This window comes from Danio aesculapii, chromosome 21 (genome assembly GCF_903798145.1).
Source record: "Danio aesculapii chromosome 21, fDanAes4.1, whole genome shotgun sequence".
Classification (NCBI taxonomy): Eukaryota; Metazoa; Chordata; class Actinopteri; order Cypriniformes; family Danionidae; genus Danio; species Danio aesculapii.
In genome coordinates this window covers 14,792,382-14,849,347 of record NC_079455.1, presented here as the reverse complement: position 1 = coordinate 14,849,347, position 56,966 = coordinate 14,792,382, and the positions used below count along the sequence as shown (strand labels likewise).

General features: G+C 36.1%; 2 protein-coding genes across 2 annotated transcripts; one reads left to right on the top strand and one right to left on the bottom strand.

Moving 5' to 3' along the window:
- The first annotated feature begins 8,584 nt into the window (after nt 1-8,584).
- rrm1 (ribonucleotide reductase M1 polypeptide) lies at nt 8,585-30,918 on the top strand. Its single transcript, XM_056446530.1, has 19 exons — nt 8,585-8,769; nt 9,393-9,481; nt 11,087-11,264; nt 11,351-11,451; nt 11,556-11,615; nt 11,691-11,730; nt 13,944-14,106; nt 14,236-14,377; nt 16,655-16,738; nt 16,820-16,981; nt 17,421-17,500; nt 17,587-17,788; nt 19,030-19,179; nt 19,479-19,700; nt 19,780-19,856; nt 29,635-29,770; nt 29,861-29,956; nt 30,034-30,222; nt 30,500-30,918. The coding sequence occupies exons 1-19, from the start codon at nt 8,751-8,753 to the stop codon at nt 30,692-30,694; spliced, it is 2,385 nt and encodes a 794-aa protein (XP_056302505.1). The 5' UTR covers nt 8,585-8,750; the 3' UTR covers nt 30,695-30,918.
- A 9,876-nt stretch (nt 30,919-40,794) lies between these two features.
- Nucleotides 40,795-56,690, bottom strand: trpc2b (transient receptor potential cation channel subfamily C member 2b). Its single transcript, XM_056446892.1, has 13 exons — nt 56,676-56,690; nt 52,728-53,420; nt 52,377-52,586; nt 52,100-52,264; nt 50,803-50,977; nt 48,491-48,691; nt 48,231-48,393; nt 45,740-45,832; nt 45,460-45,652; nt 45,259-45,386; nt 43,975-44,050; nt 43,698-43,815; nt 40,795-41,993 (listed from the first exon to the last, which is right to left on the bottom strand). Exons 1-13 carry the CDS (start codon nt 56,688-56,690, stop codon nt 40,795-40,797), a joined length of 3,429 nt encoding a protein of 1,142 aa, XP_056302867.1.
- Between the last annotated feature and the right edge of the window lie 276 nt (nt 56,691-56,966).

The following is a 56,966-nucleotide window of genomic DNA, read 5'->3' as shown; positions in this document are numbered from 1 at the left end:
AAGGTACATGATGGTACAAATAATGTTCTTTAAGGAACAGTTTTGTACCTTTGTAAAAGTTGTACCTTATTTGGTACAGAAAAGACTTCTTATGATACTGTTATGTACCTTTTATTGTACAATTGAAATAAAGATACATAATTGTTCTCATTAAACTGTTACAAAAGTGTTGGACAACTGCTTTTTTTACAATATCTATGAAAATAAACATTACTGGGAAGGCAAAGTGATTTATGAATCATCTCCATATTAAAACATGAATCATCATTTAAAAGCATATGTTTAAAGAAGCATAAACATTCAAACATTCATTATTAAGTTCTGTAATACAAAACAACTTGTAAAACAAAACGTTTGGTTGTAAACTAAACATTTAAGACATTTTAATAAACATTTGGTAAGCATTTTCTGATAAATACATTTTCATTTTCAAAGTCCTGCATGTGCAAAGTGTTCATGCAGGCATTTTACTGTTGTAAAACTAATCAAACATTGTGTCTATATCTCATTGCAATACTTTTGCATAAATCTATTTCTATTTTAAAATTAAATCAATTAAATAAACTTTTAGTTGATTAAAAAGGTATTGTGTGAAAACAAATGTTTTTATTGTACATGGGAGAATGTGTTTCTGTAACAGTTTTGTGAAAAGTGTTGTGAAAGGTTTAGCAAACAATAGATCTTTTGATTTGTGTTAAAGTATTCTTTTTTGTAAATGGAAATGGTGCATCTACTTAACTTTTTTTTAAAAACTTTGTTTAAAATGTGTTTGATGTTTTATATTTACTGAAAATAAATCAACACATTTTGGATAGAGCTAAATGCCTTTTAATCGTTCTTGAAGGAACACATTTGACACTGTTAAGGTACAAAGCATCTTGTCAATGTGGTGGTAGCTTTATGGATCAGATTTGTACCTTTGATGAAGGTACAGTATTGTATCTGCAGGTTTTAAAAACCAAGGGTACATTTTGGTTTCCCATGGTACAAATCATTTCCTTAAAGGTACAAACTGCAATGGTACAATTCTATTCCATAAAAATGTACTGCCCCAGTGACAAGGATTTGTACCTTCTTTGGTACAACATTGTACCATTTTTTCTGAGAGTGCATATAGTACAGACCAAATGGACCACTTATAACATGTTTCTGCAGCTGTTTTTGAAATGCAACCCCTCTTTTTGAAAGATATGTAATGTTACATACTGTATATGTGACTTTGGGCGTTTATAATTATTTTTTTCATGTTACATATATGTCTGATTGGGCATTTATTTCACAATTAAAAAAACAGTAAGTCAGTTTAATTTGCTACATAACTTATTTTTTCTGTCCATTTCCATTTCCATAACTTATTTCAAAGCCATAACTGTGACCATTACATTTTACAACAAATCTTTCAAAACATCAAAATGAGTGAACTAAATAAAAAGATTTAACTACCTCACACTGAAGGTCCACATGTTAAACATGCACATGTTGTCAGCCACCATGGGACACCTTGTGTCATTTTCCCAGTATGCACAATTTCCTGGCATTTGGTTCAGACCCATGCACAGATAGATTCCAATCAGTATATTCAATTATTTAACAATGGTATTAGCATTCTTCTGATATCCAGATTGTTGCACACTGTACAAATTTGGGTTGTCGTGATACAATTAATTAATCTTACGATACTATACCAGCTGAAGTATCATGATACCAAGTAATATTGCAATCCTGTAATTCATCAGAATACTATATTTTATGTTATATTAGGTCTTCTTGAATGTAATTCATAATTCCCTTAAGGCTAAAAATTATTATTTGCAAGTCACTTCACCTAACATTTATTCATTCAGTTTGTTTATTTTCTAGAAAACTGAGCAACAAAAATAAATTAAAATAAAAATACAAATTATACCTGAATGAAATCTAGTTATATTAAAATTAGGTTATATGAAGTCTCAGTTTCAATGTTTTCTGTTGCTATTTTCTTTTTTTTTTCAGACTTATCAGGTAACAATTCAAAGTAATTCAAAATTTCACTTTGTGAGTTGTTATTTTTAAGAGATTGTCGCAGTCGCTAATAAATCATATTAGCAGTAACAGAAATTAACCGATTCAGATGTGCGTTCGAACTGAAGCGTTAGAAAACATGCAATAGGCTACCATAAAAGGTGCAAATTCTACAGTTTTGCAGCCTTAAAGGGCTCCATAGACTTTTCAAATACAATGGTTTATTGTTGCACAAACATGTGAGCATTTTAATGACTTTTCCCACATGCAACATTATGTATTGTAGATAAACCATTAATGACAATACTACCGTTTACAGTCTTTTGTCTTCCAGTCTTTTGGAGCCATAGTATCACGATACTAACATAGTACCGGCAAACCGTGCAACCCTACAAATTAGTTTGTTCCTTCAGTAATCCGAGCATTTCTGCTGTTATGAACTTTCTGAAATACTCAGGCGTGTGTTAAGATTGTCTAGATGTGTAGCACTTGGCCCTTTAAATGTGCACTCAAGGCTTTCAAAATGTTTCTTTCACCAAGAGAAAGTTTTGTTACCCTGACTGGTTGCATTTTGCTGACCAGAGTTTATGTTTGGCTGTGCAGCTTCTGAATCTAGATCACTTGTTTGCTTATGTCTGAATCAGATCCACTTGATTCATCATCCTCCATGTCTTTCTTACTTGGAGTGAAATCAGGGTCATCAATATCTTCATCCGAGTCACAATCACATGCCTCATACTCACTGTCATCTCCGTGGATAATCTGTAGTGCATTCTGAACATCAAATTGTTTCTTGGATCTATTAATGTTATTCTCACTACAAAAAAGATCAAACAACCTTAAAATAAGACCAACATATGACATAAACATCTTGTTACAGCTTACAGGTACAAAATAGTTTAAAATACATTTCATTAACAATGTATTTAATGTGACATTATTTTAAAATTTCTTTTCGTTAATATATGCTTTGAAATAAGCAGTAGAAAATATAGAACACTAAAATATTTTAATCAGCTAAATTAATCGAGCAGTTCATTACCATTTTTCTTAATGTGACAAATATGTCACATCAAAATTCCACCTGTTTTAAGATTAACAGCCCGGTGTAACATATATATCACTACAATATCTTCATAACTTGTTTTAAATCAGTTTGTTCATGAAATGTATTAAAATCACGGTAAGTGTAATGTAGGATGTGTTATTCAAACATTAGAATAGTTGACTGGGTTAAAACATACCTTTAGTAACAAAAACAAGCATCTTAAAAATTGCTGACACTGCAACGTGTGCTCACCACCAGACAGTCCACCACTTTGAAAATGTTGCCATGACAACAAAAACTGCACAGATTCTCACATGACTAATCTGGATGTTACTAATCTGTCACTTTGAGACTTCCCAAGTGAAAAATGAGGGATAATGCTTTAAAAAGACCTTTCCAGATAATCACAATCCTTTGTGACACTGTGGGTTCTTATGGGTTAAAATTAGTATTTTATTTGATTTGCGATTTAATTTTTTTTAAACAACATTTTCCAACAATCCATTCTGCTCAAGTGTTATTATAATGGTCTGTAAAAATTGGAAATTAATAAAACAACTATTCAATTATACAGCAGGTCATCAAAGATCCCCCCAAAGAAAAAAACAACGTAAGGAAATATCTGTTGATTCTGTTCAATATTCAATATATTAACAGGAATAATTAATAATTCAAATGTAAAATTAATTAGCAGCAATAACAGTGCTAAACTTTTAGTTAAACCTTTTACTTAAATCAGAGTGAATAATACAGGGGGCGTGTCTTATGTTTGTCATCATTTACAGCTGAAGTCAGAATTATTAGCCCCCCTGAATTATTCGCCCCCCTGTTTATTTTTTCCCCAATTTCTGTGTAACGGAGAGAAGATTTTTTTTCAACACATTTCTAATCATAATAGTTTTAATAACTCATTTCTAATAACTAGATTTATTTTATCTTTGCCATAATGACCATTAATAATATTTTACTAGATATTTTTCAAGACACTTCTATACAGCTTAAAGTGACATTTAAAGGCTTAACTAGGTTAATAAGGTTAACTAGGCAGGTTAGGGTAATTTGGTTTGTTCTGTAGACTATCGAAAAAATATAGCTTAAAGGGGCTAATAGTTTTGACCTTAAAATGGCTTTTAAAAAATTTTCAACTGCTTTTATTCTAGCCGAAATAAAACAAATGAGACTTTCTCCAGAAGAAAAAATATTATCAGACATACTGTGAAAATTTCCTTGCTCTGTTAAACATCATTCAGGAAATATTTAAAAAAGAAAAAGAAAATCAAAGGGGGCTAATAATTCTGACTATAGCTGTATGCCAGTTTGCTCAGAGTTGATTGATCCAGTGTTGGTTTGCGATTTCTAACACAGAATAAAACCTGCTGTGGAGCAGGCTAGACATGTAGAGTTAGTTACATTTTTGATAAAACCAACCCACCTTCTTAAGCTGGAAAACTCAAAAGAGTTTGCTGAAACTAAATGAGCTTACCTGTGGAAAAAAAAAACTAAACTGGCTTCAGGCCTCAGTTAATAACTGTTCTCTTCATTCTGATTTGATGTCTCTGCCTGCTGTCATCTTGTTTTAGTCTTGTGTTGTGTTTTGCTCCCCTCCAGTGCTGCTTGACCTCAGTTTTCTCTGCCTGCTGGTTCCCTTTGCCTTCACCTGCAAGCTGAGAGTTCAGGTTCCCTGTGCTTTTGTCCAGTCGTCACCTTTGTCACCTGCCTTGTACTTCCTCTGGTCTTCCGGAGCCCAGGCCTGTAATCACTTGAGGCAGGTTCCAGCGTTCTCCCTATATTTAAAATCTGAGCAAGAATATAGCCTACTTAAAAACATTTTGTTCTTATGAATTTTCAGCCAATGGGTGGCACGGCGACTCAATGGTTAGCACTGTCACCTCAAAGCTAGAAGGTCACTGGTTTGAGTCCCGGCTGGATCAGGTGGCATTTCTGTGTGAAGTTTGCCTGTTCTCTCAGTGTCTGTGTGGGTTTCCTCTGAGTGTTTATATTATAGGTGAATTTAATAAACTAATGGTTTAACTAATGGACTTGTGATCTGAAGGTCACAGGTTCAAGTCCTGGCTCCAGATTGTCTGTGGTTTGAGTGAATAGCCAGCGCTCCACCCTCAATACTGTAATCTTCAATACCCCAGTGCAGAGTTGAGTCCCTTGACCAAGGTTCTGAACTGCTCCCCGAAGGGTGTTCACTTCTGTGTGTGCGTGCTTGGATGGGTTACATGCAGAACACAATTTCAGAATATGGGTAACCATACTTGGCCACGATTTAGATTTTTTTCCACTTTCACTTAAATTTTTTACTAAATTAGTGTACTTTTAGTGCTTGGTTGTTATAAGAAGGGCATCCACCAGTAAAAATATATGCAGATTTGCAGTTCATTCTGCTGTGGCAACCCCTGATAAAGCAGGGAATAAGCTAAAGGAAAGGAAATTTGTAGCCATACAAATAATTTTGGCACACATATATTTAACAAACATAAGACTGCAGTGTTTGCACTTGTTTGCTCATTTTTGTTAATATTTGTTATAAAACATTTAACAAAATCCTTTTTTTCACAGCGGTCTTTCTTTGTGCCAATATTAAAGGTTCATTCATTCATTCATTTTTTTTTCTGCTTAGTCCCATTATTAATCTGGGGTCGCCACAGCGGAATGAACCGCCAACTCATCCAGCATATATGCAACATTTCACTGGGAAACGTAAATAAACACAAAACACACTCGCACACTTTCCTTCAGCTTTGTCCCTGATTTATCAAGGGTCACCACAGCAGAATGAACCATCAATTATTCTGGTATATGTTTTATGCACTGAAAGAGTTCACTAACTCATGAACCCCCAGTGCTGGGGAACACACATACACCCTCATTCACACACACTCATTCAATACAGCCAATTTGCTTTGTCCAGTTCACCAGTATGCATGCCTTGTGGTAGAACCCCACGTGACCACGGGGAGAACATGCAAACTCCATGCAGAAATGTCACCTGGACCAACTGGGACTCAAGCCACCCACCAGTGAGACGATAGTGCTACCCACTGAGCCACCATGCCACCCATTAAACACAACATTACGTACTTGTAGTTTTCATTACCCATAACTTGGTAACTGGAATAGAGGGTGGCACTGTCGCCTCACAGCAAGAGGATTGCTGGTTCGAGTGCCAGCAGGGCCAGTCGGCATTCTGTGTGGAGTTTGCATTTTCTCCCCATGTTTGTGTGGGTTTCCTCAGGGTGCTCCCGTTTCCCCCACAGTCCAAAGACTTGCGCTATAGGTGAATTGGGTAGGCTAAATTGTCCGTAGTGTATGAGTGCATGTGTGATTGAGAGAGTGTATGGGTGTTTCCCTGTACTGGGTTGTGGCTAGAGTGGGCATCCACTGCTTAAAACCGGAATAGTATGCCAGAATAGTTGGCGGTTCATTCCGCTTTGGCGACCTCTGATAAATAATGAACTAAACCAAAGGAAAATGAATGAATGACTGTGGAACAGAATTGCAAAAACATCTAATAAAAACACAACTTCTTGAATTTTTTGAGTGCAACTTAATAAAATAATCCATTATCTCTGAAACTTACCTCAGGTTTAGCTTCATGATAAATATTTAGGTATTTGCTTATCTAAAACAACAGGAAACTTAGAAAGTTTAAATTTTGACAAAAAATTTGAAAAATGTAAATTAATATTGACCAGTTGGTTACAGAGAGAGATAAAAATCTTTGGTAGAATCTTATTACCGAAAATTGAAAGCCTCTCTAGATTCATTTATCCATGTTTTTTCTTTAGCAGTGTCAACTAAAAAGCAGTAAATAAGTTGAATTTAGATTTTATTTGGAAATTGAAAAATCACTACATGCGTAAGAGTGATATGATTAAAGATTATGTGGAGGGGGGTCTTAAAACAATAGACTTTTATATATAATTAAACCACGAAACGTAAAAGGCTACAATCTTTCATTAAAAATTAATCTTATTTTTGGTTTGAGATTCCTACAGTTATATTTTAGAGATATGGTGGTATTAGTTTTTTGTTACAAAATGATTTTAAATTCTCTGAATTTCCCACAAAACTTTCTGCTTTTCATCAACAAGTACTATTATATTGGAAACTGATATTTAAACATAATTTTAGCCCACATAAAATATCTATTTGGAATAACAGGTGTTTATTGATGTAGGGTGGAAGAATGGCATATGGTCAATAACACATGTTATGGATAATTTAGGAAATATGTTGAGTCATGATGCTTACTGTAGAAAATACCAAATAAGTTGTTCTCCTAAAAGATATGATAAAATGATTAAGATACCTGCATTTCGTTGCCTTGTACTTGTACATGTGTGATGACAATAAATTGAATCTAATCTAAAAAAATAATAATTAATTATACCATTGCAAATGTTGAACCTAGTGGAGGAACAAATAAAATATTCAACGATAAATCCCAAAAGACAAATGTTTGAGAGTTTGTCTAACACAGTGTTGTTTTCCAGGACCTGTTAAGAGAGCTTATATTTTGTCTCATTATGATGAGAAAAATGTGTATGATATTAGAAAAATATTTCTTTCATATCCTGTTAATCCTTAATGTAAAGAAGTACACTTAAAAATATGTACCACATTTATCCTGCAAAATAATTTCTAAGGTTAAAATTCAATATTGTTGACTCAAATGTATGCCAGTTTAATAATTTAGATGCTGAAACAACTGAACACTTGTTTTTTCAATGTAATGAGGTACAAAGATATTACGACGAAGTATTAGTTTGGATACAACAGAAAATATCTGTAAGACTTGGGTTCTCATGGGAAATCATCATATTGGCCTAATACTTAAGGATAAAAAGACATTTTATATAATGAAGAATGTGTTATTATTATAATTTTATATTCATAAATGTACATTTTTCAAAATTCCCCCAAGACTAGTGGTGTTTAAAGAAGAATAAGACATTAAGATATTAAGAGAAATGAAAGGCCAAAAAGCAAGACATTTCTATTCATCATTAGAGGATTTTGGTTACTGTTATTAATGAAGATGGAAAGATTGTGAATGTATGCAGTTTGATTGTTATCTCAGTCTTTTGTGTAATTCTAAAAACTAATGCCTTTCTGTTATTGTTCAAGCATTGTTAATAAAAAAAATCTTCATGTAATTATTTAACGTTACATGCATGAAGTTACAAAAACTACCAGCAGGGGTTAGGCCCGCGCTGACCCGGATCCTTTATGTGATGGTTGCTCACTATGTGTCGCTATACACTTTTTGGAAATATCTTGATTTAACCCGTGTTAGACTTCCCGGGAATCTGTACATTACCATAATAATGTACTTTTACAAACACGTAAGTAGCTTTTTAGCTGTTTGATTACATGTCAATTCTTTTTGATACCCCACCCCAAAATGTAACGACTACTTTCCTCTTCCGTCTAGTAAAACTGACGGCGACGAGGACGAAGAAGAAGGAGCGAGAAGCCATTAGCTGAGATTCGTTTAACGGAAATGACGAATTCCATTCTGGCGGTTTTTAGCGCGCTGAGAATTTCATAACAACAGCCTGAAGGAGCAGCTGAGAAGCCGGCCAACAGTGTAGCACTTTGTCCGCAAAATACACCTGATCATTTTTATTAAAAAGTGTACAGTTTTTTCTTCTCGCTGGCCTTTCTAACGTTACCAGATACCTCAACTATGCACGTGATCAAGAGAGGTAAAATTTTACTCTTTCTTCAAATAATGTTACAGAACCAGAGAAATATGTACAAATATAATGTAATTGCGGTTTATGAAATGTTCTTATCGTAACCATAACTAACTTGTATTCAGTATGTTTATCGTGAGCATTTGTTGAGCTAACGTTATAATTTACAATAATGATTTACCGTCATGAGAACGTCAGTCTGTTTAACGTTAATTTAAAATATTGATGAAGACCACATATTTATTGATTGTCTGTTATTGGGTTCATTTTTATAGCTACATAATTTCATATTTGAGAATGACTTGCTTCAATGTTAGCTGCACCCGATGACTACACAGCTGTTCCCTTTGTTAACTCAAAGTTGGCGCGAATCGCTTCGTTAAAGTAGGTCAGATGTTATTTGACAGCATTTGACTTAAATATCGAATATTAAGTATATTGTAATCTAACAGACTATGCTAGCTAATATGTGCAATGCTATTTTCGCGAACAGCACATTTTGTAGATATTTCATATTATTTGCGGTTCATATACTGTTCATGTATCCTTGATTATGCATTTGTACTATAATAATTATATATGGTTATCTTTAAATTAAATAATTTTTTATGACTGTTATTATTCTCCCACAGATGGGCGCCAGGAGCGTGTAATGTTTGACAAAATCACATCACGCATCCAGAAACTTTGCTATGGACTCAACTCTGACTTTGTTGATCCTGTAAGTTGTGAAATCCATCAAGACATCTTCTAATTCAACCAATGCCTAGTGCAGTTATTTATTTATTAATTTACTTTTTTTTTTTTTAATAATAAAAAATATTCTAGTTTTTCTATAAACTTACCCTAGTTTGAAAGCTCATGGCTCAGTCTCATATTATGATGAGCGCTGCTTTGTTGGGCCAAAACTGACAACAGACCGGGTCAAATCAACAGCCTCAGACCTCAATGAGTAGAAAACCCCTCCCCAAACCCTACCCCTCACCGTGACGTCACTCGCTCTATTGAGTGCATTGTGTCTGACATTCATTGCATTTCGGAGACATGTTATGGCAGTTTGCACATGAAAGTCTGCAAACAAATTCTATTAAAATTAAGGCAAAAATAGATTAGCAGCATTAACCTGCTTTTAACACACCACCACAGAACCGCTTAATACAACTTCACTAGTCAAAGGGGAAATTGAGTGAAATTTGATTCACACAACAATTAAACTAAAGTGAGCAGGTTTTTCCTTTTTAACTCCAAATTCTACCTATGACCAATAGTTTAACACAATTGACTACAATTTGTTGTTTTTTGCAGGTGTCCCTCAAAAAAGTGTAATTAGCTTTTAGCATCACATAAAAACATTTCAGACCCAGATATTATATCAGAATCTTTATCATATGATCAGGAGTTATTTCAGGCACTTACTGGTGTCTGAAATTGATCTTTGAGCTGAAATCTTTTATTGATGACAAGAGAAATGAGCAGCATCCATAACTCTCTCCTCATTCAGGTAAACTGTTTTTGTTCATGACCTTTCCTTAAGCCCCAGTTGGCCCACTTTGGCCAAAAGCCCCAAGGCCAAAAAAAAAATAAATAAAAATTATGATCAAGCCACAGAAATTTACTGTATCAAACAGTATGTGTATGTCAATCATGCCACTTCCAACTTTTAAAGTTCCCATAAAGTCAAAATAACGTTTTTTTAAATGTTAGTTTTAAGGATATTTAAAAGCTAGTGGGCTCCAAAATGGTGACAACATTTGCATTAAGAAGATCTAAACATCCAAAGCTTGCAGTTTGTCACTTCCGCCTAAATGGATCAATGATTTTTAGCTTCCGCCAAAATGGATCAATTCTTTTTGTACGTTCCCTCACCCATCAGCTTCTCATCAAATCTTTTGACCAATCAAATGCTCTCTAGTATCTGACATGTCCTGCCCCATTCAAGACTCTTCTGCTATCTCCACGTGAGCTCAAGCACTCTCACTGGCAGAGCTGTGATGAAAACTTAACTCGATTGGCGTTTCTTTTGGCTGCTTTATATCCCACCCTGTCTTCACGTTTGAGTATAAATTACATCACACATCGAACAAAAATGCACATTTCAAAGAACTTCACAGAACATTTAAGAGTAGACACCCTACTAATATTTGCGCCAAGAACATCATTGGCCTTACAAAGTTTTCAGTGTATTCAAAATGTAATATTAATAAAAACTCGCATAACATCCAGTCTTCTTTTGGTCCTGTATTATACTGCAAGTAAAAGTTTCTAAGAAACCAAATGAGAAGATCTCAACTTAAATGGAGGCAACACGTATAATTTTGCTTTGCAGACTCAGATCACCATGAAGGTGATCCAGGGCCTTTACAGCGGCGTTACTACAGTAGAGCTGGACACACTGGCTGCTGAGATCGCTGCCACTCTCACCACCAAACACCCTGACTATGCCATCCTGGCGGCCCGCATCGCTGTATCTAACCTGCATAAAGAGACTAAAAAGGTCTTCAGTGGTGAGTTGCGACGACCAGTTTCACGTCAATACTTTCACTTCAATTGAATTACAGCATTTGTGTAAACATTTCTTCTCTCATCACAGAGGTTATGGAGGATCTCTACAACTACGTCAATCCCCTGAACAACCGCCACTCGCCTATGATATCCAAGGAGACCCTTGATATTGTTTTGGCCAACAAAGATGTAAGTATGCACATATACACCAGCTACAAAGTGATTTTATTTTTATTATTTATAAAAAAAATTTAAATCTAATTTAGAATTAACATTATTTTTCTTTATTCTAGCGCCTCAACTCAGCCATCATTTATGACCGGGATTTCTCTTACAACTTCTTTGGCTTCAAGGTAATTCTGAAATAAGAGAAATTGCTTGTTTGAATTTCTAAGTGATGCTAATCTCAGTTTTAACCTTTCTTTTAGACGTTGGAGCGCTCATATCTGCTGAAGATCAATGGAAAGGGTAGGTCATTAAAGGGTCCTAGAATATTTAGGCATTAAGAAGTTCTACAAATCCATTCTCTATATCAAGAACCTGAGTTTCTTAAACAACTTTATACTTCTACATTGAATAGTCGCAGTAAGTCCACCGTAGCCTAAAGGATGAATTATACTTCTGCATTGTCTGATCACCAAAACTCAGAGCGCATGCATTTATTTTTCTGCGCTGTGTTGTTCTGACAACAAAACCTCAGGGAAAAAAAAAAAACGCCCATTAAGTAGACAAATCACAAAGCTTGAATATGCATCGTGACGTAGTTAAATTTTTTTGAGAGAGAGAGAAAGGTGAGTGTCAGGGTTGGCAACTGCAAATGGTGTGCTGGACCATCCATGTGCACTCGACGCAAAATTATTAATCAGGCTTTAGCTACATCTCATAACTATTTCCAGACCCTGATGTGCAGCTCTAAACAAATTGTCTACATGTCACTGCAAAAATAAGGATGAAAAACTTGATCAACTTAAATTGATGCATCGCGATTCTTTCTCTAATGATTCTGAATCAATTCTTTAAAATTAGTTTAAATTAGTTTGCGATGGTGCTGGCCTGTGTGAGGTAAAAACAAAGAAATAAGCATTGACAGGTATGCATGCATGTGCTGCCAAACAACACAATTTAGCAGTTCACATGTGTTTGTTGAAACATACGCAGCACATTTTACAATAAACATGATAAATTACCTAAATATGCGATTTAACATACCTTCTGACACTTTAAATTAAAGTTGAATAAATGTATAATCCGTATATCCTGCATTTTGGGTCCTGACGTGCATGTAAACAGATGGCTTATAGAGTTGTTGCTTGATAACGCATAGTAAACAGTCAGCGTCTCCCGTTTTCAAAATAAATGTCCCACACACATGGTAAGATAATGTAAACATAAAAATAACTCTGGGAGGAAAATGATAATTGTCTCATTAGGAAATGTTGTGGCTTCTCAAACAGCCTAAGGCATGTATATCAATTAGTTTAAGTGATATAAGTGTTTTGGCGTGAATGCTAATGCAGTTCCGACTAATGTAGAACCTGACCTAAAGTACATGCAAATGATGAGGGAGTGGCCAGTGAGTCACACAAGAGTCTATTGTTCTGATTGACTTGCGTTTTATCAGGGTTTTACATTTGCTGTATTTACATGAGAATGAGGAAACCATGGTGAGGCTCACTGTACGCCCATTTCTATAAACTGTTATTATTCGACTATGCCTAGGTATGTCCATATTGTATCTATAGGGTACCTTTATGAATTATAGACAATGTGGTGTTCGACCGGATTCAGGATGTTGTTCAAATATCTGCCGTACCATAATTGTTAGCGCACTCTTCCAGTGTGTGACCAACTTTAGAATCACTGCAGATAGGGTGGCATTAATGGGATGCATGGGCACTGACTACAGCAAAATCACGTCACCATTATGGCACAGTCCGTTACAGATGAGTCGAGGCATCCAGCTTGTTCTGCATATGCAGGTTGTGAATGAAAGCAAACTACTGCACAAGGGAATTGTTGCAAACGAATGAAGCATTGGGAACTACTGTTTCAATTTTAAAAAATTGTAAATCTAAATCAGCCAAGAAAATTGCAATTGGTGTATCTTTAGTTACTACATGTCACGATAACACAAGGTATAAGATCTGTGATTGGTCAGCTTGTCAATGGTGCAGACTTTTCAGGAAGTCAGACTTTTAACAAAGCCATTTAAACACTACAAAACCAATGAATCCAAACTTACAGCTGTGCAGGTCTGTTGCTTGAAGGCTTTTCTAGAATATAAACTGATCTGACTTTAAAATACATGCATATATTTTGCATGCGGTTGTCAATTTTTCCCAAGGCTTGGAGCTTATGTGCAATTTAAAGTGACAGCAGCATCAAGCATCACCTAAAAAAGACACATTCACATCACGATATAAAAATGTCCATGAGGTATTTTAAGCAGAAACATCAGGCACATTCTGGAGACGCATAATACTTGTATTACATCTATGTGAAACACAAATTGTATGGAGTAAACGAAGAGGACAGGAAAAGTTGGAGTGACGACGATATAAAGAACAGACCAAAGTTTGCTTCCGTTTCCAGTGAGAGAAATGCAAACGAGATGGACAAGAAGACTAACCTGGATGAGAAAAGCAACGATTCCTAACACCTTGAGTGCTTTTTGTTTTCAGTTGCCGAGCGGCCGCAGCACATGCTGATGAGGGTGTCCGTAGGCATTCATAAGGAAGACATTGCGGCTGCTATCGAAACCTACAACCTGCTGTCTGAGAAGTGGTTCACTCATGCTTCTCCTACTCTGTTTAACGCGGGCACCAACCGGCCACAGCTCTCCAGGTGAACACTAAGAACAGTAATGCTGCAATCAGACACAAGAGGGCAGAGTTTCTAAATTAATGTTTAAAATATGTCAAATACACACCAATCCCTTTTTTCTTTTTTTTTTTTTCTTTCTTAAACTTGTAGTTGCTTCCTGCTCGCTATGAAAGATGACAGCATTGACGGCATCTATGACACGCTGAAACAGTGTGCGCTCATCTCAAAGTCTGCCGGTGGCATCGGGGTGGCAGTGAGCTGCATTAGAGCCACTGGCAGCTACATTGCAGGAGTGAGTTTTCTCTGATTGAAATTTACTTCACTGAAGGGCTTGTTGACATGGGCAAAATGATCATGATTAAATCGTATCTCTGTTGATATTGATAATTATTACTATGAGTGTCAAATCTCTGGAATATTTTTCATGCTTAAACACAACGGAGAAGCCATTGTTGATTTAAACTACTTTATTATTATTATTATTATTATTATTATTATTATTATCAAAACATCACAAACACCACAACCAAATGAACATTTCGCAGATATGCGGTACAGTATTCATAGTAATATGCAAACCAGCCTTTATCTTATGATAAATAACTTGGTGATTTGTTTATCAGTAAAACAATAACAACAGTACAATTGTATTTAAACGCTCTGTTTATAATTTTCTAAATTTAAGAGTCTTCTATGATATCATTTAGGTCTTCGTAATCATGGGTAAAACCCACTTCCCTACTAAAGTACCTCGTCATTACCATGTTGAAATGTAAAAAATTTATGAAAAGCACTAGCCTGAATATGTGAAGTACACATATTAACTTGTTAGCATTAATTACAGTTTTTATATTTCATTACTCCTTAAATACATTTTAGACGTCTACATTAATAAAATGATTAGGAATGCTCATAATAACCAACTTAAAGGATGCATTTTAACCGAATAATGGTATCAGTTAAACAACAGATATAGTATTGATGATTTAGTTTACAACCAACCAATCAACGTTTTTTCATTTGGACAATTGCAGTATTAATAGTTCTTATAAAATATCGATTTTTAAAATGGCCTTAATACCTTAGTCTGACAAGTCAATGATTAAGGCTTCTTGATTTTTGCATAATGATAACTCCTTACCAAACTGATACTCTTATAGCTCTTATTTTATTTGCAATACTTTATGTAAACAAGCAAAATTATTATATGCTATAGTAGCTTATAGCCTAATTTAAGTCCCTAAATCCCTAATCTGACTGATTAACAGTTAATATTCGGTTAACAAGCGGCAGTTGTCGGTTTGGAAAATTAACCGAAATGAGCATCCCTAAATGTGATGTATCTTTCTCACAAACCTACTATGGTACTGTTACTGGTACTATGGTAATTTCATAGAATAGCCTTCTAGGTGAATTATTATTATTTTTTTTTCTGGTAGTGTTTCTGTTTGTCAGTGACTTTCAAGCATTAATGATATTAAGCAATAATTGTTTTATCAAGTTAATGTTCTTTTGAAATTAGGGCTGCAACTAACGATTATTTTAATAATCGATTAATCTGTCGATTACTTCCGATTAATCGGCTAAAAAAAAGCATTCATTTTCAACCATTTATTCAAAGACAACTAAAATCTTTAAAAAAGTGCTCAAACATGTTGTCCTCGAACATCCCTGAGCTGTTATAATAAAAATAATAAAATAAAAAACTAACTTAGTAGTTTTGTCCTGTTTTTAATCCAAATATTTAAAAAAAATAGCAAGATGCATACTAGGCAGATGAAGTAGCATAAGAATTTGTCTTGTTTTCTAAAAAAACACCTCAAAATTAGGTGAGTGTTTGCTTAAAGCAAGTTAAATTATTTGCCAATGGGGTAAGAAAAATAATCTTAATGAGATATAATCTCAAACAGAAGGATTAAGCACCACTTAATTTTCTCATGCCATTTTTCTTGTCTAGTCTTGATTTAAGAATTTTTTTTTTAGATATTTGGTCTGGAAACAAGATGAAATTATGAAGTAAGAAAAGCTTTTTTTGCAGTGTAGCTATACATGAATACAGATTGAAAAATGAATGATACAAAAAAGGCGAGTGAATAAAAACATCATCATGTCATCAACAACCTTATATTCCAATTCACAAAAACGTGTAAGTGAGTGTTTTTGTTTAATAGACGTATAAATGATCTTGATCATGATCTATGACGCGAGATGAGCATCACCATGTTTACTTGCATCTGGTCGTATGCCTCATTAATGTATCTTTCCTCTAACGTTACCTCAACTCGTGTTTTTGCTCTGTCCTGTCTATGAGGCGCCGAACTCTGCTGGCATCAATGCGCGAGAGAGGCAGAGTGCATTTACTCTACACTCAACTAAAGTGTTTTTAATTATCAAACGTCTCCATGTCACATGATGAATTGATTAAAATTCATTGTCAACACTTTTAGTAATCTGTTTTAATCGATTCGTTGTTGCAGTCCTATTTGAAATAATTATCATTATAGTTTAATCACCTAAATAATACTATTACACACATTTGGATTTACTTGATTTGTCTTTTGTCATTTAGACAAATGGTAACTCAAATGGCCTGGTTCCTATGCTCCGTGTCTATAACAACACCGCACGCTATGTGGACCAAGGAGGAAATAAGGTAACGTGTTTTTAAATGTGACTTTTGTATGAAAACAGAGCGGTTTGGGTTGAAAGACTGACTTTTCTTCTATTCCTTCAGAGACCCGGAGCTTTTGCCATGTACCTGGAGCCTTGGCATTTTGACATTTTCGACTTCCTTGAGCTTAAAAAGAACACCGGTAAAGAGGAGCAGAGAGCTAGAGATCTGTTTTACGCCCTCTGGATTCCTGATCTCTTCATGAAGCGAGTGGAGACCAATGGGGTGAGCACACTTAACACTTAATGTCAACTGTTTCATACACAGAATACTTCAATGATGGAAGATTAGGAGACTTTTAAACACATTTTGAAATGTATTTCAGCTAGTTGCTAAGAAAATATTTTAATTTAATCAACCGAAATACTGAAACAAAATTAACAATAGTATTGATGTGTCAAAAAATAATTATACATACATGTATATAACAAAATCTCACAAAATAATGAACAATTAAAAAATTTACTCTAAGTTTATACAGCTCTATCACTTTTTAATATTTGATTTATTTTAGCTTTTTACTAGAAAATTGCTAGTAATGCTTATTGGGCAAATTGCTTGTGCACCAATGCTATCTATAATCGAATGGAAAAAATTGTCCTTTTAGTCGTAATCTTAGATCTTTTAACTAGAACTCATGAGTGACTCTTATCTGATCTTATAGGATTGGTCTCTGATGTGCCCGAATGACTGTCCCGGGCTGGATGAGTGCTGGGGAGAGGAGTTTGAGAAGCTCTACACAAAGTATGTCTCCATCTATTCTATAAATATGACAACATCTATTAGTATCCGTGTATATTAATCCCATCCAATGATTGTTTTTTTTCCAGATATGAGCAGGAGGGCAGAGCAAAGCGTGTGGTGAAGGCTCAGCAGCTTTGGTACGCCATCATCGAGTCTCAGACCGAGACCGGCACTCCATACATGCTTTACAAAGACGCCTGCAACCGCAAGAGCAACCAGCAGAACCTGGGCACCATCAAATGTAGCAATTTGTGCACAGAGGTTGTTGAGTACACCAGTAGCGATGAGGTAAGAGTTTTGATCTACGAAATGGCAATTAGTAGAGTAGATGCACATAAAGACTGTTTATTACATCATTTAATCTTATATTTTAATAAGTCACTGTATTCATGATAGTCTCTGGACTTGCTGCATCCCAGACACCAATTATAACTTTTTTTTATTTTTATATATATATATATATATATATATATATAGGTGAATTACTTTTGTCAATTTAAGATTCAACACGAATATAAATTAGAGCTGCACAATACTGGGAAAATGTGATATTGTTGATTTCTTGCGATTATAACATGCTATTTTGATTGGCTGTTTTTAAATAGTTTATGTAATATTAAATTTAAAATGGGTAAATGAACTAATGAATTGTTATTTATACAGCATTATATCAGCATTTAGACTCAGATGCAGATATTCTGACTCTGATTGGCTGTTGTTTCTGATTGGTTTTCCTCTTGTCTTCCACCTTTAGTATCTATTTTCAGCTCTGGGTTCACGTTTTGGCCACTAGCCAATTGTCGAATAGCACCTACTGGGGAGGGAGGGATAAGGATAGTAAAGCCCCATCTGATTGGTCAAATTTAGTTTAATCTTTAGGTACGTGTATATACACGATCTTTAGATAGGTGTATTGTACATGATATTGACGCATTAATTATAGTTTTTCATAGGGATGCACAAAACATCCCATGGTCATTGTTATCGGTCCGATATCAAAATTAGGCTGAAATCATTAAGCCGGTAGATTGTCATTGTTGCATAAAAAAGGTTAAATAAAACTAAAGGCAGGCAATTGTGTACAGTCAAGTTGCATGTTAATTTGCTATGCAAAGAAAAGGAAACAAGCTATCGTTGGCATGCTGATTTGTGTGAAATTGTGAATCTAGGTCTATTGCTTTATTTTTTTATTTTTTTGTTTTGAGTATGCTGTTCTAAGATCAGTACAAACTTTTATAAAGTTTTTTTTAAAAAATCAGTTGTTCACTGAATAAAAATAAAACATTTTGAAACTTTATATTTATCGGCTAATGTATCAGTTATCGGCCTCCAAATCTAAAGAGGCCCAAAAATCCATATCAGTGCATCCCTAGTTTTTCAATATATTATGCAGCCTTAAAATAAATATTACAAACATGATTGTCAATAGTATTACACCATAATGTGGGCATACATTACTGTTGTTGTCTTTTGGCATCTAACTGAGGGTTTGGTCCCAGAAAATATTTAATCCAATTCTCTTGTTGCAGGTGGCTGTTTGCAACCTGGCCTCCATTGCACTTAACATGTACGTCACCCCAGAGCGAACATTCGACTTCCAGAAGTTGGCCTCTGTTACGAAGGTCATTGTGAAGAACCTGAACAAGATCATTGATATCAACTACTACCCAGTGAAAGAGGTGAAGTGTCAGTCATTCCACATTACAGTAATCAAAAATAAAAATGTACTCACCCTCAAGTGGTTCTTATCCTGTTTTTCTGTTGAACACAAAGGAAGGTCTTTTGAAGATTGTTTATTGAATTTAATGGCTACAGCTTTCCAACAACCTGAAATATATAATATGATCCTTAAAAAATGAGCTGTATTTAGTGGCTTGGATATCGCTAGTCTATGGAGCTCCAACAACAGCCATGTTACAATGAGTAAACAAATGTTTAACAAATGAATCATCTTTCTCTCTCTCTCTATATATAACAGGCTGAGAACTCCAACAAGCGCCACCGGCCCATCGGGATCGGTGTTCAGGGTCTGGCCGATGCCTTCATCCTTATGCGTTTCCCATTTGAGAGTGCGGAGGCTCAGCTCCTCAACACGCAGATCTTTGAGACCATCTATTACGCTGCTCTGGAGTCCAGCTGTGAGCTCGCGGCTGAATACGGCCCATATCAAACCTACGCCGGCTGTCCTGTCAGCAAGGGTGTAAGTTGGAAGTATTGTATAGTTGACTGATGTTAGGTGTGTTTTGTAAAGCTCTAATTGTTGCTGGTGGGATTCACAGATCTTGCAGTATGACATGTGGGAAAAGACACCTACTGACTTGTGGAACTGGGCAGTGCTTAAGGAGAAGATTGCAAAGTATGTAACCATTTGTTTTTGGGTTTTTTAGCCAGATAAATTGTAATTTCATAGGAAAATTATATACATTTTTACGTACGTGTATAACTATAAAAAATATAGAAGTTCTTGTGTGTATAAAGTCTTGCAATTTTTATTTGTAATTTTGTAAGGTCTACTCTTGTATTGTAATCTTAGATTTAAAATTTAATTATACTTTATAAATTAGCTTTTATTTCATTGATTTTTCTATACGTTTAATATAAATTGCGTTTTAGCTTTTAAAATTTAGAAATGCATACTTTAAATAAAGTTTTCTATTACAGATTTATTCAAATGTGTAGTGATTCCACACTGCTAAGGGGAAAAAATGAAGGTTGAAGAATTTTCTAAATGTGTATTTTTAAATTATAATCTTTTTATTGGGAAATTATATTTAATGACTGTAAAACCCAACAGTCAACTTTATGAAATGAAATGTGTGGTTAACTCCATTTACTAAAAGTTATTTCTACTTATTTGAAAAGAGTTTTGAACTCAGTGTTGAAGGTAATCAGTTAATTAAATACCTCATTACTTCAGCTTAAATAGAGCAAGTTCACAGTACTCAGATTAGTTTTTTAATTTGAATTGTTTGTAGCCATCAGTTTCCTCAAACGTTTACCTTTATTGGGTTTTACAAAACTCAAATTGCTTTTACTCAAATGCATGAAGTTCACAGTACTCATTAGGATTAGTTTTTGAACTTAAATGGTTTGTTGCGATCGGTTTCCTCAAATGGTTTAAGTTACCTCAACTTAGGGTTTTACAGAGTATGTGTGTATAACCTAAGTCTATATAATGTTTTATAAAATGATTAGCCATTTTATTTGTTTATATTATTAATGTCTACTCCTGTATTCTAATCGTAGACTAATTATATACTTTTTTTTTTATTTAAAATAAATTGCATTCTAGGTAAGACGGGGTATATATGCGGGGTCTTAAGTCTTTGTCTTAAATCTCAAAAGCAAATTTTAGGCCTTAGTCTTAAATCTACAGAAATATTGTGTTGTAGGTCTTAAATCTGTTTTTAATGGGTCTTCATTTTCCTTTATGTATAGCTACCCAATCTGGCCTTTAACACCCATACAACCACCAACAATCCCAATCTTAATAAAACTGTAAACTTTTTATTTACAAATAACATTGTTACTTTCCCTAAAGAAACATTTGTTTAAATGTTCTCCATTTATTTACTGACGAGGATACTGACCTGACTTATATTTTATTTATTATTAAATTATTATGGAATTATTCAATGTATTAAATTAATCATTTTTTGATTGGGCAAGTGAAAATCTTTTTCAACTGGGATCTTTAAAAAAACCTTAGCATTTAGCCCAGTATAAGTCTTAATATTTCATTCATAATAGTCTAACTAGATATTAAAGTTTGAGGACAAACTTTATGGTGGCTTGAAAAGCCGAGTCTGAATTAGCATGTTACTAGCATGAATTAGCAAGTAACTAGCATGATTCTAACATAAATTAGCATGTAACTAGCATGATTCTAGCATGAATTAGCATGTTACTAGCATGTTTCTAGCATGAATTAGCATGATTCTAGCATGAATTAGCATGTTACTAGCATGTTTCTAGCATGAATTAGCATGTTACTAGCATGTTTCTAGCATGATTTAGCATGAATTAGCATGATTCTAGCATGAATTAGCATGTTATTAGCATGATTCTAGCATGAATTAGCATGTTACTAGCATGATTCTAGCATGAATTAGCATGTTTCTAGCATGAATTAGCATGTTTCTAGCATGAATTAGCATGTTACTAGCATGATTCTAGCATGAATTAGCATGTTGTTAGCATGTTACTAGCATGAATTAGCATGTTACTAGCATATTTCTAGCATGAATTATCATGTTATTAGCATGATTCTAGCATGAATTAGCATGTTTCTAGCATGAATTAGCATGTTATTAGCATGATTCCAGCATGAATTAGCATGTTACTAGCATGATTCTAGCATGAATTAGCATGTTTCTAGCATGAATTAGCATGTTACTAGCATGATTCTAGCATGAATTAGCATGTTACTAGCATGATTCTAGCATGAATTAGCATGTTAGCATGATTCTAGCATGAATTAGCATGTTACTAGCATGATTCTAGCATGGATTAGCATGTAACTAGCATGATTCTAGCATGAATTAGCATGTTACTAGCATGTTTCTAGCATGAATTAGCATGTTATTAGCATGATTCTAGCATGAATTAGCATGTTACTAGCATGATTCTAGCATGAATTAGCATGTTACTAGCATGTTTCTAGCATGAATTAGCATGTTACTAGCATGATTCTAGCATGAATTAGCATGTTACTAGCATGTCTCTAGCATGAATTAGCATGTTACTAGCATGATTCTAGCATGACTTAGCATGTTTCTAGCATGAATTAGCATGTTATTAGCATGATTCTAGCATGAATTAGCATGCTACTAGCATGATTCTAGCATGGATTAGCATGTTACTAGCATGTTTCTAGCATGAATTAGCATGTTACTAGCATGATTCTAGCATGAATTAGCATGTTACTAGCATGATTCTAGCATGAATTAGCATGTTATTAGCATGATTCTAGCATGAATTAGCATGTTACTAGCAAGATTCTAGCATGAATTAGCATGTTACTAGCATGATTCTAGCATGGATTAGCATGTTACTAGCATGATTCTAGCATGGATTAGCATGTTATTAGCATGATTCTAGCATGGATTAGCATGTTACTAACATGATTCTAGCATGAATTAGCATGTTACTAGCAGGATTCTAGCATGAATTAGCATGTTACTAGCATGTTTCTAGCATGAATTAGCATGTTACTAGCATGATTCTAGCATGTTACTAGCATGTTTCTAGCATGAATTAGCATGTTACTAGCATTTTTCTAGCATGAATTAGCATGTTGTTAGCATGATTCTAGCATGAATTAGCATGTTTCTAGCATGAATTAGCATGTAACTAGCATGATTCTAGCATTAATTAGCATGTAACTAGCATGTTACTAGCATGATTCTAGCATGAATCAGCTTGTTTCTAGCATGAATTAGCATGTTGTTAGCATGATTCTAGCATGAATTAGCATGTTACTAGCATGACTAGCATGTCACTATCGTGTTGCTAGCACCTTTCTAGCAAGATTAGCATGTCAGTAGGATGTTAAAACTGTTAGCGTGTGTTAGAATAGCTAGTCACAGTCTCTGGGACAGTTGCTAGGGTGCTGAAATTGGTTGCTAGGGAGTGGCTAGTAAGTTTAAAGGTAATCAGTGATTGGCTGCTGGCTAGACTGAGTTGAATGAGGCCAGACTCTAGTCTGTAGGACAGTCTGATGCAGAGTTATGAGCTCACAAAGGTTGATCCAATGTTAAGTCAATGGGAGTCTTTTACAATGGAAGTCTATGGGACAGTTGCTAGGGTGCTGTAAGTGGTTGCTAGGGAGTGGCTAGTAAGTTAAAAAGTCATCAGTTATTGGCTGCTGGCTAGACTGAGTTAAATGAGTCCAATTAGAAGTCTGTAGGACAGTCTGATGCAGAGTTATGAGCTCACAAAGTTTGACCCAATGTTAAGTCAATGGGACTTTTGGGATTTTTCTGGGTCGTTTTTCGGATAACCCAAGGTCGGATCAGTTAGAAAAGATATAGCAACCCGAGTCAGACCAGTTTGAAGGTTTGACGAAAGTTTGAAGTATGTAGCTTGAAAGGCCTAGGAGGAGATACACTTAGAAATTAGTCTCAGAAGAATAAGAAGAAGAAGAAGAACTAGATATTAAAGTTTGAGGACAAACTTTATGGTGGCTTGAAAAGCCGAGTCTGAATTAGCATGTTACTAGCATGAATTAGCAAGTAACTAGCATGATTCTAACATAAATTAGCATGTAACTAGCATGATTCTAGCACGAATTAGCATGTTACTAGCATGTTTCTAGCATGAATTAGCATGATTCTAGCATGAATTAGCATGTTTCTAGCATGTTTCTAGCATGAGTTAGCATGTTACTAGCATGTTTCTAGCATGAATTAGCATGTTAGTAGCATGATTCTAGCATGAATTAGCATGTTACTAGCATGTTTCTAGCATGAATTAGCATGTTGCTAGCATGTTATTAGCATGATTCTAGCATGAATTAGCATGTTTCTAGCATGAATTAGCATGTTATTAGCATGATTCTAGCATGAATTAGCATGTTACTAGCATGATTCTAGCATGAATTAGCATGTTACTAGCATGTTTCTAGCACGAATTAGCATGTTACTAGCATGTTTCTAGCATGATTTAACATGTTATTAGCATGATTCTAGCATGAATTAGCATGTTTCTAGCATGAATTAGCATGTTATTAGCATGATTCTAGCATGAATTAGCATGTTACTAGCATGATTCTAGCATGAATTAGCATGTTACTAGCATGATTCTAGCATGAATTAGCATGTTATTAGCATGATTCTAGCATGAATTAGCATGTTACTAGCATGATTCTAGCATGAATTAGCATGTTACTAGCATGATTCTAGCATGAATTAGCATGTTACTAGCATGTTTCTAGCATGAATTAGCATGTTACTAGCATGATTCTAGCATGAATTAGCATGTTACTAGCATGTTTCTAGCATTAATTAGCATGTTACTAGCATGTTTCTAGCATGAATTAGCATGTTATTAGCATGATTCTAGCATGAATTAGCATGATTCTAGCATGAATTAGCATGTTACTAGCATGATTTTAGCATGAATTAGCATGTTACTAGCATGATTCTAGCATGAATTAGCATGTTATTAGCATGATTCTAACATGAATTAGCATGTTTCTAGCATGAATTAGCATGTTACTAGCATGATTCTAGCATGAATTAGCATGTTACTAGCATGATTCTAGCATGAATTAGCATTTTACTAGCATGATTCTAGCATGAATTAGCATGTTACTAGCATGATTCTAGCATGGATTAGCATGTTACTAGCATGTTTCTAGCATGAATTAGCATGTTACTAGCATGTTTCTAGCATGAATTAGCATGTTACTAGCATGTTTCTAGCATGAATTAGCATGTTACTAGCATGATTCTAGCATGAATTAGCATGTTACTAGCATGATTCTAGCATGAATTAGCATGTTATTAGCATGATTCTAGCATGAATTAGCATGTTACTAGCATAATTCTAGCATGAATTAGCATGTTACTAGCATGATTCTAGCATGAATTAGCATGTTGTTAACATGATTCTAGCATGAATTAGCATGTTTCTAGCATGAATTAGCATGTTACTAGCATGATTCTAGCATGAGTCAGCTTGTTTCTAGCATGAATTAGCATGTTGTTAGCATGATTCTAGCATGAATTAGCATGTTACTAGCATGACTAGCATGTCACTATCGTGTTGCTAGCACCTTTCTAGCAAGATTAGCATGTCAGTAGGATGTTAAAACTGTTAGCGTTTGTAGAATAGCTAGTCACAGTCTCTGGGACAGTTGCTAGGGTGCTGAAATTGGTTGCTAGGGAGTGGCTAGTAAGTTTAAAGGTAATCAGTGATTGGCTGCTGGCTAGACTGAGTTGAATGAGGCCAGACTCTAGTCTGTAGGACAGTCTGATGCAGAGTTATGAGCTCACAAAGGTTGATCCAATGTTAAGTCAATGGGAGTCTTTTACAATGGAAGTCTATGGGACAGTTGCTAGGGTGCTGTAAGTGGTTGCTAGGGAGTGGCTAGTAAGTTAAAAAGTCATCAGTTATTGGCTGCTGGCTAGACTGAGTTAAATGAGTCCAGTTAGAAGTCTGTAGGACAGTATGATGCAGAGTTATGAGCTCACAAAGTTTGACCCAATGTTAAGTCAATGGGACTTTTGGGATTTTTCTGGGTCGTTTTTCGGAAAACCCAAGGTCGGATCAGTTAGAAAAGATATAGCAACCCGAGTCAGACCAGTTTGAAGGTTTGACGAAAGTTTGAAGTATGTAGCTTGAAAGGCCTAGGAGGAGATACACTTAGAAATTAGTCTCAGAAGAATAAGAAGAAGAAGAAGAAGAAGAAGAAGAAGAAGAATAATAACTAGATATTAAAGTTTGAGGACAAACTTTATGGTGGCTTGAAAAGCCGAGTCTGAATTAGCATGTTACTAGCATGAATTAGCATGTTACTAGCATGTTTCTAGCATGAATTAGCATGATTCTAGCATGAATTAGCATGTTACTAGCATGTTTCTAGCATGAGATAGCATGTTACTAGCATGTTTCTAGCATGAATTAGCATGTTACTAGCATGATTCTAGCATGAATTAGCATGTTACTAGCATGTTTCTAGCATGAATTAGCATGTTACTAGTATGTTTCTAGCATGATTTAGCATGTTATTAGCATGATTGTAGCATGAATTAGCATGTTTCTAGCATGAATTAGCATGTTATTAGCATAATTCTAGCATGAATTAGCATGTTACTAGCATGATTCTAGCATGAATTAGCATGTTACTAGCATGTTTCTAGCATGAATTAGCATGTTACTAGCATGATTCTAGCATGAATTACCATGTTACTAGCATGATTCTAGCATGAATTAGCATGCTATTAGCATGTTTCTAGTATGAATTAGCATGTTTCTAGCATGATTCTAGCATGAATTAGCATGTTACTATCATGATTCTAGCATGAATTAGCATGTTACTAGCATGATTCTAGCATGGATTAGCATGTAACTAGCATGATTCTAGCATTAATTAGCATGTAACTAGCATGTTACTAGCATGAAATAGCATGTAACTAGCATGTTACTAGCATGATTCTAGCATGAGTTAGCTTGTTTCTAGCATGAATTAGCATGTTGTTAGCATGAATTAGCATGTTACTAGCATGACTAGCATGTCACTATCGTGTTGCTAGCACCTTTCTAGCAAGATTAGCATGTCAGTAGGATGTTAAAACTGTTAGCGTGTGTTAGAATAGCTAGTCACAGTCTCTGGGACAGTTGCTAGGGTGCTGAAATTGGTTGCTAGGGAGTGGCTAGTAAGTTTAAAGGTAATCAGTGATTGGCTGCTGGCTAGACTGAGTTGAATGAGGCCAGACTCTAGTCTGTAGGACAGTCTGATGCAGAGTTATGAGCTCACAAAGGTTGATCCAATGTTAAGTAAATGGGAGTCTTTTACAATGGAAGTCTATGGGACAGTTGCTAGGGTGCTGTAAGTGGTTGCTAGGGAGTGGCTAGTAAGTTAAAAAGTCATCAGTTATTGGCTGCTGGCTAGACTGAGTTAAATGAGTCCAGTTAGAAGTCTGTTGAACAGTCTGATGCAGAGTTATGAGCTCACAAAGTTTGACCCAATGTTAAGTCAATGGGACTTTTGGGATTTTTCTGGGTCGTTTTTCGGAAAACCCAAGGTCGGATCAGTTAGAAAAGATATAGCAACTCGAGTCAGACCAGTTCGAAGGTTTGACGAAAGTTTGAAGTATGTAGCTTGAAAGGCCTAGGAGGAGATACACTTAGAAATTAGTCTCAGAAGAAGAAGAAGAAGAAGAATAATAATAAGTTTAAGATAGATAACAGTATGCTGGCTTTTCAAGCCACCATAACTAGATTATTAAAGTTTGAGGACAAACTTTGAGGCTGGCTTGACAAAGCCTTGGTAATAGTTTATTTAGTTTAAAGTAGTTTTAAAAAGTATGAAAAGATAGATAGATAGATAGATAGATAGATAGATAGATAGATAGATAGATAGATAGATAAAACGATTAGCATGTCATTAGCATGATTTTACCATGAATTAGCATGTTACTAGCATGATTCTAGCATGAATTAGCATGTTACTTGCATGATTCTAGCATGAATTAGCATGTTACTAGCATGATTCTAGCATGAATTAGCATGATTCTAACATGAATTAGCATGTTACTAGCATGATTCTAGCATGAATTAGCATCTTACTAGCATGATTCTAGCATGAATTAGCATGTTACTAGCATGATTTTAGCATGAACTAGCATGTTATTAGCATGATTCTAGCATGAATTAGCATGTTACTAGCATGATTCTAGCATGAATTAGCATCGTTCTAGCATGAATTAGCATGATACTAGCATGATTCTAACATGAATTAGCATGTTACTAGCATGATTCCAGCATGAATTAGCATGTTACTAGCAAGATTCTAGCATGAATTAGCATGTTACTAGCATGAATTAGCATGTTACTAGCATGATTCCAGCATGAATTAGCATGTTGCTAGTCATTGCTAGCATGTGAACCATACAGGATTTATGGTGTGCTAGCATGAGTCAAATAAGCCAACCCCCGCTTCTCTACGATGTTCTGATACTGAGATATAGCTGCTGTTATATCGTTGCTAGGTTAGTCTGTTTTGTTGCTATGGAGTTGATTGACAGCTTAGACTGATGATGTATCAAAGCTTCTTGCCAGTATGAACAGTTAAAAACAACCCCCATGTCTCTATAACACTGCAGCAGGACGATATCAATCTGGGCCTCTATAATGGCAGTCTATGGGACAGTTGCTAGGGTGCAGTATCTGGTTGTTAGGGTGTGGCTAGAAAGTTAAAAGGCCATCAGTGATTGGCTGCTGGCTAGACTGAGTTAAATGAGCTCAGCCATTAGTCTTTATGACAGTCTGATGCAGAGTTATGAGCTCACAAAGTTTGATCCAATGTAAAGTCAATGAGCATCATTTGCAATGGAAGTCTATGGGACAGTTTCTAGGGTCCAAAAGTGGTTGCTAGGGCGTGGCTAGAAAGTTTAAAGCTCATCAGTTATTGGCAGTTAGGTAGTCTGAGTTAAATGAGCCCAGTTAGAAGTCTGTGTGACATTCTGACGCAGAGTTATGAGGTCACAAAGTTTGACCCCATGTTAAGCCTATGGGATTTTTTCGGTGGTCCCGGGACGTTTTTCGGAAAACCGAAAGTCGGATCAGTCTGAGGAGATATAGCAATCCGAGTCCGAATAGTTCGGAGGTCTGGTGCGAGTTTGGTGGTCATAGCTTGAAAGCTCTAGGAGGAGATAGAGTTAGAAATTTAGTCTCAGAAGAAGAATAATAAAAAAAAAAATAATAATAATAATAAGTTTAAATAGGATAACAGTAGGTTGGCTTTGACAAGCCAGCCTAATAAGTTTAAGATAGATAACAATATGCTGGCTTTTCAAGCCACCATAATTATTAACTAGGTGAGACCTGCAGAAACCCAGTTATATTTCAAAATATAGTATAGAAGCAGCAGTTTTAAATTCTAATGTATAGCAGATGAATAAATGTTTCTAGAGGATTTATATAGCAAATTAATACTTTTATTTGTTATTTTTACGTACCATATGTTTTTTTTATATATATATATATATATTTTTTATATATATTATTATATATTACCTTATTTTTTATATATATTATATATAGATATTTATTTATATATATATATATATATATATATATATATATATATATATATATATATATATATATATATATATATATATATATATATATATATATATATATTTTAATTTGTCAGACACCCACATGAACATATACTAAAGTAATTTATATTAAATACTATAGTGTTTTTTAACCATACTGACACTGACACCACCGAAAGAGATGTTGTATGGGTGATGTATACAGTATTGCATCACTATAAATGATTGAGGTCATGTCCATGTGTTGTGCAATAAGTCGATATATTGATTATTGTGACAGGTCTAAGTGTAATCCAGTATTTATATATGGCATGCATGATATTGATCATTTCTTTTTTTTTTCAGGCATGGGGTGCGTAACAGTCTGCTGCTGGCTCCAATGCCTACTGCCTCCACAGCTCAGATCCTGGGCAACAACGAGTCCATCGAGCCATACACCAGCAATATCTACACCCGCAGAGTCCTGTCTGGGGAGTTTCAGGTAAGCCGGACGCTACTCTCAACATCTGCACCATAAACACACACTCATATCTTTGTGCGTAATTAACCAGCGAGTCACGTTTACCTCTAGATCGTGAACCCGCATCTTCTCAAAGACCTCACAGAACGAGGACTCTGGAACGAGGAAATGAAAAACCAGATCATCGCTCAGAACGGATCCATCCAGGTTGGTTAACGTTCCTAATTCGCATGAGTCACCTCAACTTTTACGGTTTACTTCACTTTCTGAATGTCCTTTTGCAGACCATTCCCACAATCCCAGATGACCTGAAGGAGCTGTATAAGACCGTGTGGGAGATTTCTCAGAAGACCATTTTAAAGATGGCTGCAGATCGAGGAGCTTTCATTGACCAGAGCCAGTCGCTCAACATCCACATCGCTGAGCCAAACTACGGCAAACTCACCAGCATGCACTTCTACGGCTGGAAGCAGGTAAAGCAGAGGCTAGTCTAGTGCTCAAGTATCTATACTTCATCAAACGATTTAATTTTACGCTCAGAAATGCGATTGTGTTTGACTTTAGCTGTTAAAGCAACTGTCCTGGGGTGCGTTTTCCAAACAACATCATAATGCGTGGCTGAACTATCATAGTACGATGCATCGTTTGGAAAAGAACAATGTAGTGAAGAGTGTTTCCCAAAATCTTCTGTCACAGATCCATCGTTTGAACCATGTTGTTTATATCTAGTATGTCTACTGCTCTTCACAGGGTCTTAAAACAGGCATGTACTACCTGAGAACTAAACCAGCGGCAAACCCTATCCAGTTCACTCTCAACAAAGAGAAGCTGAAGGACACGCAGAAAACGGCCAGCAGTGAAGAGGAGGAAGCCAAAGAGCGTAATAAAGCTGCGATGGTGTGTTCACTGGAGAACCGTGACGAGTGTCTGATGTGCGGATCATAAACTCAGCTCCTGCACTCGGACTCAATCAATAGCATCATTTAGTCATTTGCAACTTGTACAGTGTTAAACCTTTTTTAAATGGCCATGGTGAAGTACAGAATTCTTCATATTAACTTTCCCTTTTGTATACAATAATATAGTGTACATTAGGGGATTATATTTTTGAATGGGTGTGTGTGTGTGTCACTTTTGCAACTTTGTTAAAATAAATAACTGAAAAAACAGTCATGTGAGTTTTTTATTTATTGGTATGACATGTATGTATGTATGTAAGGGGTAATGTACACTCACACAGTCATTGTTCTTGCAGAATCGAGCCTGACAGGATGTTGTATTAGACTGAATGACTATTCTTTGTAAACAACTGGCTGGAAATACTTTATTCTGCTTATTACATGGCTATATGACACAAAAGTAAACAATGAAACGAATAACATTGATCTGAAAGTAGCTTTTTAATGAAATGTAAAGCTTGCAGAAAGAAAAATAGGGAGTTAGCCTAAACTAACTTGCTTGTTTAGTCACAAGATGGCGCCAAACGGTCAAAAACAGCGGTGACCGATAATGAGGTGACGTGAAAACTCACATGACAGAAAATGAATATTAGATTTGTCATCGTCTAAAATGCAGTAAATGCTTCAGCTCTTTGTCTTCCTTGGACCTCTGTGTGAAAAGAATTGTCCAGCAATGAAGATAAATCACTTATGAGTTCATAATTATTACACAATTACTGTAAAGTTCAGTAAAACGTTTTTAAAAACAGGTAAAGAATTAATAGTTACTAACCCCTTAGTTCTAAAACTTCAGAACAAATATACAAAATTGTTGTAAAAGTGTTTTTTCCCCATAAAAGTCACTGCCTATTTGTTTACTAGCCATATACACTCACCGGCCACTTTATTAGGTACAGCTGTCCAACTGCTCGTTAACGAAAATTTCTACTCAGCCAATGACATTACGGCAACTCTAGGCATGGTCAAGATGACCATCTGACTGATTCGGGCTAATAGAAAGGCAACTAACTCAAATAACCACTCGTTGCAACCGAAGTATGCAGAAGAGCATCTCTGAACGCACAACACGTCAAACCTTGGATGTGCTACAGCACCAGAGGATGTGTAATGGTGTGGGGATATTTTCTTGGCACACTTTGAAACCATAACTACCAATTGAGCCAGGGGCGTAGTGGACATTTTAAAACTGGGGGGACAGGGGGATTATTAATCACCTGTTTCTAAATGGTCTGTCTCTAACAGTGAGGGGGACAGATCCCCCCAACCCCCCCCCCCCCCCCCCGGTTGCTACGTCCCTGAATTGAGCATTGTCAAGGCCACATGTCCATGTCCATCCTTTTATGACCACAATGTACCCATCTTCTGATGACTACTTTCAGTAGGACGCACCATGTCATGAAGCGCAAATCATCTCAGACTGGTTTCTTGAACATGACAATGAGTTCACTGTACTCAAATGGCCTCCACAGTCACCATGCTCAATCCAATAGAGCAACTTTGGGATGTGGTGGAACAGGAGATTTGCATCATTGATGTGCAGCCGACAAATCTGCAGCAACTGCATAATGCTATCATGTCAATATGGACCAAAATCTCTGAGGATTATTTCCAGCACCTTAATGTTGAATTTATGCCACCAAGGATTAAAGCAGTTCTGAAGGCAAAAGCGGGTCCAGCCTGGTAAGGTGGCTGGTGGTGAGTATACAGTTGCTTGAGGTGATGATTTGAAGCACATGGATGAGACCATGAAATGTGAGAATAACATGCCTGACCAATCAGTATCAAGTACCCAGAAACGGTTGTCTGATGTAATCCAGTGAAGAGTGTTTTTATGGGAACAGGTGTGACGTTCCAGTACAGGTGCAGTGGGAGGCTGCAGGTGATTGGTTAATGAATATCACGGAGGACTCATGGGAGAAGCAGCTGTGGCACAAACAGCAGGTGTTGTACAAGCTGCAACATGTTCATGTGCTCTCTGGGACTATTAATGTGTGCTCCTGCGACTCTTTAACCACGGCTACATTTGTATCATATGTAACATTTAGCTTTATCTACAGGCTAAAGTTAAGACGTCCCGTATTAATTTCTGCGTCAAATTAAATTTACTCTAAAGTGACATTAATGTGTCCTGATTAGTACTTTGTAAAATATATAAAAGTATAAGCAAACATAAGCACTATCCTTCAGCTTAGTCCCTGATTTTTCAGGGGCTGCCACTGCGGAATGAATCTCCAATTATTCTGGCATATGTTTTATGCAGTAGATGCCCTTTCAGCTGCAACCCAGCACTGGGAAACACCCATACACACTTTCACACGCACGCTATGGAAAATTTATTTAATCTAATTCATCTATAACTTGCTGGCTAATGAGTAAAACCTATCGCATTTTTTAATGTAAGCAGCAAAGTATAAAGATTTAAATGACAATTAATTAGTATTTTATTAAATCATTTATTATCTTAAGGTCTTTAAATAGTTCAGTTTTGCGGGGGATATATATGTATATGACCTTATTATTCTGCAAGTAATAGTAAAAATGTGTAATATTTGTATCTTTTATCTTTAAATATGAAATTAAACAAAACATTTTTAATGTACAGAACTAAAAAAGCTTTATCACAATTATTTTGATGCGTGAAACCTATATTGAAATGATAGTTCACCCAACAGTGACAACTGGAAATATAGCTGCAAGCAGCAATTATTGGGGCCAAGCAGCCCAGCGCCCACATCATAAACAAGGCAACAAATTACAGAGCAACGTGAACATTTTATAACTTCAGCAACATGTTCTGACCTAAATTTGGTGGAAATTGGGCTAACAAAGTATGGAGAGTTCAAAACAACAGATTTTCAAACTGATTCAAGATAGTGGAAAGGAAGTTGTGTCAGTTAGGGAATGAATTATATCAATGTTCTCTGTATGGTGCAAGGACAAAATAGACAAAACTATTCAGAAGTCATTTGATGAATTTTGTATGATTTCTATTGATAGAATTTAATTGTCAATTTTATCCAGAAGGTGGTGCAAACTGACGTAGTTTGGTCAAAGTCAGGTCTGGATCACACACGCGAAGTTTGGGTTCAATACTTCAAACCATTGCAGTGATTCAGCCTGTAATCTCATCTGGCAGCATTACATCAAGTTTGCGCAAATGATAAATAATAAAACAGCTTTGTCTATCAACATGAATTTTAGAACTTTTGGTCTACATGGTCTGAAGATGATCAGTCAAATTTGGTGAAGATTGGACCAACAGTCTAGGAGGAGTTAAAAAAGGAATGGTTTGAACAAAATCATAATAGTGGACAGGAAGTTTGGCAGATTATGGCATAATTGGTGTCTGTGTTGTCTGAATGACCCAAGGAATAATTTGAGACAAATTTCATCAAAATAAGCATATGCAGTCAAAAGGTATTACCAAATTTAAGTTTCATTAATAATGGTTAGGCGGTTCATTCCGCTGTGGCGACCCCAGATTAATAAAGGGACTAAGATGAATGAATGAAAATGATTGAATGATTAATAATGGCTAATGAATGTCTTATAATTCTTGACCCATAGGTGGCGCAAAACTTTTAAGGTGTAGTCAGTGTGAGGCGACAATGACAGATCTAAGAGATACAGCCTTAGATGTAGTTTGGCATCATGCCATCACCTTTGTCATTGCAGTAAACAAAAACACATCAACACAAATTCAATAAGTTTTTGTCAGCATGGTCTGAAGATGATCTGAGCCAAATTTAGTGCAAATCAGCCAGACCATGTAGGAGGTTGGTTTTTGACTTACGACTAGATGGCGGACAGGAAGTTAGTTAAGTCAGTTCGTTAAGGCATGATTGGTATAGATATTCTCAGGACAACCCAAGGAATGAATCAAGACAAGTTTCATAACAATATGCAAAATGAGTCAAGTTATTAGCATTTTTAGAAATATTGTTATAACGTTTGACCAAAAGGTGGCGCTGCGACAACTTTTTAAGCACCTTTAGGGCAAAATCCCAAACAGACATCATTTGACTCGGCGTGCTCTTTCAGATGGAAAGAGCCAATTTGATGAATTTTGGACAAAAAGTTGAGAAGTTATAAGGAAAAAAGCTATTTTTTTAAAAATCTTCGGACCACTAGGGTGCAGAGCGCTGAAACGCTGCAGCTCACTTTAGACCATGGTTGTGATACACACCAAGTTTAGTGTGAATACGTCAATGCGTTATGAAGATGTTCACAAGTTAATCGAAAACGGTAAATCTAAGCAACTTAAATCCCATAACGTTTGGTCAACATGGTCTGTAGATCATGTGATTCAATTTTGGTGAAAATCGGAGAAACGACCAAGGAAGAAAATTCAAAATAGCAAAAAAATGTACATGACAGAAAATGACATCATAGTGTGTGTTTGAGCCAAGGAATCAGAGGAAAAATTTGAAGAGTTTTGATTGTAGCCCATTCGGTTCAAAAGTACAGATAAACAGGTGAAAATTTGGACAAGTGGTGGCGCTAGAGAGTCCAAATTTGTTGTGATTGAAGATCAGACTGTCCTCTATTGGTGTTCCAAAGTTTGCGCAAATGCTGCAAACGGTTCATAGGGCTACCACAGACTCCCAGAGTGGAAGAAGAAGCCGGAAGAATAATAAGAACAGGAACATATACAATAGCTGTCTACACACCTTTGGTGCTTGGCACCTGATAAAAATGGTTTCAAACCATTATTAGTTGTTTTTTGTCTGCTAAACACCAAAAAGATACTCTGAAAAATGTTGAAAACCAACCACTGACTTCCACAGTAGCAAAATCAAATACTATAGAAGTCAATGGTCACAGTTTTTTAACATACTTCAAAAGATCTTCATTTGTGTCCAACAGAAGAAGAAAAAGGAAATATTTGGATGAACTATCCCTTTAAGGTAAATTCATTTTTATTATATGGACATTAAATGCTATTAATACAGAAGAAATTGTGCTCTGACACAGTTTAATAACTATTTTACAATTCGAGTGACTGAACAATCAAAATGCATACCTCAAAGTATATTATACATACAGTCGCTCTAATCTACATCACACACATTACACAGAGACTCTTTATCAAGTAAACAAACCCTAAAACCAACATTGTTAGTCTTAAAGTGCGAGTTTGACATTTTATTTTTTAAATACATCAACAAGTGTGTCTAAATGCTTTTGGAGACCACTGCTACAAAGCATTGTATTTTCTTGGTTTCTGTTTGTCAGAAGCTAGTCGTTTCTACTTTTGGAAAACCTGAAAGCCAGGCCTACTTTTTGACTTAACTTAAATAGTTACCAATCTCTCCAATGATTTGGTTTTGCATATATTTGCTTGGTCTCATTTTAAAGAAGACACTTGTCAAATTCTAGTTGAAGGGAAAAGTTGAAAACTATAAATAAAATAAACAATACATGTATATTTTATTACAAATAAAATGACTATAACAACATCTGTTTTAGTTTAAAGATCAGAATATCAAAGCTTAATATCTACATATTTTTTATTCCAAATCTAAAGTTGATGTTTCTAAAATTGAGCTTTCAGTTAGATTTAGTTTGGCTGCAGTACCAAACATCACCACCGGTCAACAGCCAATTTACAGTAATCATATATGATCATATAAGGGCGCCCTCTATTTTTGTGTGGTTTAGGCAATACAATTCATATTTTTTCATACTTTTGAAAATATCTGTACAAATAACATTCTAAATTAGCATTTTAGGGTGACGCAGTGGCGCAGTAGGTAGTGCTGTCGCCTCACAGCAAGAAGGTCCCTAGTTCGAGCCTCGGCTGGGTCAGTTGCCGTTTCTGTGTAGAGTTTGCATGTTCTCCCCGCGTTCATGTGTGTTTCCTCCGGGTGCTCCGGTTTTCCCCAAAGACATGCATTACAGGTGAATTGGGTAAGCTAAATTGTCCGTAGTGAGAGTGGTGTGTGTATGGATGTTTACCAGAGATAGGTTGCAGCTGGAAGGGCATCCGCTGTGTTAAACATATGCTGGATAAGTTGGTGGTTTATTCCGCTGTCGCGACTTAATAAAGATTAATAAAGGGACTAAGTCGCCAAGAAAATGAATGAATGAGTAGTATTATAAGTTTGGTGAAAAAAATGAAATTTGGATTACTGTAGCAAAGTAATGCTTTACCATTCTGATAAATCTCCTTGTAGCAAATGAATAAATAACTGTTGCACTTATCAGATATGCAAACTAGAAATTTCAAATTATATATAGTTTGCTTGCTTTATGATTACTATTGTTGCTTTATGTTTAAACTACTATATTATGCTTTTACTATGTAGTATGACGACAGTAAATTGATTTTGATTTATTACTCTCCTACATAACCAAAAACACTTGTCAAATATGGATTCAGGAGTCTTACAGCCTGTTTACACCAAGCACAATAACTATAAATATAATAATAAATACATTTGCATCCACACCGATAAACTATAGTTCATGCTTTTCATTTGGCATTGCCCCCCTTTTGACCAGCAGTTCTCCTTAGTGTGCTACTAGCGCATCTGACCAGTGAATCTTTATATAAAATATAATCAAATCATACTAATTTAGCAATTTTTGTCTATGCAGTTATAATAAAATAGGTGTAATCTCCACAATGTCGCGTCTAGCTTTAAATTGCCCTTTATATTTAAATGAATTCTGACTGCCTGTCAGTGTTTTATCATTTATTAGCTGAGGAAAAATCCTTCTGAAAGGGAACCCAATGATATCCTTTTTTATCGTTTTATTCTTCAACGACTTCTTCATGGTTTTAATTGTGGTTTGATTTTTAAAACAATTGAACCTTTTTCACATTTTCGGGATTCTCAGCAGCGAAACTCGTCATAGTTGAATACACCTATAGAGCAGTAATTGTGATGGTACAACAGATTATTTGTTTTGCAATTCTAATAAAAGATTAACTCAACAAAAGTGTTATCAAGACTTTCAGAAAAAAGAGAAAACTATAGTGTGAGATTAATAAAAATCTGTCAAATTTACTGTCTTGCCAAAAGGCAAAACAAACACCACCCATAAGCAGTAATTCGTGGTTTGTTTGTTCTTTGTAAGTTGATGCAAAGATAATATAATGCAAAGTATAGTTTTATGAATGTACAAACATTAAAAACAAAAAAAACGAAATATTAAAATCTTTAAGATGCAGATGAGCGTTAAATGTGTCATAACCGTCTTGTGAAAAGAGTCCATATGGTTATACAGTAGTCAGCATTCGAAGTGAATCAAAAATGTTTTTCAAAATTGTCCTAGGACAAGCATGAGTGTCCTCATTAAACAACTTTGATGATGATTCTCGTCAAATGTTGACTAGTGAAGTTCTATGAACTAATTTTGAGAGGATCACGTGATATGTGCTTCCCACAGGTTTGAAATACACTTGCAGTGGTGGCCGGATTAAAACACACTATTTACCCACATCACATAAATGATTAACTACTTGCGACAAACAAAATATAATTGATTTTTGAGTTATTATTGAGTTATGCTTCTTTTCAATTGGTTAAATAAAACTTTTACTTTTATGCTATTCAGGAGCCATGTGCACACACTGACAGGGTCAAATCTGCTTCTCTCTCTCAAGTTCAAAGCAAACTTGAATGCCAAAGCATTTTAGAAATGTATACAAAATAGCCTATGAAACATACCCTGATGACATCATCAAATCAATGAAATATACAGCAAATGAGAAATAAATGACAGAAAAAAGAATAATGACAGACAATATCTCTAAAAAATTGTAATAATTACAAGATTATAATGTGCAGATTATTTAAATAAGGCAAATGTGCTGATTAACCATTACTAATGGTGTACATATACTTTTCAGCTAGTTAGACCAGTCATCCAGGACAATTTAGGAGATTATAAACCCTGACCGAACAAACTTTTTAAGTGCCAAAAAGGCACGTCTCTGTGGTCTGAAGAGCACATGAGAGGATAGAAGATTTTCCACTATCTAATAAATCGTGGATGTTTGTTTATATTGGGCAGATACCAAATAATGTAAAAGGATGATAATAGTAAAACAAATCACTAAATATATTTGGGCGGCCATTAATACACCTGGGTGGCCTGCCCTAGTAAAGCCTGTGTGAGAAGCACTGCAGGCTGGCCTAACATCAGCAATCAATGATAAACCAAATCGCCTGTTTTCCTTACCTCCCTTATATTAGTTTTTTGAAGAATCCCCCTATCTACCCCATCTCCCCCTTTTTTACCTCCTATACTAGGGGGAGCTCTCGAGACCTACCTGATCCCGAACCGCTTTCTATACTACATAGCATCCTTCATAGCGCTTCACTTTTTACACTTTTTTTTTAATGTTACAGCCTTATTCCAAAATGGATGAAATTTATTTATTTCCTCAAAATTCTACACACAATACCCCATAATGAAAATGTGAACAAAAAGTGTTGGAAATTGTCACAAATTTATTACAAATTAAAAAGCTGAAAAATCACATGTACATCAGTATTCACAGTCTTTGCCGTGAAGCTCTAAATTGAGCTCAGGTACATTTTGTTTCCACTGATCATTCTTGAGATGTTTCAGCAGCTTAATTGGAGTTCACCTGTGGTAAATTCAGTTGATTGGACATGATTTGAAAAGGCATACACCTGTCTGTATTAGGTCCCAGGGTTGACAGTGCATGTCAAAGCACAAACCAAGCATGAAGACACAGGAATTGACTGTAGACCTCTGACTGTCTCGAGGCACAAGGCTGGGGAAGGTTACAGAAAAATTTCTGCTGCTCTGAAAGTTCTAATGAGCACAGTGACCTCCATCATCTGTAAGTGGAAGATGTTTGTAACCACCAGGACTCTTCTTAGAGTCTGGCCAACCATCTAAGCTGAGTGATCGGGGAAGAAGCCTTAGTCAGGAAGGTGATCAATAACCCGATGGTCACTCTGTCTGAGCTCCAGCATTCTTCAGTGGAGAGAGGAGAACCTTACAGAAGGACAACCATCTGTGCAGCAATCCATTAATCAGGCTTGTATGGTAGAGTGGCCAGACAGAAGCCACTCCCCGCCTGGAATCTGCCAAAAGGCATCTGTAGGACTCTCAGACCATAAGAAACTAAATTCTCTGGTCTGATGAGACTAAAACTGAACTCTTTGAAGTGAATGCCAGGCGTTATGTTTGGAGAAAACCAGGCACCGCTCATCACCAGGCTAATACCATCCCTACAGTGAAGCATGGTGGTGACAGGGGATGTTTTTCAGCAGCAGGAACTGGAAGACTAGTCAGGATAGAGGGAAAGATGAATGCAGCAATGTACAGAGACGTCCTGAATGGAAACCTGCTTCAGAGTACTCTTGACCTCAGACTGGGATGACGGTTCATCTTCCAGCAGGACAATTAATGGAGTGGCTTCACAACAACTCAGTGAATGTCCTTGAGTGGCCCAGCCAGAGCCCAGACCTAAATCCTATTGAACATCTCTGGAGAGATCTGAAAATGGCTGTACACCGTCGCTTCACATACAACCTGATAGAGCTTGAGAGGTACTGCAAAGAGGAATGGGCAAAAATTCCCAAAGACAGGTGTGCCAAGCTTGTGGCATCATATTCAAAAAGACTTGATGCTGTAATTGCTGCCAAAGGTACATCAACAAAGTACTGAGCAAAGGCTGTGAACACATATCAACATGTGATTTTTCAGGTTTTTTAAATTTTTAATGAATTTGTAACAATTTCAAAAACCTTTTTTCACATTGTCATTATGGGGTATTGTGTGTCGAATTTTGAGGAAATAAATCAATTTAATCCATTCTGAAATAAGGCTGTAACATAAAAATATGTGGAAAAAGTGAAGCGCTGTGAATACTTTTCGGATGCACTATAAATAACCAGGAGGAAGCCCTGGGCTCAAGGATCTCCAAGCTCAGGGCTCTCTCCCAGGACAGCATGCCAAACCTGCAATCAGTATCAGGCATTCGTTAAGTGTAAACTTTTGAACTCTAGTTATCCTGCTTGGTGTGAAAGGCCGATATGAAGTTTGTCATGATTAGATTATGATTTAATTGTAAATATAGTAAAGGAAGCAGTTAAGGGTTTAAGTGCTTTCAGCTGAAGGGTTGAATTCTTGAGAACCAAAACCTGTGTCTTGAGAAATATTGCTGCCGGTCGGAGATGATGCCTGTTTCTCAGTGAAGCTGAAAGTCCTGTCCAGCTTTTCTTCAATTCTCTTTGATAGGAAATTCACCAGGCTGGTCTGATTCAGGTCAAACTTGATTCCGTAAATGACGACTTCAGCGTCCTCGTTGGCATCTTCACTTGCTTCGTTGCTTTCCTCAACACCCGTTCCTCCCTCGTTTAATTCCTCAGTATTTTCTTCGAAATTCCTCCCCAGCTTTTCTTCGATCCTCTTTGTTAGGAAATTCACCATGGTTGTCTGATTCAGGTCAAACTTGATTCCGTAAATGACGACTTCAGCGTCCTCGTTCACATCTTCACTCACTCCGTTGCTTTCCTCGTTATTAGCTCCTCCCGTGTTTAATTCCTCTATATTTTCTTTAAAATTACCGCCCAGCTTTTCTTCGAACCTCTTTGCTAAGAGGCTAACAATGCTTGTCTGATTCAGCTCAAACTTGTTTTCCTCACTGACAACTTCAGCATCTTCACTCGCTCCATTACTTTCCTCAACATCTCCGCTTACATCTGTTCCTCCTCCATCTAATTCCTCCACATTATCTTTGACCGTCATCTCCAGCTTTTCTTCGATCCTCTTCGATAAGAAGCTCACCAAGTTTGTCTGTCCAAAATTAAACTTGAAACCCTCACTTATGACTTCAACTGCATCTCCGTTACTTTCTTCCACATCTCCATTTGGATGGGTTTCTTCTTTGGTTTCCTCCATAAGGTTCTGATCTACTCTGTTTCCGCTCTCAGCGTCTGGACTGGACTCTATTTCTATGACTATTTCATTGGTGTCATCAATTCCCGTCTCCAGAGTGTTGTCTATTTGTTCCTCAGTGCTCTGCTCTTCTTTCCGTTCCTCCTCTGGTTCTTCTTTGGTCTCTGCTGGCTCTAAATTGCGCACAGTCTCCTGTAACGGAGGAGCCGGTCTTTCATTGTTGAAGTCCTTGAAGTTGTTTTTGGCTCCGAGGATGTACTTGCCCAGGAAAGAAGAGTCTCCTGATGGGTCTGCTTTGGTGTTGCCTGAGTAGTTGAACAGGTTCGAGTGGATCTGCTTCATTTCCGTGTGAAGCTGGCTGATCACTTTGCTCAGCTCCGTGATCCGGTTCCCAACGTCTGAAGGAGAGACATTTCATTTCAATTTTGCAGCATGAATATAGGGAAACACTTTTTTGATGGTGGCCCCACTTTATGTTAAGCGGTCTTAGCTACTACACTGTAAAAAAATAATTAGTGGACTTAATTTAAATGAGTAGACCAGTTGCCTCAGAATTTAAGTGAATGAACTATGTCCATAATTATAAAAATTAAGTTATACAATGGGTTTACTCACTTGTTCAAGTAGTGAACTTGCCGCAACGAGTTTAACAATCTTTTTTTTTACAGTGTGTGTTTTTTACAGTGTACTGTATTTACGCAAATATTATAACATGTAATTATAATATACATAATAAAAATATATGTGTTATAAACAGAATGTACTTATTTTGTTTATATTGTATTGCACTACGCTTCTGGTGCTATTGAGGTGGGATACAGGAAAGTTTATGGACAGATTTAGTGGTAGGGGTTGGTTTAATATTTGGTTGGGGTGTACGGAATGGATTAACAGTGTAATTATAAATTAATTACAGATGTAATTACATGCAAGTATTTTTCATTATTATATATTTTTATGCATCACATTTTAATCCATAAAATCCATTTTCATTCCATAAAAGTCTTCTTTAATGTTCTACTCACTGATGGGGAGTAAATTGAAAGCAAGATACATGATCAAGGGTTACAGTTTTGGGTGCACTACAAAAAAAGCTTATCTTACTTGGATTGTTTGTCTTGTTTCAAGTAAAAGTGATTAAGTGAAATTTTCCTAAAAACAAGCTAAATAATATGCCAGTAAGGTAAGAAAAATAATCTTGTTCTTCCCTTTAAGATTATTTTGCTGACCCGATTGGCAGATTATTTGGCTTGTTTCACAAAAAACTCACTTATTTTTGACATTATTGCTTAAAACAAGACAATATTTTTTGCTGGTCTAGAAAATGCATCTTGATATAAGACATGTTTGATATTTGGACTAAAAACAAAACAAAAAATCAATGTAAGAAAAGCTTTTGCAGTGTGAACGATCCCTTAAAGTAATTATCTTGTCATTTTCCTGTTGAAGAATTCATGTAAACAAAGAAAAGACCAAACATTAAATAATTCATAATACCGACAACTTTTCATGTCTTAATGAAACAAAAGGAATCTGAAAGTAAATAAAAGACAAACTGTGCAGTTTAATATAACTACCACAGAACTAAACAACCAAGCTTTGATTATTTTGCTGTTAATAGATCCTTTTCACATTTCCGGGTTTCTCAGTAGCGGAAGTCGTCATAGTTGGTAAAACTTAAAGTGCAGTGAATGGGAGAATACAACAAATAATTTGTTTACAATCTTATTTGCTGAAATAATAAAAGAAAAATGCCCCGATGGTGTTATCAGGACTTAAAAAAGGGAAATAAAATAGTGTGAGATTTTTTACAGTCATTGTGTGAGACTGAAAACGGCAGACAGAAGAGAGAATAATGTCATATTTACTGTTAATTCATACGGTAATTCATTTTTTGTCATTTGAAGTAAAGATGATATAATATATACAGAAATATAAATAATGTACATGTGTCTTTAATAAAACGTACATGTTTTTTTAAAATCAAAATATTACAAATTTTCAAGGAATTGAGATGCTGACGACTGTGAAACGCGTCATAAAAGGGTTGTGAAAAGGGTCCATGGTGTAGCTTAAACAAAACAAGCCGAAGAGAATCAAACCTTTGCGTTTTGTCTCTTCAAACTCTCTCCTGGCAGATTCGATGTAGCGCTGCACCAGAGCGCGGATCACCTGCTGTCTGTAGGGAATGCGGTTTTCTCCTGAGCCTCCTTCATCCTTCTGGAAAACACCAATAGAAAACGAGCGTTTCATAAAGCATCATACACATTTATTAGACATTCTCAAGCAAAAGTTACGACTGAATGTGCTGACTGAGGATGTTAGCCTAAGTATGTAGGTTAAGACTAAGGGAGACTAAGTGAATAATGTCCAATGTACCATTGATGCTAGCGGAGGATAATCTGGAGCAGAGTTACAGTTGAAGCAGCAGCAGCACATCCGCTTGACGATTCCTCTTTAAATAAAAAGGAAGTTATTAAAAAAACACACAAAAAAACTATTAATAACATTTTTGAACCTGTTTTCTACTTAACAATACAATTAAACTCTTTATACACTCTTTATATACCAGCATTTTTAAATAGGTCTCTCACTGGTCACAGCCAATTTAGTAGCAGAATTTATTTATTTTGTAATCAAACGCAAAAATTTAATTTTCAAACCTACAAATCAATAGACATTTAATTACTGCATTTTACATTTAGTTAAAGGTAATATTAAATCCAAATTAATATATATATTGATATTTTAGTGTCAAGTATATAGCAATGCTTAATATTCTAATTTAAATGAAATGTAATTAGTCATAATAAATCACTTTCTTAAATTGACAAGTTTTAATGTTTGCTCAATCTGTGTGTGAATCTGTTATTCATTCATTCATTTTCCTTCAGCTTAGTCCCTTTATTAATCAGGGGTAGCCACAGCGGAATGAACCACCAACTCATCCAGCATATGTTTTACTTTTTTTACATTTAGTAAAATGTAATTAAATTAAATTATTAACCAACGAATAGCTGTGTAATTAAGGAATTTTAAATGTAGTTCAATTTTATATTCAATTATCATAACTCACATCTGAAACAAATAAATAAATAGTTATGTTTATTTTATGTTGTTTAAATTTAGTCAAATATAATACAAATAATAAATATCACTGACAAATAAAACACTGAGAAAATCATTAAATCAGTTTGCTCTACGTATTTTAAATGCGGACCAATGAAAAAAAGATCAAAATTGTATCTTTATATTTTAATATTGATATATAAATCATTTAATTGGTGTATTTTACACTGTTCAATATGATAAAGTAATAAATCACTTTAGAAACTGACAAATATATGTATCTTTAATATATTTCCAATATATTAAATACAACAAACATGTAATCACTATTAAAAATTAAAAATGGTAGCTGTGTATTGAATGCATTAAATTAAACAACAAAAAAATGGTTAAAGACAATATAAAATAAATTATATCACTTAAAAAATGAATAAGAAACAGTTAAAGCATATTTATAATATTAGATGAATGTAAAATAATCATAAATTATTCATTTTAAAATAATTGTAATAAAATGGCTTGTTTTATTATTATTATTTATTATTATTAATATGATCTTTCATTTTATTTTATAAAGAGCTGAAAATAATCAACCTCAAAAGATAGAAGACAGCCTTTGGAGACGGGATGACGTTGAAGGGCACAGGCATAGTCAGTCCTTCTCTGAAGTAACTCAGGTAAAGCTTGGAACGCGCAAATTTCCACTCAACATCAGCATCATCCTACAAGAGTGAGCAACGTCGGTGAAACAATCAAGCTGCATGCATCTGTAAATACATATTAAAGTGGATTTACCTCAATTTTCTGAAAAGAGTTGGTGATCATGGCAATGAGCATGTTCAGAAGCACAATGACAATGATCAGCGTGTAGATGCCATACAGGATCCTCCCAACAAACTCAGCCAAAGCGAACGACGGCATGTCTACATACTTCTGGTCAGCCATGCCAAACATGGTCCAGAAGAGGAAGCTGAAGGTTTCATTTAATCTGCCGACCCAAACGCCATTGTTCAGTATGATTTTTCCACAATCACATTTTATGATGGTTTTTCCATTTAGATTAAAGGCTACATACCTTCCGAGATTTGGGGAGATAATATATGGGACATAGATATTGTTGATGCCACAGAGAAATGCAGTACCGATGATCACCAAAATGAACATGAACCTGGAGAGAAAAATACAAGTGTTGTGTAAATCACTGAAGCTAATTACTGTTTTACTCATTTCTGAGTGACAACAGCCAAAAAATCCACAACTGCGTTGGCAAAATTTCCTTGCCATGTGTACAGATGTTTATTACATATTTAAATGAGGATCAGAATTATATGTATGCGACTAGGTGAGGTGCAATAAATCACCTGAAAAGAGATAAGAATTGATTCATTAGTGCTGCCAAAGCCTTCATTCATTTTTTTGGCTTAGTCCCTTTATTAATCTGGGGTCACAGTGGAATGAACCGCCAACTTATACAGCATATGTTTTTAGCTCTGAGAAACATCCATAAACACTCATTCACACACATACACTATGGACAATTTAGCCTACCCAATTCACCTGTAGATGTCTTTGGACTGGGGGAGGGGGACCAGAGCACCCGGAGGAAACCCACGCGAATGCAGGGAGACCATGCAAACTCCACACAGAAACGCAAACTGACCCAGCCGAGGCTCAAACCAGCGACCTTCTTGCTGTGAGGCGACAGCACTACCTACTGCGCCACCGCGTCACCCTCTGCCAAAGTCTTGCTAGGAGAAAAGTCTATAACAAACCTAAACCTAAATGACCTCTATGTCTTAGAAATAAATGTAGGCTTGTGAGTTGTGGAGGCTTTGATACTTAAAACACTCGCCGTTGTACTATTAACAAAAGGAGGGGCGACTCAGAGTAACTGTCATGACGAAACAGTGGTGAAGTAGTCAATGCGTGAGGTCGCTAAATGAATCAATTAAAAGATTGTGGATACATTTGGAGGACACTGATGACAATGTTAGCTTTTTAATACATATGACTATATTTTACATATTTAAACTAACTGCATGCTTAATACACAACATTATATAGAATAAAATTGAAAAAAGAATTGAATTAAAAAGCTTTAATTGTTTTTCCTCAAGTTAAAAAACCCTACATTGACTCAGATTGGCCAGACTAGTCTCCAAGTCAGACATTTTTGTTTGTGGAGCTGTGCGAAGTTACAAAAAAAGCAGTGCACAGCAACAGCAACAGTATAAATGCTGTCAGTCAAACCCTGATCCAGCCCAAAGCAAACTTCCACCAACAATGCAATGACATCACATTCAGCCCCATAACTTGCAATCGCATGAGGGGTGTCTTGAAGGGGTAAGGTGCCCTAATCTCACCATCTATGTACCTCATGGGTCAGTACTTGGACCATTTTCTTCTCTATCAAGTCTTGTCATTCAGAAACACGCTATGCTGCTGACACTCAACTCTACCACTCATTCAAAACTGATGATCCGACGATTACTGCTAGAATTTCAGCATGTCTGACAGAAATGTCTAGTTGGAGGAAGGATCATCACCTCCAACTTAACCAAGATAGAACTGCATGTGATTTCATCTAACCCATCACTTCATCACAATCTTTCCATCCAGCTCAACATATTAAACATAACTCCTTCCAGTCAGAAACTATGGAGTTTGATTATCAGATTAGCATCAAACAACTGATGCAAAATTACCACTGGTTCTACTCCCAATGACAATGTTAAGTAAAAATGGGGAAACGAAAACGCAAACGTTTGAAAATGGATTTCAAAGTGCATGTTTTAAATGTTATTATTTACTTGCCAAGGATATAACTGATGAACGGAACAACTAGAAATGAAAATACACACTATGAAACTTTAAAAGTATTAAATCAAATTAAGCAAAATGACCACAACTAAGCTTAAAATGAAAAAACATATAAAATAAAGCAAGTATTTTTTAAGTGCATTATTCCGAAAGAAATTGCTTTCATGTGCAAGTTACAGTGGAAACGCACATGGAAATGTCACTGGCTGGAAATGATGTTCTTCCAATCATACTATAACATGAAAGGCTAAACATAATATTTTTACTATTATTACTTAGCAATAAGGACATTTAATAAAAGAAGAAATGCAGGACTGAACAGAGCTGAACTGTCCCAAACAATTAGGACAATTGGTCACTGAAATTACAGATCTGTATGTGTGCAACCTTTTATAAAAAGACTTGATCAACTACTGGCATGATGTTTTTACTACACTGCTGTTCTGAATGACACTGATAAAAAACCATCAAGGCATTAAAGACCTTATTTGGCACAATTTTCTTGCTGCAACTCTCTGATAGGTGAAATTTCTGTGCTGCATCATGGGAAATGTAGTTTCAGCACAAACTCCATTACCCAAATACACCTGTTTTATAAATAAGGTGAATTATCTCAAACAGCCTGGTTTAAAATCAGCGTATACAATTGATTAACAGCTTCAGAGCTCACAACAGCTGTCTTTAAAGCTCGATATTGTTAACAATAACTTTTTTATGAGTTTATTTAACACAAAACAGTTGAATACCTCATCATGTCATCGATCATCTTTCCAATGGAGATCTGCAGTGTACCAAGAGACTCGTGTGCTGGAAGGATGTATGCCAATCGAGTGAAGCTCAGCATGCTGGTGACGGCAAACAGCACCTCAGAGATGAACTGCGGATCCTCCTGATGCCACTTGTCACGCACTGTACAAACACAAACACATGACTGTAGCACTAGCAGGTCAATCAGCTGTTTTAATGGAGGCTAGATCGTGACTCTTAGAGCGGTGTTTTCTCTCACGGGTGTCGGTGAAGTAGACACACTCGTCCTGATTGTCTGGTAACTGGCAGAGGAAGTGGACCTTGAGCATGATGACCAATCTCAGGGCGAATGACGCCAGATACATACTGAGAACCATCACGTCCAGACAGTTCCACCAGTCCAAGAAGTAGCTCCTCAAGCCTTCGATCCAAACCTCCTTACACTCGAACCAGAAAAAACCTGCATGGAGTACAGTTCCCTCAAATGTATTCATTTACTAAGACAAATAAAAAGTCATTTTTTAATTAAAGGTTTAATTCACACAATAATAAAAATGTGGTTATTCATTTTTCTTCCTCATATCTTTCCAAACCCCTGAGACCTTCGTTCATCTTCAGAACATAAACAAAGATATTTTAGATGAAATCCAAGAGCTCTTTCATCCTCAGTAAACAGTAAATGTTTTATAGGAGCCATATTACCCTGCAGGCACAGGATGTCAACATGACATCATATTGACGTTGTACCCCAACCTCTCAGGCCCCACGTTGGATTTTGTTTGGAAATGAAAATCTGGTTGACGTCAAAACCATACGTCAGGCTGACATCAATTTCCAACGTCCAACCTAAAATCAACCAAATATCAAAGTCTAATCATGTTACACCTTGACGCTGTGTGGACGTTACCACTATGACATCTATCAGACGTTGGAATTTGGTCACTTTCCAACACAACCAAAAATCAACCAAATATCAACGTAATTTGACGTCATTATTAGGCATCAAAATAACGTTGTCCTTAGATGCTGGCTAGACATTGAATTTTGGTCACCTGACGTCACGACCTAAATCTAAGCTAATATTATCTTATGATGTCGTGTGCCTGCTGGGTACTTTCATTAGTGAATATTTGTTCATCGATTGGTTTGGTCTTTTCATGGAGACGTATAATGTTTGGTCACATGGGCATACCTGGCACCTGCTAGAGGGAATATACATAGCACACACTTTGAAAGGATTTGGGTACCTATAATTTTTGTTGACCACAACAGGTATCCCACAGCGCACAACAGACAATCAACAGCTTGTGCTACACACAATTTACTGCCATAATGTGTTTGCAAGTAAGCTTGTTTCATTCAGATTCTCATCCTGTCACAGTTTATATACTCTTAACAATTGTGTACACATGTCTCTAGATGTATTTGCAAACAGAAGCCAATGTCATATTAAAAAAGTTTAATATTTACATCTTGGTCTCAGGTTGATTACAGCGTGTCATACAAATAAGGGACCAATTCTCTACTTCTTTAGGTGGATCATAGTAGTTGCAACAGATCCTGACACGTTCAAAGTCCAGAAAAGAAACCAAAACATTGTGAAATGCTTTCTCTGTTTCACATCAGGTCAGGGTGCCCATTTACAACAGGAAATTTGACGTACAGTATTTTCCATTACAGGCAGTAGACAAACACGCAAGCTATGTATTGCCCATAGTAATAAAGTAGTTTTACAGAGATTTTGGGTGCACAAAAATGCTCTTGGGGTTTCGTTTGATTACAGTTGAACCACGGAAGTCACATGGAATGTTTTGGCAGTATTTTTGGTTCCTTTTCTGGACTCTGAATGTCTTTGAAGTGTTACTGTCTATGAAGGATGAGGGAGCTCTCAGATTAATCTAAAATATCTTAATTTGTGTTGTGAAATGAACGAAGTTCTCACCAAATTCGAACAACATGATGAGTAATTAACAGAACTGACATTTTTGGGTGAACTAATCCTTTAAACTGCAAAACTCACGAGGAAACAAAAGAATGTGGTGAGTAATTAATCAAATAATTTTCAATGTTGGGTGAACTAACTCTTTAATGTATTTTACATTTAACTAAAAGTAAAAATAAGAACAAATAATAAAGGAATCATTTCAAACTGAGAAAAAAGTATAAGCATTTATATTATAGTTATTGTTAGTGCTTATTATATTATGATATTTCAATTATTAGATTTTTGGCAAATGTAACTATAAAATAACAAACAAATAATTGATACATTTAACTGTAACTTGTGTTTAATTTAAAAATAAATATATAATTTGTTTATTTTGTTTTTTTACCGACGATTTTTTTAAGCTGAACTCCCAGTCCTTGGTAATGAACTACATAATGTTTTTTTTTAATTGCAGAACAAAGTAAATAAGCTTTAAATTTTCAATGAATTTTCATATACATAAAATGTATATGAAATTAAGATTATATCATATTTTTGGAATATTGAAAGTTGAAGTTCCTGCAGCAAAGTAAAATGTACACCTTAGCATTCAATTTTCATGATGTGTACTTTATGTGACCTACCAACCACCCAGACCATGTGGAAGGAGTTGTGCAGGATGGTGTGCTGACGCGTGGCAAAGCTTTCCCGATAAACCTCCATGGCGATGGACTCCCCCAGCAGGGTGATCAGGAACCACATATATGAAGCTGAATGGAGCAGGAACTTGATCACCGGGATCTTTAGAATCTTTCCCAACTAAGAAGAAAATGAGATGATTTACTCTCTTGTAAAAAATCTGAAGAACTGAGTTTAAAATTATACAATTTATGCATATACAGTACAGTGTCCTCCAACAATATTAGAACCCTTGGTAAATATTGTTTAACTTTCTAACATTTTGCTTAAAATATTAACCTATATTGATCTTAAATATCTTTGTTAAAGAAAAAACTCCCATTTTTTGGAAACAGATTCATTTTACACTGTTAAACAGTTAAGTTTTACCATTTTTGAATCCATTCGGATCTCCAGGTCTGGCAGGAGCCCTTTTAGCTTAGCTAAGCATAAATCATTGAATCAGATTAGACCATTGTCATATCTTGCTCGAAAAAAAATCTAAAAAAAGTTTAGATAAATTTGCTTTTTAAAGTTTAATTTTTCTTTATTTACATTGTGCACTATGACAGACAGTAGCTATGTTTCTATCGACCTATTTTTATGGGCATTTTGAATATGCGCATAAGCATACATTTTAAAAATATGCATAAAAAAACGTATGTGCATAACTGAGTAGGATAAACATTTTATTTGAAAAGACAAAAATTACGCAAGAATGAGAGTATAGTTCCTATATAGCAATATCAGTATAGAAAGTAACTTTTCATTTTCCAGACACAGAGACTGGCTGAATGGATTCAAAAATTCTAGGGGACTTGTAAAATGGGCATATTAACAAAAAAAAAGTGGAATTTTCCTTTAAATATTTATATGCCGCTATTCAAGAAATAGCAAAAAAAAAAAAAAAAAAATGGCAATTTCCACCACCAGGGCAATAATTGAGAAAGTACAGTCAACGGGAAGTGTTATGAATCAGCCTGGAAGAGAGGATGATAGTTTCAAATGCCCCAAAAATCTACAAGAATCACAGATGCAAAGTTTTGGTTTGGGAAAGTCCAGAAAACTACAATCACCACCACAAATTGTTTGAAATAGTTTCAAGAATAAAGCCTCAACTCTTATCCAAAGACAAACTGAAGTGTCTTCAGGTTTTCGGTTAATGTTTTGAGCAAAAGATCAAAAGGTTAAACAAAACACCTTGTTTGCTCAAATTCATCAAGGTTGTCAATGCTATTGGAGGGCACTGTATTTGATGAATACCTTTGACTTTGGTGCAATCCAATAGATGAGGCAGAGGAAGGGCATAGTCAGGAAGATCCCAAAAGACACCAGGAGCTTCCAGGACGTTCTGCTGCCCCTCCAGCCAGAGAGGTTACCACACCAGATGGAGGAGAGCACCTGCTGGCAGATTGGGTGGGCTACAAACTGCAGAATGAACAATGTTTAGTTGAACGCACATAAACTACACTGCAGTTTGGTCTGGTTTTTTTTTGGAGGGGGGGGGGGGGGGGGGGGGGGGCGTAAAAGCTTGTCCTACTTGTTTCTGGTTGTAGTTGACAGCGAGCCTCAGGCGGGCTAGATTTGGAATGCCCTCCTCAAAGGTCTGGTGGTCCAGCTCATCTTCACTGTCCTCATCTCGATCTCCACAACTGTTCAGGATGGTGGTGACCTCGCTCTGGTTCCGGCACATTCCCAGCAGCTCCACGGCAAACTCCTGGCACACCTGCTCAAGGCTGAGATACTGAGGCTGTAGGATGAACAGGAGATGGAGAATGTGAAAAATATGCCAGAGATCCAGATATTTAAAAGTGTCAAAAACAAATAAATTCAGCCACTATTTCTACTACTATAAAAACACTATTGTTTCTAGAGGACTGGTTTACACCACCTTAAACTCTGGTTCCTTCTTAGACAGCTTGCGGAGATCCCGGCTGAGCCGAAAGGCACTGAGCATGGCATCTTCTGCTGTGATGGACAGGTAAGCGCGGCTGGCAATACCTCGATACGTGTTGATACGAGACAACGAGAACTTGAGCAGATCGTACTGCCGTCCATTTGTGCACTCCAGACAGGCGCACGATATTTTATGTGGCCAAGGAATTTCGTGACCCTTCTGATTGAGCATCGTAACGATGTCATACAGATCCTTCTGACAGGCCAGAGTCAACGGCGTTACTCCAGGAGCAAACTGGGAATCATCGATGGAATGGTCGAAGATGGCCATAGAGAAAGAGCGCACGTCCATCTTGTTCCCCTTCTCTTGATCCAGCCGGTCCAGGAGACGTTTGACCACGCGAGGCTGGTTGGTGTCCACGGCCACCAAGAGAGCTTCATGAATCTGACGGAAGTCAAACTTGACCCCTTGGAGGAGGGAGGCCATGGTGTCCTCGTTGCCCAGTCGGATGGACAGGTTGAGAGCTTCTCTCCATTGCCTGTCCTCAGAGTCGTCCAGCTGGCGGATGATGCCGTCACCGGTCTTCAGCAGGGAAGACACCATGTTCAAGTTGCCCTCTCGAATGGCACCAAGGAGCTCCGGAGGGAAGCGGAACTTCTTGTTCACAATCTCGCGCCATTGATCTGGCTATTTGAAGAAGACACAATTCATTTTCACACAATTTTCAAAAAAAAAAAAACACTTACTACTTCTAGGTCTGAAAAATATATAGTTTCTGCATCAATATCGCGATGTTTGCAGGTTGAATAGGGATTATAGTTGACCGGGCGCCACAGATGAAAATGCATTTGATATGTGAAGTCATTGCAAAGTTTAACCATAAAAAGTTACCAGCACATGTTTTTAAAACCTGTTACAGTAAGCATTTCAAGCCAGATTAAAGCATTCAGACACAATAAATTATAATACTTGTAACTTTAAGAAAGATGAATTAATTAATTGTATTTAATTATACAGGGGTTGGACAATGAAACTGAAATGGCTGTTTTAGACCACCATAATTCATTCGTATTGGCCCTCCTCCTTTTGCAGCCAACACAGCATTAATTGGCCTTGGGAATGACAGATCCAAGTCCTGCACAGTGGCCAGAGAGATTTTGAGCCATACATCTTGCAGAATAGTGGCCAGGTCACTACATGATGCTGGTGGAGGAAAAGATTTCCTGACACGCTCCTCCAAAACACTCCAAAGTGACTCAATAATATTTCCATCTAGTTACTGTGCAGGCCATGGGAGATGTTTATCTTCACTTTCATGTTCATCAAACCACTCAGTCACCAGTCTTGCTGTGTGTATTAGTGCATCCTGATAGACAGCACCGCCTTCAGGATACAATGTTTGATCCATTGGGTGCACATGGTCCTCCAGAATAGTTCAGTAGTCCTTGGCACTGACGCGCCCATCCTAGCCATGTCTATTGACCCTGTGGTGCTCCCAATTAACAGTTTTGGTGGAAGCAGGCGAGTTGAGGTGCACATTTAATTCTGCAGTGAATCGGACAGCTGTGTTTTTGTTTTTTGGATACAACCCGAGTTAGCATGTGGACATCCCTTTCAGACAGCTGGTTGTTGTGCACACAGTTAGTCCTGTTGAACGTGGTTTGACATCACCCTGGATACCGTGGTTCTTAAAACATCACAAAGACTTGCTGTCTTGGTCACAGATGCGCCAGCAAGGCTCTTTTGAACTCTGATATATCACCCATAATGTGTGCATTGCAATATTTAAATAGCAAAACTGTACTATACTTTACTAATTAAACCTTCAGACTCTGCTCTTCCTGGTGGAATGTGCAATCCATGAAGATCGGCCACCAGGCTGCTCAAATTTAGCTGTGAAACCTCCAACGCTAAATTGGCCAGTGTTTCAGTTTCATTGTCCAACCACTCTATAAACCAATATCATGAAGACTATAGAGTGTTATATTGCTTTTTTTCCAAATAGAGCTATTCAACTCGTCTAATGAAATTATACCTAATATCGCAATATGTATCGCACAAAAGGTATTACATTGTGAGTTTTTTCCAAAATCGTGCAGCCCCAATTACTGATGAAACATACAACTGATGAGCCAAAATATTATGACCATCTGCTTAATAAGCAGTTGGTCAACCCACTGAGGCCTAGACCTGTCGGTTGCAAGGTGGAACTTTTTGATCTGGAACATCCCACTGATGGCTCAGTCGGAGATCTGAACTCCTCTTTAAGTTCGTCAAACTGTTCCTCAATAATGTTTACATTATGACAGGGTGCATTATTCACAAGTCACCAAGACGGATGCTCATCGTGCCCAAACCCTCCGACATCTTTAGACTACAGCTTTGCATCTTTTCTCTTTGGCCAGAGGAAAACTGGTCCATCAAATGATCCTTGGTTTCTCCCAAGGGTTGTTCTCCACTTTCACCAATTGGTGGACTTTTGGTTTCTTTTTTCAGTGGATCGTCCTTTAACAGTGACATTTGTATTAAACTGAATCGGTTTCAATTTAACTGGTAGTACGCAAGCATTTGTCCTCTAACCTGCTTCCTGCCTGATTTGCTAGAAATCTTCCACAATCTGAAATACTGTTATGCTTTTTTATCATTTTTTCCCCATTTATGTAAAGCTACTCTGAACACAATCTACATTGCAAAAGTGCCGTATAGAAGAGGTGAAGATGACTTGACATTATTCTGCTGAAAGATTCCACTTCATCCAGTGAACACCTTTGTCTTTAAGCAGGATGGTCTGCACAATATTTTGGTGTAGTATGTATTAATCAGATTTAAGTCTACATGAATAGCCGGACACAGCCCAACAACAGTCGGTTTGTCCCATTTCAGTCTTCCATTGATCAATTTTCACCTCTGGAGCAACCCACAAGCCTTGCTTTTTCAGAGATACTCTGATCAAGTCATCTCGCCATAACAATTTAACCCTTGTCAAAGCAACTCCTATTTTGATTTGCAGGCTATTTGTCCTGCACCTAACATGTGGTTATATTAAGCCACTGTTTGCTTATGATCTACTCAAGAAATTAATGTTGTTAGAAGATGATGATCGGTATTGGCTTTATATGTGTTTGGTCATAATCCTTTGGCTCATCAATATATATTACTTAAAAAATTAAGTAAAGATCCCAATTAAAAAGATTAATTAAAAAGATCACATTTAAGTCCCTATTTAAAATATTGCTTTTAACATCAAGTTTTGGAATAGTAATCTTCAGGGGTCCAAAACTCACAAAGGGGCTTCACTAACAAGGGGGTCAAAAAGATGGCTTAAAAGGATTTAAAATGAGATAAAACAACGTAACATTTAACATTAAGCAAAATAAAAAAATTAAAAACAAGTTGCTCGCTGACATTTTTATTTTATTTATTTTTCCAACTGTAGTTTTAATTAAAAAGATTCAATCAAGTCTTGGAAAATAGAATTTTAAAATGAATTTACAGAATAAGAAAAGGCATGGAAATGAATACAAATGTTAAAAAGTCATAATTATATTTAAATTAACATTTGTCTAGTAATGTCAAGCTCTAAAATGCTTTATTCGGTATTTGTATTGGTATTTGTGAGTATATAATAATAATAATAATAATAATAATAATAATAATAATAATAATAATCAACAGCAACTAGAAAAGTACATTTACTGATAATAAAAACGTAAACCCTGAAAACATTGAGGATTGAAACATCTCAAGTTAAATTAATTAAATATTTCCAAACGCCACTTTAATTTACTGTAAATTAAAAAACATAAAAATAAAAATGAGCAGGTTAGTCATTCGGGGCTTAAAACTTTGTACTTTTTCTATATTTTTACCACACAATGACTGATGCTGCACAGAACAAATTCACCAAACATTTCCTCACACTGAACATCACATATTTCTTACCGTGAGGCTTTCCATCTTCAGATGCGCTGGTGATATGAATGTTTCAGCTGGCTTGTATAAATGGCTCTCACATGTCCACTGTATTTCCAAAATCAGCTCCAAAAGCGAGTCAGTAAAGTAGTTTACGAGGCTCTAATCCTGAAGACTGAAGTGATTAAGGCAGTAGTCATGAGAGTTCACCCGTTTACCTCCACACGGCTGAATGATTTTATTCTCAACAAACCAAATAACAGCTATGATTCCCCACAGGACACCACCAATTAAATCGCAACCGAAACACTGTGTTGCGTC

Excerpts from the sequence above, each read along its gene's own strand:
- rrm1 (XM_056446530.1), top strand. Across the intron at positions 14,378-16,654 it reads CTGGCAGCTACATTGCAGGA|ACAAATGGTAACTCAAATGG; the intron begins GTGAGTTTTCTC and ends TTTGTCATTTAG. Across the intron at positions 29,771-29,860 it reads TCCTGTCTGGGGAGTTTCAG|ATCGTGAACCCGCATCTTCT; the intron begins GTAAGCCGGACG and ends GTTTACCTCTAG.
- trpc2b (XM_056446892.1), bottom strand. Across the intron at positions 45,833-48,230 it reads ATGATCGATGACATGATGAG|GTTCATGTTCATTTTGGTGA; the intron begins GTATTCAACTGT and ends TTTTCTCTCCAG. Across the intron at positions 41,994-43,697 it reads TGAAGAGACAAAACGCAAAG|ACGTTGGGAACCGGATCACG; the intron begins GTTTGATTCTCT and ends TCTCTCCTTCAG.